This window comes from Capra hircus, chromosome 3, assembly GCF_001704415.2.
Source record: "Capra hircus breed San Clemente chromosome 3, ASM170441v1, whole genome shotgun sequence".
Taxonomy (NCBI): Eukaryota; Metazoa; Chordata; class Mammalia; order Artiodactyla; family Bovidae; genus Capra; species Capra hircus.
Window position 1 is genome coordinate 108,524,145 of NC_030810.1, and position 72,089 is coordinate 108,596,233.

At 37.5% G+C, this 72,089-nt stretch overlaps 3 protein-coding genes and 1 pseudogene across 3 annotated transcripts; 2 read left to right on the forward strand and 2 right to left on the reverse strand.

Annotated features, from left to right (window-relative positions):
- On the reverse strand, nucleotides 4,425–5,363 carry LOC102189641 (olfactory receptor 10K2). The gene has a single exon (XM_005677314.2). The coding sequence runs from the start codon at nucleotides 5,361–5,363 to the stop codon at nucleotides 4,425–4,427; it is 939 nt and encodes a 312-aa protein (XP_005677371.2).
- Nucleotides 16,126–17,091, reverse strand: LOC102189359 (annotated as a pseudogene).
- On the forward strand, nucleotides 26,418–27,359 carry LOC102175073 (olfactory receptor 10K1). The gene has a single exon (XM_005677272.2). The coding sequence runs from the start codon at nucleotides 26,418–26,420 to the stop codon at nucleotides 27,357–27,359; it is 942 nt and encodes a 313-aa protein (XP_005677329.2).
- LOC102189080 (olfactory receptor 10R2-like) lies at nucleotides 47,231–48,184 on the forward strand. The gene has a single exon (XM_005677313.2). The coding sequence runs from the start codon at nucleotides 47,231–47,233 to the stop codon at nucleotides 48,182–48,184; it is 954 nt and encodes a 317-aa protein (XP_005677370.2).

Consider the following 72,089-nt stretch of genomic DNA (forward strand, 5'->3'; position numbering starts at 1 on the left):
TGTGGTAACTTGTGGCTGTGATCCTCTAGGTGTGGGCTCGATTGGAAGATTGGGAGGCAGTTGACAGGTCACCGGATAATACTGAAAAGGCTTTAGAAGTGGTGAGTTCCTGTTTCCCAAACAAGGCAGCATGAACTGCTGCGCGCACTGTGGGGTGGATTTTTCTGACTGCCCTGAAGGAGAATATGGATAGTGCTCTACATAATGTCATGCCAGGGAGAAATAGGCAGAGATGCTTGGAAGAACTAGAGCAATGTATCCTGGCATACAAAGCTTCCCTGGTGGCTCAGACGGTAAAGTGTTTGCCTGCAATACGGGAGACCTGGGTTTGATCCTGGGTTGGGAAGATCCCCTGGAGAAGGCAATGGCACCCCACTCCAGTACTCTTGCCTGGAAAATCCCATGGATGGAGGAGCCTGGTAGGCTATAGTCCATGGGGTTGCAAAGAGTCAGACATGACTGAGTGACTTCTCTCTCTCTTCTCTCTCTATCCTGTTATTAGAGCAAGAACCCCGTGGGCCTGAAGAACCCAGAATTTCTAACAGTGAGGCAGTAAGTGACAGTGATGATGAACATTATGAGAATGCGGGTTCCTGCATGGCAGCAAGGCCTATGGTACAGTGGAAAATGAAGCATGAGCAGTCTATAGCCTGGGGGGTCATTCTCCAGGGATCCCGGATGTGACTGAGTTCTGTGATGTAGATTCAGGCTGTGTTCTCTGATGTAGGTTTAGAACAATGTACTGTAAAGTCTGTGTCCCGTGATGTAGATTTAGTTGATGGAGATTTAGGCTTTGTCCTCTGATGTAAGTTTAGAACAGTGTATTAGAACAGTGTACTGTAAAGGCTGTGTCCTGTGATGTGCTACTGACCTCTGATTCTCTTGTAGGTTTAGAACAATATGAAAGCATTTGGTATCTTGTGGGTAGGCTGGGAATGCCACAAAAATCCCCTCCTTGAAGGGGTGGGCCCTGTGCCTATGGGGGTTTTGCGGGTCCTTAATAATAAAAACTCCTCAGGGTTGGAGTTGCAGAGATAGATGGTGGACTGGAGTCGGCCATGGATATAAGGGCGCTCCACATGTAGTGGGTGTCTCTTCTGGCACTGTGAGGGTGGAGACTGTGACATGAGCTCCAGGTGATCCCTGGCATTGGGTTTTTCTTTGTGTTGGGGGTGTGACTGTTTGTTTTAGTCTCTACTGTCCTTGCAGGATGTGGGTTCAGGTAGTGGCATTATGCTCTGGGGGGATGCTGCAGAGGGTGGAACCTGCATTGTGAGATGAGAGATCCTGAAGGAGTGGAGTATAGGGAAAGAGCAAATTAGCCAAGATGGCCTGGCCAGGCTCTCTCACCCCACGGCCTCTCACTCTTGCCCCACGTTTTGTAATGTAATAGTTGAGATCACTTATAGCACTTCATATGCACATCGCAAGGTTTATGTAGCAGCTGAGCTCACTTAGAGCACTGCGAATGCATGGCATGAGGTACTCACTTGGTCATGGGCTACTGTGTGCCTTATGCATATATGCTGCTGCTGCTCCTAAGTCGCTTCAGTCGTGTCTGACTCTGTGCGACCCCATAGACAGCAGCCCACCAGGCTCCCCTGTCCCTGGGATTCTCCAGGCAAGAACAATTGGAGTGGGTTGTCATTTCCTCCTCCAATGCACGAAAGTGAGAAGTGAAAGTGAGAAGTGAAAGTGAAGTCGCTCAGTCGTGTCCAACTCTTAGCGACCCCATGGACTGCAGCCTACCAGGCTCCTCCGCCCATGGGATTTTCCAGACAAGAGTACTGGAGTGGGGTGCCATTGCCTTCTCCGATGCATATATGAGCTCCCCCTAAATAATAGCAGAATTACTGCTGCATCAACAGCTATGTCCATTGGGTCAGCCAGAAGTGGAGAGAATAAACAAACCGATTTATTATTATTGCTGAATTTATACCTGAAACTTAAGTGCAGATTTCTCTGTAAGCTCAGCTGAAATACATGACCTAGTTTGGAGGCTGAAGGGGCTTTTCTTTCTCACTCAAGCCAATCCCAAATTCGAAGATCTTACCTCTTTCCTGCAAGTTACATATGAATAAAGAGGGGAGCTAAAATTAACCATGGGCCAAGGGTGTGTGTGAGAGAGAGGGACTTTGCTCATGTGTCTATGAAAAGAGGAAAGAGGGCAAGATGTTTAGTTCTAACCCATGAGCACAGGCTCAAGGCCAAATTAATGTTATGGTCATATAGGAAAAAAAAAAAAAGAGGAAGCATAAACTGCCAAAAGGAGGATCATTCTAATATACATTACCTCTTCACACACAGTGATCCTTCCTACTTGTGAGTGTTATGCTATCTGACTCAAAATGATGGTATCCATAAATCTTGGGAAAGAACAAAGCAAGAGATGGGGGCTTTTTCTTTCCTCCTCCTTTAATACCGTGTACAGCAGGATAGGGATTAACCACACCATATGATATAAAGGCCATTTACATCATACCTATTCGTAGATTTTTTACACAGACGTTAATGAGTCTACAGTTTTTTGTTTTTTTTTGTAATCTTGTGTTGAAGATGAATTCTTGTGCATTCTAAACTCTGTTAAGAAAGTCATAGTCTTCACAAAGGGTCATGCAAGAGCATTGTAGGAGCATTAAAACAGGAAGTGAGTGATGTGGGATCAGTATTAATTCTACTCACTAATGGAAAAGGCATTTTAATTTTCTGAGAGTCAGTTTTCTGATCTATAAAAAGTAGATTATAATATGTACTTCCTAGGTCTGCTCTAATGTTCAAGTAAGGTGACATTTTTAAACAGAAGCACATAATTACAGATTGGACAATTAACACATTAAACTGATTCACATGAGAGGTTATCAGTTTATTTCCTTTTCATGAGACAACTTGATAGGCTAGAAGTCTGGGCTGAGCAATGGAACTAAAGAAAAGACGACTTGATGGCCAAATTAAATTTGCTTTGATCCCTGGGGTTTCATAGGTGGCACTAGTGGTAAAGAACCTGCTGGTCAATTTAGGAGATTTTGATCCCTGGGTTGGGAAGATCCCCTGGAGGAGGGAATGACAACCTTCTCCAGTATTCTTGTCTGGAGAATCCCATGGACAGAGGAACCTCATGTGCTACAGTCCATGCCATCACAAAGATTCGGACATGACTGAAGTGACTTGGCATGCAGTATGATCTTCAGGCCCCTCCTTCAGGAAGTTTCAAGCTTCAGAGAAGTGCATTCGGCTTGCATTAGTAGCAGACAAGCTCAGCATCCCACATTAAATCAGGGCTTGTGAATAAAACATTCCAGTTTCTACCCTCTTCCTGCAATCCCTGAGAGTATACAACATTGATGGGGAAACTTGTGGAAGAAAATAATAAGAAATGGAACGATTCTGTCAGAAGACCTTTATTAGCAAGTCAATCTTGGGAAAAAAAAATATATAAAGCAAGGAGGCAGCTTTCTCCAAGGAGCGCTTTGTTTGCTCTCATTTCTGTAGGAACATAAGTAAAATGTTCAACTCAAAATCTGGCTTGAAGTGCACGTGAAGATCCCCAGGCTTCATGAGACAGATGCTGTTTGCTCTTTACACAGGCTTTTCTACTTAATGGAGTGGTTAAACTTAGCCTGCTTTTCTTGCCCAGGTTGTGTGATTTTAGGTCTTCTCTTTAACCAATGTCCTTGTGAACATCTTTAAGGAATTCTACTAAATTTAGATTTGTACTGGTGCATAAAAAAATAAGTAAAAAAAAAAACCAGTGCTCAATACACTAGAAACATAGAAATGGATATCTTTTGGAATAATATTCTTATTTGAACATTGGATATAACTTAGGCGCCAAAAATTGTAACTTTACCAATGCCATCTCAGCTAAAAATTGTGTCCTAAGCTAAGCCAAAGACGTTGAAGGGTGTTTGTTCTTTATAAAGACTAAATATTATTTGATGGTTTTGTCTACTCACTCTGCTTTATAAATACAAATAATGTTTTCCATCTATAGGTTAAAATTTTTTGGAGAATAGAATAAAAAATTAAGATTTTGAAAAAATGATAAATAATACAAATTGTGATCTGACTATCTTAACATCCAGAAAAGGAGGTAATAAAGAGAAGGAGCTTTCTGGGTTGCTAAACCAGAGAGTTAATATTGTACAGTATTTTGTACATTTACAATCTGGCCGAGATTGGGTAAAAGTATTTGCAAGAGTATAAAATTCTGAATCTGTGTATATTTTCCTACAGTAACCATACAATATTTTTCTGTCAATCAAGAGGATTTCAGTAGACAATAATTTATGTGACCATGACAAGAAACTATTTTTTTTTTTAATAATTGAGAAATATCTCTGTTCTTGAACACTGCTCATTGCTTGATCATTTTTACTCAGGGAATTTTTCCCCATGTATTTAAAAATGCAGAATCTAGATTAATGTCATGATAAACAAATTGTTCTTCCCACAACTCTTTGAAGAGCTGATTTGAACTCTTTATTTCTCAAACTGTAAATCATAGGATTGAACAATGGCGTTAGGATCGTGTAGGATACTGATATGAGAGCATCCTGGCTTGAGGAATAGTTGGATTTAAGCCTTAAGTAGATAAAGGAGGCACAGCCATAATGGACAATGACAATAATCAGGTGAGAAGCACAGGTGGAAAAAGCTTTGTACCTGCCTACTGTGGAAGGAAACTGGAGTATGGCAGAGATGATGCGAATATAGGATACCAAAATCAACAGCAGGGGGATAATCAGGACCAACGCGCAGAGCATGATAATGACAATCTGACTAAAGTGGGTATGGTAAGATGCTACCTTAAGAACAGGAGAGATGTCACAGAAGAAGTGGTGTAGTTGGTTGGAGGAGTGAAAGGGCAGGTGAAATACCAAGGATGTGATGATCTGTGCGACAGTAAAGCCGCAGGCACAGGCAGCAGCCACTAGTCCCCCACACACCCCATGCCCCATGAGCACTGTGTAGCGCAGAGGGTCACAGATGGCCACGTAGCGATCATAACCCATGGCTGCCAGCAGGAAGGAGTGAGAGCAACCTAGAAAGAGGAAGGAAAACATCTGCATAGCACAGCCCAGGAAGGAGATGGTCTTCTTCTGGGCCAGCAGGTCAATCAGCATCTTGGGTATAATGACGAAGGTATAACAAGTTTCAAAACAGGAGAGGACAGTAAGGAAGAAGTACATGGGGGTGTGGAGGGCTCTGTCCAGCACAATGGTGGAGATGATGATGGCATTGGTGCCCAGGGTGAACAGGTAGACGAGCAGGAAGGCAGCAAAGAGCAGCCGCTGTAGCCCAGCCAGAGAGGAGAAGCCGAGGAAGACAAACTCGCTCACCAAGGTCTCATTGACACACTCCATGGAAGATGTATAATCAGGAGACAATTTGAGAGAGAAGACAGTGCCAAGAAAAATCCCTGAAAAAGAGAAGAATCCCAAGAAACTGGTGATAATAAAACATGTATTCTCAGGTTTTGAGTTTACTCATTATTCTCCTTCCTTTTTTTTTTAAACTTTATTATTATTATTTTTATTTTACTTTACAATATTGTATTGGACAGTCATCATTCTCCTTCCTGGTTTTTGTAAGACATGAAGAAGCATCTAAAATTATTCAAAGCTAGCATCCAACTTTGAGTTGCCCCAATATTTTTAACATCATAGGAAAACTTTCTTGACATTTCTTTTTTACAGATGTATAAAGATTTTAGGAAACCAGTTACACCTCCTGATTTCTGGAGAAAAGTGTTGTGTTGACCCTGATGTTTTCTGCTTCTATAGGTATACCATTTCATTTCCCCAACTTAAACCTTATGAAATGGACACATCTTTTCTTCCTCCATCTATCCCCTTGATTCTTTGTTCAGTGCCTAAAACAATGATTTTTATTGCTTAGAAGGTAAATTTATTACTACATAATTACTATTATATTTCTAATTCCAGGATCCTCAATTCTCAGGACAATTAATACATTTATACAAATATAATCTTAAATTTTATCCTTGCAAACACATGTAAAATTGAATACTGTAGGAATAAAATTAATTTTGAATTTAGATAGATATAAGCTTTAATCCTGACTCTGGCATGTTCTTGTGGTAAGATCATAAATTCTCTAAGTCCCACTTTCTCATTTGTATCATGAGAAAAGTAATTCTTACCTTCTAGGGCTATACAGTAAATTAATTGGAACCATGTATTACAAAAGAGACATTCAATACATGGTGCTTAATAAATAATTTCATCTAATCACTTTTTTTGTTGTTCTTTGGGAGTTAGAAATATTTTCATCAAGGATAAAATGAGCATTTATTTAACTCATGGCAAGTTGTTGAAGCTGCCTTTCTGTACTTTCTTAGGGGTGCAGAGGGGATTTAAGAGAAATTATCATTCCTCTAAGTTCTCCAAGCTTGATTAAAAGTAACTTGGTCTTGCTAGAGTCCTGTTCTGCACTGAAACGGAGGCAAGGTGACTGATCTTGAAGCTCCAAGCAAGTTCTTTGGTATTTGGTTTGGTTTCCTCTGTGGCTCAGAAGTTAAAGCGACTGCCTGGAATGCAGAAGACCCGGGTTCGACTCGGGAAGATCTCCTGGAGAAGGAAATGGCAACCCACTGCAGCACTCTTGCCTGGAGAATCCCATGGAGGGAGGAGCCTGGTAGGCTACAGTCCATGGGGTCACAAAGAGTCGGACACGACTGAGCGACTTCACTTTCACTTTCTCTGTAGTCTGAGTCACACAGGCAGGTTATCCACACCTTGCAAAGAGCAAAGGTGGTTTCCCAAAATTCCTATTTTGGAGGGTGGGGGTATATAGGATAAGTTTAGAAGATAAACTTGTATTGCATAGTCAGACTTAGTCACGTATGAATAACAATTTAGAAGTTTCTCATTGTGGATGCTCTATAAATTAATGATGCACACTTTATGTATGTTTTAGCCTACATATTTGGAAATCAGCATCAGCTCTTTGAAAATGAAAACATGAAACTGTTAGTCACTCTACATGGCATTCTACAGGCAAGGATGCTGGAGTGGGTAACCATTCCCTTCTCCAGGGGATGTTCCCAACCAAGAGACTGAACCTAGGTCTCCTGCATTGCAGGAAGATTCTTTACCATCTGAGACACCAGTGGAGTCCTTTATTGAGTTCTTACAGATTAGAGATGAAACACAAGCTGGAATCAGGATTGCTGGGAGAAATATCAATAACCTCAGATATGCAGATTACACCACACTTATGGCAGAAAGTGAGGAGGAACTGAAGAGCCTCTTAATGAAAGTGAAGGAGGAGAGTGAAAAACTTGGCTTAAAACTCAGCATTCAGAAAATGAAGATCAAGTCATCTGGTCCCAGCACTTTATGGCAAATAGATGGGAAAACAGTGGAAACAGTGACACAATTTATTTTGGGGGGCTCCAAAATCACTGCAGATGGTGATTGCAGCCATGAAATTAAAAGACGCTTGCTCCTTGGAAGTAAAGTTATGATCAACCTAGACAGCTTATTAAAAAGCAGAGAGATTGCTTTGCCAACAAAGGTCCATCTAATCAAAGCTATGGATTTTCCAGTAGTCATGTATGGATGTGAGAGTTGAAATATAAAGAAATCTGAGTGCTGAAAAATGGATGCTTTTGAACTATGGTGTTGGAGAAGACTCTTGAGAGTCCCTTGGTCTGCGAGGAGTCCAACTAGTCCATCCTAAAGGAAATCAGTCCTGAATATTCATAGGAAGGGCTGATATTGAAGCTGAAACTCCAATACACTGGCCACCTGATGCGAAGAGCTGACTCAGTTGAAAAGGCCCTGATGCTGGGAAAGATTGAAGGTGAGAGAAGAAGGGGATGACAGAGGATGAGATGGTTGGATGGCATCGCTGATTCAATGGTCATGAGTTTGAGTAAACTCCGGGAATTGGTGATGGACACGGAGGCCTGGTGTGCTGCAGTCCATGGGGTCACAGAGTTGGACATGCCTAAGCAACTGAATTGAACTGAACTGAAAGATTAGAGTAGATTACTTAATAATATCCATATTTTATGACTTTATCATTTTTATTATATTTTAAGCATTACAGTTATAAATATAAATAAAATGATTTTTCCTTTCTCATGGAAGTGATAATAAAATAGTTAGGCATATTGTAAGACATACTATCATAAATATCATCAAGGAAGAAGCAAAATATCTCAAAAATCTTGAGAAAAACCAAGCAACTTCATGGAAATCTTTGAAGAGCAAATGCCATTTGAATGTCACCTATAAACATTTTGAGAAAAATATGGACTGTCAGTGTCAGTCTTTATGTAAACCTTGTGATGTAGCTGACTAATCTTCCTTAATGTTGATTAGCCCTTCAGAATTGAACAAATACATGTCGTTTTGTTGTCAAGCATAGAGATACATCCTTTTTACAAAGGAAATACCTAAATTTACATAGTTCTGTGAACTGAGAGACACTCCGTTCTTCTCTTTTTCTTCCTTTCTTTTCTTTACCAAAACTGTCACATTGAGGTCACAAACTCAAAAACAAAGAAAAAAACCCAATTCAGTTAACTTCTTTGGGGATCATCATCCCAAATATTAGTCCATCTGTACGTTTCCAGGAAGAAAAAATAGGATATAACTTTGCTATCAGCTTATCAACAGAAATTTAGATCCATTATGTAGAAATATAACATGAACTATCATTTATCATGTTTTTCATAATGCAGATAGGATGAAAATACTGTTATATTTGGTTTCTTATTTGGTCCTCATCATGATCTCATGAGGTACATATTACTTTTGACTTCTTCACTGTAAGAGAGAATAATTTGAGAATCAAAGTGTTTGGAGACTCCTTTCAAATTCACACAGCTAGTGGAACAAGCACCAAACTATGAGTATTCCGACTGGCATAGGAATAAAATGTGTGCGTGTGTGTGTTGGTGAGAAAAGAAAAATAGTATTCTGTCACCTCCTTACATAGGATAGTATTTTAACAAAAGGATTCCTCCCTAGAGAAGGAAATGGCAACCCGCTCCTGTACTCTTGCTTGGAAAATTCCATGGACAGAGGAGCCTGGCAAGCTAAAGTTCATGGGGTCTCAAAGAGTTGGCCACGACTGAGCACATCTGCACATACTGTGATCTAAAATATTTGTTTCATTTTTGTATTCCTTCCAAAAGACTTTGGGACTTCCAGTTCTTCCATATCCTTACCAATAAGTTTAGTCTTTTTTTAAATATAAATTTATTTATTTTAATTGGAGGTTAATTACTTTACAATACTTTTGATGTCTTTAATAAATGTGTAGCATTAAGAAAAAAAAAAAAGGAAAAAAGGATTCTTGTTACAATTTTGTTACAGGCTCAAGTCCCAACCCCCATGTGTATTAGCTATAGGACTTCAACTTGTCTGAAGTACTTTCCTCTTCCTTATAACAGGGTTCATTCAGATACCAGCTAACCTACTTTTCAAAGTTTGTTCAAAATGAATAAGAGAATATCATTGCAAAGCTTAAAAATTACAAAATATTAGTTCTGTAATTGTAATTTGGAGTTGAAAAGGGGAGATGGTTTTGAGAATATTTTTTATCATACTGCTTGGTATACTCCATTGATTTCAGGAAGGGTATATAAGATAAAGATTATTCCCAGGGCTGAGGAAGGGATATTGCATTTTTGTCCTTGTTTCATACTCAAGAGGATCTCCAGAAAACTGGGGTCATATATGTTATGTATAGCTGTGACGAAGTAAAAATGTTAATTGCTCATTCATGCCTGACTCTTTGCAACCCGATGGACTGTGGCCTGTCAGACCCCACTGTCCATGGAATTCTCCAGGCAAGAATACTGGAGTGGATTGGCATTTCCTCCTCCAGGGGAACTTCTTGACCCAGGGATAGAATCCAATCCACGTCTCTTATGTCTCCTGCATTGGCAGGTGGGTTCTTTACCACTAGTGCCATGCTAAGTGAAATAAGCCACACACAGAAGGACAAATTCCATTTGTAAGTGTTATCTAAAATAGTCAAATTCATAGAAAGAGAAAGTTGAATTGTGGCTGCCAGGGCCTGGGGCAAGGAAGAGAGAGAGGAAGTGGCTGTTCATTGGTGTTAAGTTTCACTTCTGTGAGATGAATGTGTTCTAGAGATCTGTTGTATAATATTGTACCTATAGCTAACATTTTGTTATTGTATACTTAAACATTTACTAAGAGGGTAGATCTCATGTTTGTTGTTCTTACTAAAATGAAACTAAAGTCTTGTGAATAAAGTGTTGTTGAATGTACTTTTGAATTAAATCAGAACCAAGACTGTGTCTATGTAAATTTAGGAAGATCAATGAGACAGTTGATTTAAAATATATATATAAAATGTACATGCATAGTTCTATAAAAGTTCATTTTAAAATGTCACTAATCCTGACTAACATTATTCGGAGTCCTCATTCTTGGGTGTGGCTATCTCTGTCTCTCACTGCCGCTGCACCAGTGTGGGCCCCTCACCCTTCTCTGTCTCTTACCTGAGCTGAGAAAGCACAGGTCCTGTTGGGGATTAGATGTTTACTCTTATTCCCTGTCCATTGTCCAGTTGCTCATTTCTGTAGGTGCTCAGTCCAATGTGTTGTCTGGTATTCATAGATGGGCCCCCATTTGCCTCTCTCTTTCCCAGAGGCACAGTGACTACAAGAGCTAGAATCCAGTTGAAATGGGAAATGGGAAAGATCAAAAAGGGAATCCAGTTGAAATGGGAAATGCGAAAGATCAAAAAGGGCCGAGGCTACTGATCTCTACTCAGGGGTAGAGATATGATGATGGTCTGGGGACAAAGACCCAGACCAAAATCAAATGTAACTAATTTCTTCTTGACATTTTGTGGCAACTGACCAAAGACCACAGGTCATATCTAATAGTGACCACAGAAGTGTTGGCACTTTCATTGCATATATTGGTAGTGGGAGGTTTCTCTGTGGGTCTCCTGATGCCAGAATCATCACCATGGAGATGTCGCACTGGGTTTAATTAAACAGCTGAATTGATTGTGGAAAGTAGAGGCAAGTTATCAAATACCAAGTTGCTCCAAATTGTACTCAAGCACTAGGGCTTGGGGAATGGAAGGCTCTAAGCCTTACTCTCAGATGTAACAATTTTCAGAAATTGACTATTTTAAATTGATTTCTCAATTTTATGTTACCAAAGGATTGAAAGATGTAATTCATGATGATAGGTACATTATAAAGCATGTTTATTCAGTGTAAAATGTGCTTTTGCACTTATAATTGGGAATATATCTTTCTGTTGGGCTGAGAGGACCAATTGAGCAATGTTGCTTTTACAGTAAAGGCCCAGGTCAGGAAAAGTTGAAAGGAGATTGATTTCACCATTAACCACTGAGTTCATTTTTATTGCTCTTTATTCCATTATCCAGAAACTAATATAGCATACTGTTACACATAGGAGACACTAAAGATGTACTGAATGTTGGATGAATAAATGGTCACAGGTAGCATTATCCAAATTATACAAGTGACCTCTTAAACAAAAATATCATCATTTATTTTCCAGTTTCCAAAATTTCTGGTTTCTACTTGCCTGTGGCTAAGCTAGAAATGGATGATTTCAAAAGCAATGTCAATAAATGTCAATAAATATTAAAGTCCCCTAACAATGGCTTGATACATAGTAAGAACTCATCAACTATCTGATAAATTGAGAAATAATGATATTGAGAACAAATGTGAAAACAAAGGAATAACAGAAAATAAGTGAGATAGAGAAATAATAAGTACGAAAAGTGAAATTTTAGATATCTGATTCTAAATGCCGAGCATTTTTGTTGTTGTTGTTATTGGTGTCCATCATTTACTCCAAATGCACGTAGTTTTTTTTTTTTTTTTAACTTTTTTAAAGTTTTTTTTTTTTATTAACGTATGATAGAGATGGAAAAAGCTGTACATATTTAATGTATACAACTTGATGAATTTGATATAAGTATATATCCATGACCAGACAACCTTATCTGCCTCCTGCTAAAACTGTATGCAGGACAAGAAGCAACCATTAGAACCAGATATGGAAAAAGGCACTGGTTCCAAATTGGGAAAAGAATACTTCAAAGGTGTATATTGTCACCCTGCTTATTTAACTTTTATGCAAAGTACATCATGTGAAATGCCAGGCTGGATGAAACACAAGCTGGAATAAGATTGCTGGGAGAAATATCAATAACTTCTGATATGCAAATGACACCACTTTTATGGCAGAAAGTGAAGAACTAAGAGCCTCTTGATGAGAGTGAAAGAGGAGACTGAAAAAGTTGGCTTAACACTCAACATTCAAAAAATGAAGATCATGGCATCCAGTCCCATCACTTCATGGCAAATAGAAGGGGAAACAATGGAAATAGTGGCAGACTTAATTTTTTTAGCTCCAAAATCACTGCAGATGTTGGCTGCAGCCATGAAATTAAAAGACGCTTGCTCCTTGGAAGAAAAGCTATGACCAACTTAGACAGCATATTAAAAAGCAGAGACATTAGTTTGCCGACAAATATCTGTCTAGTCAAAGCTATGGTTTTTCCCAGTAGCCATGTATGGATGTGAGAGTTGGAACGTAAAGAATTGATATTTTTGAATTGTGGTGTTGGAGAAGACTCTTGAGAGTCCCTTGGACTACAAGGAGAACAAACCAATCAATCCTAAAGGAAATCAATCCTGAATATTCATTGGTGGGATTGATGCTTAACTTGAAGCTCCAATACTTTGGTCACCTGATGGGAAGCACTGACTCATTAGAAAAGACCCTAATCCTGGGAAAGATTGGGAGAAGGAGGAGAAGGGGATGACAGAGGATGAGATGGTTGGATGGCATCACCGACTCAATGGACATAATTTTGAGCAAGCTCCGGGAGATGGTGAAGGACAGGGAAGCCTGGCGTGCTGAAGTCCATGAAGTCACAAAGAGTCAGACACAACTGAGCAATGAACAACAATATATATCCATTAAACAAACACCACCATTAAAACCATAGACATATTCATGACCTCCCAAAATTTTCTCTAGCTAACTTTATTATCATTTATTATTAATTGTGATAAGAAGACATAAGGCTTATCCTCTAAGCAAATTTTAAGTATACAATACACTACTGTTCTCTCAAAGTAATATACTGTATAGTACATCACCAGTTATCTTGCTAACTGAAATTTTGTACCCTTTAACCAGCATCTCCACATTTCCTTTATTCCCATCATCCTATTGTCTGCTTCTATGAGTTTAACTATTTCACAGATTCCACACATAAGGAGATCATGCAGTGTTTGTCTTTCTGTGTCTGGCTTATTTCTCTTAGCATAACACTCTTGAAATTCACCTACGCTGTGGCAAATGTTAGGCTTTCCTTTTTTTTTTTTCTTTTTTTTATATTGTGCTCTCTCTATATATACTACATTTTAAAAATCTATTTTCTTTGATACATACCATTAGGTTGTTTTCATATCTTTGCTATTGTGAATGGTGCCGCAATTAACATGAGAATGCAAGTATTGCTTTGTGATTCTAATTTCAATTCCTTTTGATAACTGCCCCCAAAGTGGGATATCTAGATCATATGGTAGTTTTATTTTGAATTTTAAAAGGACTTCCATGTATTTTTCCTAATGGCTGTATCAATTTGTATTTCCACCAACAGTGTACCAGAGTTCCCCTTTCTCCACATCCTTGCCAATATATTATCTTTTCACTGATAAAGGTCATTCTAACAGATGTGAGATGATATCTCACTATGGTTATAGTTTGCATATCCCTGATGATTAATGGTTTTGAGTATTTTTTATACACCTTTGACTTTTTTTTTTTTCAAATTGGAGAATGCATAGCCTCTATTAATGGTTCTGGGAAACACTGGATAGCAACATGCAAAATAATAAAATAGGGCCCTTTTGCTACACCATACAAAAAGATGAACTAAAAATGGATTAAAAAACTTAAACATAAGGCCTGAAACTATAAAGTTCTTAGTAAAAAAAAAAATAGAGAAAAAGCTTCTTAACATTTGCCATTGCAGGCTTTTTTAATATGCCCCCAAAAGTACATATAACAAAAGCAAAAATAAGTAAGTAGAATTATGTCAAACAACTTCTGCACAGCAAAGAAACAATCAACAAATTAAAAAGACAATCTGTGAAATACAAAAATAGTTTTGCAAACAATGTTTCTGGTAAAAGACTAATATCCAAAATATATAAGGAATTCATATAATTTAATAGCAAAAAAATGGCATTGAAACATGTATAATATATATGAAATGAATCGCCAGTCCAGGTTCAATGCATGACACTAGATGCTTGGAGCTGGTGCACTGGGATGACCGAGAGGGATGGTACCTGGAGGGAGGAGGAAGGGGGGTTTAGGATGGGGAACACGTGTATACCTGTGGCGGATTCATGTTGATGTATGGCAAAACCAATACAATATTGTAAAGTAATTAACCTCCAATTAAAATAAATAGATTTATATTAAGAAATTGATTAAAATTGGGTAAATAAGCTAAGTAGAGATTTCTCCAGAAAGAAATATAAACGGACACACCCACTACTTGGAGTAATATCCTGATTTTATTATATTTTAAATTTTGCTCTCATGTTCATTGAATTGCTTCATCCTGAAATTTCAGGAGGAGCAGGTAATATTTACTAAGTCAGTCAGAACATTGGATTTTTCCTGTAGTGTTTGATTCAAGATGAGTATGTGATCCAAATCTGCTCAACCAGGATTAACAAGATTCAGTTTCCCAACTTTTGTTTTTACATCCAAGGAAGTGAATTATTTCTTCCTCTGGACTAGATTTTGTGAGCTAAAGTTGTTAGAGCCTGCTGAGCTTAGGCTAAAAAAAATGGAGCCAAGACTGAAGAAGGAGATCTATGCGGTGCATCCAGATAACTAAGGATGACTATTTGAACTCTGTATCAAATGTGGTGCCAGAACCACAGTAGCACTGAATTTTTCAAGCTTAAATAAACCACATTATATTTTTTGTTAATGCCAGTTTGAGTTGGATTATCTTTTATTTGCATCCCAAAGAATCTTAAATTATAAGACCTGACTGCATTCCATGACAGATTGACGATGACTTAGAGTATGTCCTATTAAGGCAAGAATTACTGTGTAAAAATATAAGAAATTAGAACAAAGGTAAATAATGATACCTTAATAAGGTAAATTTGGGAGGAACCATTACATAGAAATGTATATAGTGAACAAACATATGTATTAAATTTAATCTTAAAATTAAACAACAAGGTTCATACTAGCTAATTCAAAACATGCATAATTGAGTCTTATTGTTCTCAGGTATAAAACATCTAAAGGATGTGATTTCCAATGTACTTCCAATAGAAGTATTGATTATATTGATTAAATCATAAATAATAATTGGATATCCAGGCAGAATGAAAGATCTGCAAAACAATGTGACCACATCACACATTTAAATATCAGCCTAATAGCCTAAATGAAAAGTGTAAGTTTATCTACTCTCAGCCCACTCAGATCTCTGGTTTCTATGAACCATCACTGTGGATTTAAGAGTGGAGTCTCTATTTTGTACAACCCTCTGACTTTCCTGAAAGTAAGCTCTGCTGGCTTTCAAAGCCAAACATTCTCAAGGTCATCATTCTGTCATAAGGCCCCTGATTTGGGGCTCAGCTCAGGCTTCTTACTTCTTATGGAGAATCTCTGTGATTGTAATAATAATCTGTCTGTGAGTTGCCCACTCAGGTCATCAGTTGTGACTCTTCTTGTGGCTGTAGTTCCTTCCTTATATCTTTAGTTGTAGAAGATCTTTTCTGCTAGCTTTCCAGCCTTTCTCATCAATAGTTGTAACTGATGAGGTTATAAATACTGTAATTTTGATGTGTCCATAGAAGGAGTTAAGTTCAGAGTCTTCCTACTCCACCATCTTGTCCAATCCACTCATAATGACTTTCCAATAAAAATGATTCAGGTAACTTTAAGTCTTTCTATCTTTCTTTTTTGACAAAAAAATTTATTTGCCTATCAAATTGAAGTTCCATCCAGGACACTTTCACGAATATAATTTTGCCAACTTATCAACTCACAAATATCATTTTGGGAAATGATACTATAAGAAACTTTTCAGAGTAGGCTTCCCTTCCTTATTCCTCAATGTTGTAGGCAAGTTGTTTGAGTAGAGTGGTGATCACTGTATAGGTCACTGCTGCAAGCTGGTGTATGAGGAGTACAGGGATGTGAACCTCAATAGATAAATGAAGCACAGCAAGAGTGGACAATGACCACTGTGAGGTGGGAGGACCAGGTGGTAAAGCCTTTACACCTCCTTATACAGAGATCTTGAGGACTGTGGAAACAATGAAGGCGTAGGACATGAAGATCAGCACTAAGGGAACCAGCAACACCAGAAAGCTGAGGAAGAAGATAACCATCTCCTTCAGGTTGGTGTCTGTGCAGCCCAGTTTTATGACTGGGAAAATGCTACAGAAGAAGTGGTTGATCTGACTGGAGGCACAGAAGGGAACACTAAACACCAAGGTGTTGACAACCACAGAGGTCAGGAAACCACAGAAGCTTGAGGCTGAAACCAGCATGCAGGTGGCACAGCTTGCAATGAGTGTGTAGTTGAGAGGGTTGCAGATGGCAGTATAGTGATCATAGCCCATCACAGCATTTAGAAAACAGCATTTCCACAAAGAAATAAACAGGGAAGTAACTATATTCTGAGAAAGAAATAGTATTGTGGAAACAGCTGGTCAGCATTTTGGTACAATGAGCAAGATGTAACAGGTTTCAGAGCACGAGGAGACGAAGGAAAAGAAGTACATAGGAGTGTACAAAGCCTGATCCAAAGGAATGACAGCCATGGTCGTGGCACTGGCCATTAGAGTGGTCAGGTAGACCAGGAGGAAAAGAAGAAGAGAAGGATCTGCAGATGGCCCAGCTTTAAGACGCCTATAAGGATGGACTTGGTGGTCATATTCTGGTTCTACCTCACCAATAGGCACTGGGAACCAAACTCAGACATCCTTACCTCCAGAACAGAAAGAATATGACAAAGGTGAGGTGCTTCCATGGAAACCACGAATGCATTTCTGTACAAAGCTAATGATATTGATATGAAAACAATTAGTAACAAGTTAAGCACACTAATAAAGGAAGGAGGGGAAAGCAGGAGGCATGAGAAGCAGCGACATAAGTTTAAAAATATTCCAAGTTAATGATACCTGAATAAGTTAATTTCTATAATTGTTCTCATTCTTTGTATTATGATTTGCATGGAAGATTCATACAAAGCACATTAAAATCAGTCAGTGATTTTAAGCTCATCTCATCCAATCCTGCCATTTTATGGAAGAAGAAAATGATTTATTTAATTGACATGTTAATCCAAACCTAATGAAAGGAGTAAAATAATGAACTTAGAGAGGAAATCAATCAAATATAGACTAAGGAAATAGACATAAGAATCAATAAAACTAAAGCTTTTTTTTTTTAATTAAATTGACAAAGTCTTAGCTAAATTGACCCTACACATGGACATCACCAGGTGGTCAACACTGAAATCAGATTGATTATATTTTTTGCAGCCAAAGATGGAGAAGTTCTATACAGTCAGCAAAAACAAGACTGGGAGCTGACTGTGGCTCATATCATGAACTCCTTATTGCCAAATTCAGACTTAAATTGAAGAAAGTAGGGAAAACCACTAGACCATTCAAGTGAAGTTACTCAGTTGTGTCTGACTCTTTGCAACCCCATGGACTGGAGCCTATCAGTCTCCTCGTCCATGGAATTTTCCAGGCAAGAATACTGGAGTGGGTTGCCATTCCCATCTCCAAGGGATCTTCTCAACCCAGGGATCAAACCAAGGTATCCTGCATTGTGTGCAGATGCTTTACCATCTAAGCAACCAGGGAAGCCACTAGGTCAGATCATTCAGGTATGACCTAAATCAAATCACTTATGATTATACAGTGGAAGTGATTTAAGGGCCTAGATCTGATAGATAGAGTGCCTGATGAACTATGGAATGAGGGTTCAAGCTGGTTTTAGAAAAAGCAGAGGAACCAGAGATCAAATTGCCAACCTCTGCTGAATCATGGAAAAAGCAAGAGAGTTCCAGAAAAACCTCTATTTCTGCTTTATTGACTATGTCAAAGCCTTTGACTGTGTGGATTACAATAAACTGTGGAAAATTCTGAAAGAGATGGGAATACCAGACCACCTGACCTGCCAATTGAGAAACCTATATGCAGGTCAGGAAGCAACAGTTAGACCTGGACATGGAACAACAGACTGGTTCCAAATAGGAAAAGGAATACATCAAGGCTATATATTGTCATCCTGCTTATTTAACTTCTATGCAGAGTACATCATGAGAAATGCTGATCTGGAAGAAGCACAAGCTGGAATCAAGATTGCCAGGAGAAATATCAATAACCTCAGATATGCAGATGACACCACCCTTATGGCAGAAAGTGAAGAGGAACTAAAAAGCCTCTTGATGAAAGTGAAAGAGGAGAGTGAAAATGTTGGCTCAAAGCTCAACATTCAGAAAACGAAGATCACGGCATCTGGTCCCATCACTTCATGGCAAATAGATGGGGAAACAGTGGAAAAAGTGTCAGACTTGATTTTTTAGGGGTCCAAAATCACTGCAGATGGTGATTGCAGCCATGAATTTAAAAGACGTTTACTCCTTGGAAGAAAAGTTATGACCAATCTTGATAGCACATTGAAAAGCAGAGACATTACTTTGCCAACAAAGGTCTGTCTAATCAAGGCTATAGTTTTTCCAGTAGTCACGTATAGATGTGACAGTTGGACTATGAAGAAAGCTGAGCACCGAGGAATTGATGCTTTTGAACTGTGCTGTTGGAGAAGACTCTTGAGAGTTCCTTGGAGTGCAAGGAGATCCAACCAGTCCATTCTAAAGGAGATCAATCCTGGGTGTTCTTTGGAAGGACTGATGAGAAAGCTGAAACTCCAGTACTTTGGCCACCTCATGCAAAGAGTTGACTCATTGGAAAAGATTCTGATGCTGGGAGGGATTGGAGACACAGGAGAAGGGGATGACAGAGGATGAGATGGCTGGATGACATCACCGACTCAATGGACGTGAGTTTGAGTGAACTCCGGGAGTTGGTGATGACAGGGAGGCCTGGCGCGCTGCAATTCATGGGGTCGCAAAGAGTCAGACACGACTGAGCGACTGAACTGAATTGAACTGAACTAGCTAAATTAAGTAGGAAAGAAGGGAAGACTCAAATAAAATAAAAGAAACAAAAGAGGAGATGTTATAATATATGCCTCAGAATGTTAAAAAAGTAATAAAAGATATTATTACCAACTGTGTACCTCTAAACTGAGTAATTTAGAAGAAATGAATAAATTTGTAGAAACATTAATCTACCAAAACTCTATGAAGAAGAAAGAGAAAGTTTAAGTAGAGAAATAACAGATAAAGATATTAATCAGTAATCAAAAATCTCCCAATAAAGAAAAATCCAAGATTAGGTGGTTTTTGAGCTAACTTTACCAAGCATGCAAAGAATGATACACACCCTTATTAAATGCTTTGAAAAAATAGAAGAGGATGGAATACTTTCAAATTTAAATAATGAGGCTAACATCATCCTGATAACAATACCAGATAAAGACAACAGAAAAACTACAACCCAATGTCCCTAGAGAGTATAGATGGAAAAACCTCAACCGAATACTAGGAAACTAAACACAAGAGAACATTACATTTATCATATTTTATTCTTATGATACAAGGGTGGTTGAAGATGTACAAATCAATCAATGTGCTGTATCACATTAATGAAATGAAAAGCATCATCAAATAAATATATGTAGAAAAAGTATTTGACAAAGTTCAACATCCAATAATGATTAAAACTCTCTCCCAATAGTTATAGAACTTACTTTGGCACAGTAAAGTTGGTATACAAAAAGCACACAGCTAAATCATAATCAATGAGAGAAAATGTAAAGCTTGTTATCTAAGATTGGGTACAGTGCAAAGGATTCCCACTTTCATCACTCCTATTCAGCATAGTGCTAGAAGTCCTAGTCAGAACAATTAGACAAGGAAAAGAAATAAAAGGCAACCAAATCAGAATGAGAAAAGTATTTCTATTTGCAGATGATGCAAACATATACATAGAAAACTCTAATAATTCAATCAGAAAATGTGTATTAAAACTAATAAACAAATTTAGTAAAGTAGCAAGATACAGAATCAACATAAAACCAAGTATGTCTCTATACACTGTCAATAAATTATCCAAAAAGGAAATTAAGAAAATAACCCCAATCATAATAGCAACAGACAGAATAAAATATTTAGAAATTAACTTAGCCAAAGAGGTGAAAAACTTGTACACTGGTAATTGTAAAATACCGAAGAAGGAAATGAATGAAGAAACATGAAAGAAAAGACATCTAACCACCAGATAAATGGAAAGACTTGCAGGATTCACAGGCTGAAAGAATTTATATTGTTAAAATGTCTATATTACCCAATGTGATCTACAAACTAAGTTCAATTCCTATGAAAATCCTATTGACATTTTTTTAAAAATAGGAAAAAAACCACCCTTGATATTAAATATAGAACCACAAAAGACATGGAATAGCTAAAGCAATCTTGAAGAACAAAGGTTGAGGCCTCACTCTTTAGGATTTAAAAATATATTACAAAGCTACAGTATTCAAAATGGTATGCCATTGGCAAAATAAAAAAACACACAGACCAAAGAAACTGAATAGAAAGCACAGAACTAAATCCATTCATTTATGGTCTATGTATAACTTGCAGATCTATACTTTACATTTAAATTTTTGCATTAAGCAAAACGTTTTCAGAAAGAGAAAATCAATTATATAGTAATTATAAAAATAGGATCAATATCCTAACTAGTGTAAAAATCTCCTTCCCATCTGTGGATGATTTGTAAATAGAACAAAGTAGACTCAAGTAACCAAGGGCAAGTTTCAACTTCTGTTTTTCTGTTTCCTGATAGAAGCAACACTCCTTGGAAAAATAACAACTCTAAACTATGAAGCCCAATATTATGTAAGTCATTAGAGGTAATAATGAAAAGAATCATTTCCACCCCACCCCCTCCCCCCATTACATTGATTCACAGATGTAACATATTTTTGTTGTTGGAGAATAGGCACAATACATTGTTTGCTAGCTCAGAGCATACACTGCTTTGAGTAGACCTATGACGTTCCATCATGTGTTGTCACACAGGTGGTGCTTTGCCTGAGCCTTCAGTAAGCCATTTTATTTTATACTATGACACCTACTTCTAGGCGATGTGTACATAGAGAGAGCCTGGTTTCTCAGTTTTATTTACTAAATAAAATGGTCTTACTGATTTGTGAGGTAATTAGTCAAAGACAAATTTTCCAAATATACATAGATCAATTTCAGAGATCTCCTATCTGCCTCTTTGTAATAGAAGCAAGTTTTTTTTATCACTAAGGCATCTGACTATTGGGGAAAGTGAACCTCTATATCACTTGTCCTTTTACAAAAGTGTCTTATTATTCCATGTAAACTTTATAAGTTTGTATTGTTAGGTTGCTTTCACAATTTATGCTGGAGTTTGGATTAGAATTATGTAGATTTTGGATTAGCTTGGATGAAATTGACAACTATATATATATAGTTATTCTAGTAAAAATTTGTAAAATAACCAGAAACTTAATGATAATGCTCAACTAGATTTTAACAAGACACTTGTCAAAAATTTAGATTTTTGCAGAACACTCCTATGCTCCTACTTAGAATTTCTATGAACAAGGACCTGAGAAGATAAATTTGCAATTATGCCCTCCTTTGACTCATAAATAAAGCTGAGACTCACTGAACAAACATGCTTGTTTCCTGACTTAAAAGTCAATGAAAAATTTCCTCTTGGTCTTTGCATTACAGTCTCAATTGTGGTGATTTCTCCTTCAGAATCCTTAACAGATGGACTCAACTTCCAGTGAAGACAAGGGCCAATTATCCTTATGGCTCCTACTCCCCAGGTTCCTCAACTAAAGCTACCTTGTGACATTATTTTTCCATAATGACCTTAACTTCTAATAAACCCCAGGACAATGTCTCCAAGGCAATACATCAAGCCTCAGGAGTCCAACAATCACAGCATATGCTTCTAATAACCACACCTGATGTTGGTCATCAGAATTTCTAAAGGTAATGATTTTGCCTGGAAATGCTGAGAGTCCTTATGAACAGGGGAGGCTACCTCTGTTGATACAGAGGAGAGCTTCTGTCTCAAGGCAGATTCACACTCTTCTGCTGATATTTCTTCGAGTACTGATCTTTGGCATAGCATCTACTTGTCAAGGGATCCTAGATTCTGAATAGCTGTTTCAGTCTGAGTTGAAAGGAGGAGAGCAATGTAGGTATTTGTTGAGCAGTGAGAAATATCAATCTAGTTAGTCTGGGGCTTTGTGGGGTCTAAACCTTGGTGAGTGGTAGTATTGTCAAAACCTCCTCCCATTGCAATTCTGGCAGGTGACAGGATTAAGAAAGAAAACCAAGGTCTGCTTTTAACTCCAGGTACTAAGAGTGACTGGAGTTGGTTCATATAGTTCTTCAAATTTTCCTTAATGATCAGACTGGGTCAGTTTTGCTCCCAGCTAGATCTTCTTTTCTTTTTTTTTTTTTTTTTAACTGCCTCATGAACTAAGTGAAACACATACTTACTGAACCTGCACTTCTTTATTTGCTGTGTACTTATGGATATATTTTTAGCTATAATTGAAACCTGAGTACTTAATCTCCATTTTAGTAAGGAAATTCAGGATTTTCATGTGTATCTAAGAAAACAAAAATTCCACTTCTTTAATATCTGAGGCTGTGTACATGATTTCTCTCGATTTAATTGATTGATGAATGTTTTCCCTAAGTATTTGAAAACGTCAAAATTTTTGGATCTGAAAAACGATAGATTTGCCCCTTTTTGAGGTACCCAGTAGCCTGGATTATTGGGTCAGTATTTAATTCTAAATTATATAAAATTCCTTGAAGCATCTAAAGAGTTACAAAAATAAGTGCAGAAATGTCATCTCTAAGGATCATAACCTGAATTCCATCCCTAGGTTCTAAAATATCATAAAGGGAGTTTAGGGATCATCTAACTAGAGAGTTTTGGACTTTCTCAGTTAAAATGTCTCTTGAAGGTCAGTAATGAACTCTTCAGTTCAGTTCACTTCAGTCGCTCAGTTGTGTCTGAATCTTTGCGACCCCATGAATCGCACCACGCCAGGCCTCCCCGTCCATCACCAACTCCTGGAGTTCACTCAGACTCACGTCCATCGAGTCAGTGATGCCATCCAGCCATCTCATCCTCTGTCGTCCCCTTCTCCTCCTGCCCCCAATCCCTCCCAGCATCAGAGTCTTTTTCAGTGAGTCAACTCTTTGCATGAGGTGGCCAAAGTACTGGAGTTTCAGCTGTAGCATCATTCCTTCCAAAGAAATCCCAGGGTTGATCTCCTTCAGAATTGACTGGTTGGATCTCCTTGCAGTCCCAGGACTCTCAAGAATCTTCTGCAACACCACAGTTCAAAAGCATCAATTCTTCGGCACTCAACGTTCTTCACAATCCAACTCTCACATCCATACATGACCACAGGAAAAACCATAGCCTTGACTAGATGGACCCTAGTCGGTAAAGTAATGTCTCTGCTTTTGAATATGCTACCTAGGTTGGTCATAACTTTTCTTCCAAGGAGTAAGAGTCTTTTAAGTCAAAACTTTTTCTACAGGATATTATTTTAAGAGCCTCTTGTTAAGTACTTTCTGTTTATTAATTACAGTTATTGCCTGGTTACACTAAGTTTTAAAAATAAAGAAACTGAATACGCATGTTAAGTACTTTGACAAAGTCACATAAAGCTATACCTAAAGTATATATCTCCAATTGAGGCATCTTTAACCTTAATTTTACAGCCTGTGAGTTTTCAGCTGGAAGATCTTTTTAATCTTCTACTCTTAAATCTTTCTATCGCTAATACAGATATAACACACTGTGGTGGTCTTTGATGTTTTCTTGGGCAGAGGGGTCTGATCTGCCTTCTCAGATATACTTTGCCAGTGGGTCTCCATAAATCATGAAAAGGGAAAATATATAAATCATGTAACTCATTTAGAATATGGGGTTATATTTACAATATAAAAATGTCATCTAATTGAAATCAGCTGCCCTTATGAGTCTGAGTGATAAATTATATATATATATATATAGTATTGGATATATATATATATAGTATTGGATAGATACAGGTGCTCCTTCAGTAGCAGATAATTTTAACTTCTGTGGTCTACTCTACAATTTACACTCAGTGGCATGAGAATATAGTTAGAATTAGATATGGATTAGTTGACAGTAGATCCAGAAAAATCTTGGGAAAATGATAAGAAAACGATAAGCAATGATCATAAGTTGAGATTTCCCTCAGTGTTTTGAAAGAGACAGAAATTCCTTTACCCAGATAAAGATATTATATAAACTGCCTGATTGGTTTGCAGTTTCTTCATGTAGAAAACATACATATATTATATATTTAAGTATACACATACATACATATACATACAAGTATACACATACACATACATATATATCTAATGGTGATATACATGATATTTACATTCTTTATATGTAATAACAATACATCTACAGTTACAAAATGAAAAAAATTCCCTGTCATTTGTGTTAAAGAACTTTAAAATCAGCATGTATATCTTAATATTAACTTCAAATAATTACATCTACTAAGTTTATGATCAATTTGTAGTAATTGAGAAAGAAAAAAAACATATCTTTTCAGAAATTTCTGATTACCTAACTTAAGGTCTAGAAAATCAAGATTTGCTATTGTCATAAAAAATGTAAAAACAAAAATTTCTGGTAGTAGATGCAAGTAATTCCTCAACACAAAATGATGAAAAAGTTTAAACATACTGAAAAGTGCATAAATGAAGGCTGGTTACAACCAATAAATGCTAAATGATTTTGTACCCAAGAAGCATTTTATTGGCTTTGACAGTTGGGGAATACACCCACGATAGAATTATCTGATATAAGCCCTATAAACAACTTTAAAATAGCAGTTTGCAAACTGGATGTAGTATGAGAATATTTAAAAGGAATCTTTCTTTTGGACTCTGTGGGAGAGGGAGAGGGTGGGATGATTTGGGAGAATGGCATTGAAACATGTATAATATCATATATGAAATGAATCGCCAGTCCAGGCTCAATGCATGATACTGGATGCTTGGGGCTTGTGCACTGAGATAACCCAGAGGGGTGGTACGGGGAGGGAGGAGGGAGGGGGGTTCAGGATGAGGAACACGTGTATACCTGTGGTGGATTCATGTTGATGTATGGCAAAACCAATACAATATTGTAAAAAGGGATCTTATTGTCATAACAATATGAAAAATATATAAAGCTTGTGATTTGATTAGGAGTTGTAATCCTGGAAAACTGTCCAATTGTCTCATTCTCTGTCACTTTGTGTAACATTTTTGCAAAGCTCTATTTTCCTGAGGCATCTCAGAATGGGGGAAGGTGAAATGTGTTTAAAATGCCACAAAGTGCATGAGATTCTTTTTAAAGTCTGATGATTCTTTTCCTAAAAAAAGGAGAAACTTTTCTTTAAATTAATGTTATCTTCTGTTCCACTCTTCCTCAGTGCTCTAGTTTGTAGAACTTCTGGCAGTGTTCCTAGTTGGTCTGAAAACTATTTTTTTTTTCATATTGTTTTGGCTATTGACATAAAATTTGACATAAAATTGTCATAATGAGTAACTGACATAAGGTATATGATAGTCTTTCCACATATCTTATAACAAGCTGTCAATGACACATATCCCCCCCACACTTTTATTCAGAGATCATCTAATTCTTCCTGTCCCTTCCCATTTTGTGGTTGGTTATCTAAAGTTCACCTACTGTGTCTAAGCGTCTCATTCTTTATTCTACTTTCTGATCAAGCTCAGATAGCTGAAGTTTAACATGTTTTTCACTTTTGGAGAGCTACTTTCCTTTGGCTTGTAGTAAGCAAGAAAAACACAGTAATTCATAAGTACAAGGGAAAAATAATTTCATGTATGTCCTTAATCCTTAGCTAGAGAGATAATATGTTCTTGGCCTTGACAAAAAGTCTGTTAATTGGTTGTCACTTGCTCTGTTCCACATTTAGCCTTAATTCTTATTTTGGCAGGTGTTTTTTGGAGGGAATCAATGAGTTCCGTCAAACATCTGGAGATGCCTGCCACCTGAAGACTTTGTGCTCAGTTCCTCATGCACGTCTCCATCTCTGAATTCTGGCCTCGGGCTCTGGCTTTCCTGTATTGTAGTGACCATGGAGTGGGTCAATGAGACCTTGGTGAGAGAGTTTGTCTTCCTCGGCTTCTCATCTCTGGCTGGACTGCAGCAGCTGCTCTTTGCTGTCTTCCTGCTGGTCTACCTCTTCACTCTGGGCACCAATGCCATCATCATCTCCACCATTGTGCTGGACAGAGCCCTTCACACCCCCATGTATTTCTTCCTTGCTGTACTCTCCTGTTTTGAGACTTGCTATACCTTCATCATTGTACCTAAGATGCTGGTTGATCTGCTGGTCCAGAAGAAGACAATTTCTTTTCTGGGTTGTGCTATCCAGATGTTTTCCTTCCTCTTTTTAGGTTGTTCTCACTCCTTCCTGCTGGCAGCCATGGGTTATGATCGCTACGTGGCCATCTGTGACCCTCTGCGCTACACAGTGCTCATGGGTTATGGGATGTGTTTGGGACTCGTGGCTGCTGCCTGTGCCTGCGGCTTCACTGTGTCACTGGTCACCACCTCATTAGTATTTCACCTGCCATTCCACTCCTCCAATCGGCTCCATCACTTCTTCTGTGATATCTCTCCTGTCCTCAAGCTGGCATCTCATCACTCTCGTCTAAGTCAGTTGGTCATATTCATGCTTGGTGTATTTGCCTTAATTATTCCCCTGTTACTTATCCTGGTCTCCTACATCCGCATCATCTCTGCCATTCTAAAAATCCCATCCTCTGTTGGAAGATACAAGGCCTTCTCTACCTGTGCCTCCCATCTCATTGTGGTAACTGTTCATTATGGTTGTGCCTCTTTCATCTACTTAAGGCCCAAATCCAATTACTCTTCAAGTCAAGATGCCCTAATATCTGTGTCTTATACAATCCTCACTCCATTGTTCAATCCAATGATTTACAGTCTAAGAAATAAGGAATTCAAATCAGCTCTTCGAAGAGCAATGGTCCAGACTTCATATCCTGTTAATTAAAGAACTAGTTTTTTAACCGTTCAGTTAATTGTAAACCTTTTATGTGCCAAGTAAAATGTGCTTTCAAACATTTTTTATTTAAATGACAGTTTTCATATGAAAAGAATGGGACTCAAAGAACTTAAGATATTCTGGCTATCTGCCATGAGTAATACTCTAAGAAGGCCATGCAGACATGAAAATATAATTCATTTCTAGAATAAATTTCATTTTATTTCATTCCTGTAAAGATTAATCATTCAAAAACAAATATATCAGTTAATGAGAGCAAAGATACACCCAAGCTATCTAGTTCAAAGAATGGAAGAAAAAATAACTATTCTTACCCCTCCTGTTATCAGTTCTCCCTTTCCTGAAGAAAACAGGTAACCTTGGTCCCTTTCATTCTACCACAAACTTTAGTGCCCCCTTTTGTTTCCTGATTCTTTCCCTCCCAGCTCAATCTGCATATTGAAATGGCTTTGCTTTTACCTGAGGTTGTTTTGTCCTTTCCTTTGAGATTGGAAGCTTACTATGGAGTTTCCTTCCTATGTATGTTTATGCTGTTTTAATATTATCCTATCATAACCCCCAAATTTATACCCTGAACGCGATACCTATTTATTCTCTTCAAGGCAGCTACTAACACTGAATAACTGATGAAGTATCTCAAGTAATCTAAACAAAGGAGCTGAGTTAATATTAATAGAATGAAGAACATGATTTTTCTAATGACCAGAAAATCCATGGAAAATTCCTTCAGTGACTCCACTTTCCACAGAGGATGACATCAAGAATTCCCTGTTAGCAAGGATTTATCACCTAATCCCTGCCTGCTTCTGTGGCATTATTATTTCTAACATTATTACTATCCACTTCTCAGATGTGCCTCATCACGAACTTTGAAATTAGTGTATCATTTACTGGTCCTCAAAGTGACACTATTCTGTGTCCTGCCATGGTTTTGCACGTGCTGCTTCTTCTTGGAATAATATTAAAAAGGAATGATGGAACCACTTTTAGGTGCATGGCTGCCTGTGTGGATGAGCTGACATTCACCAAGATTGGACGTGAAGGAAGCTGAGCACGTTTGGCAGCAAAAGATGGCAAAATAGGCAAGGCTATTCTACAAACATCCCTTTGGTTCCAAGCATTATATGAGGAACAGTGTAGACAAGGTCATGTTTAGCATAATGAATTTGAATTTCCTGAAGGCCACAGATTTTATATAAATACAACATTGTCAACACTGTTTGGTTTTCTTCAATATTCTTTCATTGAAATGATTCTGAGATGAAATATAAAGGATTTTTTTCCTTCCGCAGAAGGGTGGAAAATCTAACCCAGCAAGATCTCAGAATTCTATTTTACTTTTATGGGAGTAATTTTGCTTAGCTCTGTTCAATAGCTTCAATAGCCCTGTTCAATAGACTCCTTGACCACATTATTTTTTGGTAATTACAGCAAATCATGCCTTTGTTCACAATGGGATGGAGTGAGGTAACATGAAGGCATATGCATAAATCCATTCTTAATACAAATAACATCACTCAAAGAATAAACCATACATTTGGATTCCTGTGAAAAAGGGAATTATTATAAATTTCTATTTCAGATAATCTGGGACTAAAAGTCAAAACTTACTGGGCATAGACTTCAGTATTTCTCAACTCTAACAGAAAATCTTACAGTCTTACAGTGACACTCTTCAGGTCTTTACTCTGAGGCAATAGTTTCCTGAAGTAACTTGAATCTGATCTTTCCCTTGAAGCCATTTTTTATTTTCAGAATCTTTGCTGGAGAGATTAGGGATAGTATGAGGAAACGTTTCATTTTCAAGCCTGGCACTTTCTTTCACCTTACTAGAAATTTCTCATGAGTTCACTAAATATTTTTTCTGTATTCCAAGCCATAACAAAGCAAACTTTCCAAGAAAGCACACAAATGCCCCCCACTTTTTTTTGTTTGATTGCTGTTTTGTTTCTACTCTTTGCAACCCCATGGACTGAGCCTTCCAAGCTCCTCTGTTCATGGGATATCCCAGGCAAGAATACTGGTGTAGGTTACTGTTTCCTCTCCAGGGGATCTTCATGACTCAGGGATCAAATCTGTGTCTCCTGCTTGGCATTTATCACTGAGCCTCCTGGGAAGCCCATTTTGTGTCAAACTATATAACCGTTTCCTCTCTGTCCTTCAACGGCTTGCCATCGGTTGTCTCAAGGTTCTTACTCCTTTCAGTGACAGATACCTAAAGCAATTACAGATTTTCCTACCATCCACTGCAAACTCAATGCCATATTTTAAAGTTTAAGTTATAATATCACCTTGAATTTACATACCAAATTCTGTTTTAGCTATTTATTACCATTTAGAAAACTAGCCAGAAGTTTAGCTAAGATAACAACAGTTATTTATTTTACACACAAATCCACAGTTTTGGCAGGCCTTCGTGTGACAACTTGTATCTACTCTTTGTGAGGTCACCTTGGTTGGCCCAACGTTGGCTGAAGGGTCATTTACAAAATTGCTCACTTATGTGGCTGGTTAGTTCACATTAAATGCTGATTGTGTGGAAATTTGGGGCTGTTCAGTCTTGGTTTCTTACCACACGGGTTTTATAAGCCTGCTTGGGCTTGCTCAAAATATGGTGCCCAGAGAAGGAGATCAAGATAGCAAAGAAGTAGAAAGCCCAGAGATAAACCTGTGCACCTATCAGAAAGTTATCTTTAACAAAGGAGGCAAGAGTTTACAATGAGGAGCCTCTTCAATAAGTGATGCTGAGAAAAATGGACTGCTAAGTGTGAAAGAATGAAACTAAAACCCTTCCTAATATTATACACAAAAATAAACTCAAAATGGATTAAAGAGCTAAATGTAAGGCCAGAAACTATAAAGATCTTAGAGGAAAACATGGACAGTACACTTTTTGACATAAATCTCAGCAAGATCCTCTTTGATTCTATTCCAGGAGTAATGGAAATAAAAATGAGCAAATGAGGCCTAATTAAAACTCAAAGCTTTTGTACAGCAAAGGAAACAATAAACAAGATGAGAAGACAACTCTCAGAATGGGAGAAAATAATTGCAAACAAAGAAACTTACAAAGGATTAATCTCCAAAATATCTAAGCAGCTCATGCAGCTCAATACCAGAGAAACAAATAACCCAATCAGAAAATGGGCAGAAGACCTAAACAGATATTTCTTCAAAGAGGACATACAGATGGCAAAAAAAAAAAAAAAAAAGGAAAAGATGCTCAGCATCACTAATTATGAGAGAACTGTAAATCAAAACTACAAGGAGGTATCACCTATACCAGTCAGAATGTGCAATGCTAAGTCAGTTCAGTTGTGTCTGACTCTTTGTAACCCTGTAGACTATAGCCCATTGTGTTCCTCTGTCCATGGGATTCTCCAGGCAAGAATACTGGAGTGAGTTCCCATTCCCTCCTCCAGAGGGTCTTCCCCACCCAGGGATGGCCATCATCAAAAAATCTGCAAACAATAATTTTTGGAGAGGATTTAGAGAAAAGAGAACCCTCTTGCACTGTTCATGGGAATGTCTAGTGATAGAGCCACTATGGAGAACAATATGGAGATTCCTTAAAAAACTAAGATTAAAGCTACTACTGTATGACCCAGCAAGCCTACTACTGGGCATATACCCTGAGAAACCATAATTGAAAAAGACACAAGTACCTCAATGTTCATCACAACACTATTTACAATAGCCAGGACATGGAAGCAACCTAGATGTCCATAGACAGATGAAGAGATGACAAAGCTGTGGTACTTTTATACAACAGAATATTAGCCATAAAAAGGAGTGAATTTCAGTCATTGATAGTGAGGTGGATGAACCTAAAGTCTGTTACACAGAGTGAAGTAAGTCAAAGAAAACAAATATAGTATATTAATGTGCATATATATGAAACCTTAAAAATGGTATTGATAAACCTATTTGTAAGGAAGGAATGGATACAGAGACAAAGAGAATAGACTTGGATATAGAGGGGCAAGAAGAGGGTGGGATGAACTGAGAAGGTAGCATTGAAATATATACACCACCATGCATAAAATAGATAACTAATATGTTAGTCATTCAGTCATGTCCAACTCCTTGCAACCCCGTGGGCCATAGCCCACCAGGGTCTTCTCTCCACAGAATTCTCCAGGTAAGAATACTGGACTGGGTATCCATTCTCTTCTCTGGGGACCTTCTTGACCCAGGACCTGAACCCAGGTCTCCTGCATTGCAAGCAGATTCTTAGCCATCTGAGCCACCATTGGGAAGCTGCTCTATAACACAGGGAGCCAAACTTGGCACTCTGTGTTGACCTAGAAGGGTGGGATGGGGAAGTGAGAGGGAGGCTCAAGAGGGAGGGGGGATATATGTGCACAACTATATATATATAGTTATGACTGATTCATGTTTTATGGCAGAAAGCAACAGAACATTGTAAATCAATTATTATCCAATTAAAAATTAAATGAATAAATAAAAATTTAGAAAGGAGATGACAGAGCAGGACAACAAGTTCACTTTGCTCCACCCATGCATTAAAAAAAACAGGTTCATGTGGAACAATTCTCAGTGAAAACAAACTGTAGACTAGTGGAAAGACTCATATAACTAAGACTATAAGAAAGAGCCATCAGGTTGGGCCATGCACCTCTGAGAGCAGACAGAGGAAAGGAGGGAAATTACACAGACATAGATCAAGCAGTTGAAACCATATATTGCTTGCCATTTTCTTGAGGTCTGATACCAGAACGTATAGGTCATTAGCTGGTTTGAAAAGCAGTGGGACTGACAGCAGGGCTGTAGAACCTAGGCCCTACTCATGAAGTACGTGCACATGCTTGCTTACACATCAAACAAGGTGGAAGAAACAGATTGAAACTGCCCAGAACTGTGGCCAGCTTTCCACAACCATCCTGGTGCTCACTCTAGCCCCTTTCTGGTCCCTCTTTCTCTGTGACACAGCTCCCACTAGGGTGAAGGTGGTGCAGCAGGGGAGTGTCCACAGTTTCAGGGGACAGAGTCTGCTCAAATAAGCCCAAGATTCAAACTGAGTGCTGGCAACAATTATTGGTATCCATGGGAGCAGAGGGTCAGAAGTGGTCCAGAATTCTGACTGGTGCTTGGATAGCATCAGCCCATGCCCTTATTTATGCCAAATCAATTTAATATTATAGAAGTATACAGGCTGTTTTATCCAAAAAACATCAACATATATATAGTTTCCCCCTCCCCACCAAGTGCACAGGGAACATTCTCCAGGATAGATAAAATACTACCACAATACAAGTCTTAACCAATTTAAGAGAACAGAAATTATAGCAAGCATTTTTTTTTCTTGTCATAACAGTATGATACTAGAAATAAATTATGGTAAGAAAAATGAGAAAAAAACAAAAACATGCAGAGACAAAACAACATGTTACTGAAAAATCAGTGAAAAATTACTTTTTTCTTCAAATAAGAACTCAGAAATGTCTCAAGACAAATGAAAATAAAACATACCTTCCAAAATCTCAGAGATGCGACAAAAGCAATTTTACGAGGAAAGTTTATAGTGATACAGGCCTACCTCAAGAAAGAATGTCAATATCAAAAAAGCACTATGTAACATACCATTTAAAGGAATTAGAAGAACAAGCAAAGCCATAGTTAGTCAGTAGAATGAGGGAAAATAAAGAGAGAGAGAAAATAAATTAGAGACAAATAAAAATGATAAATGAAACAAAAACTGTTTTTTTTGAAACAATTACAAAAAATTCACACTTGAAGCTCAATAACTAAAAAGAGAAAAGATTAAGATAAAATCAAAGATGAAATAAGAGAAATAGCAACCAATAGCACAGAGATATGAAAAAAAAATCATGAGACTACCACAAACAATTACATGCCATCAAATGTGCTAACCTAGAAGAACTGGATGAATTTCTAGAAATATACATTTCTTAATACTGACTAAGAAAGAAATATACAGTCTAAACAAACTTACCATTAGAAATAAAATTAAATTTGTAATTTTAAAAAGAAACAAAACCTCCCAGCAAACAGAAGTCCAGGACAGGATAAATTCACAGGGCAAATTCAAACACATAAAGAAGAATTAATGTTTATTATCAGATTATTCCCTCAAATTGAAGAGGTGGAAATACCCCCAACTTTATATATTATTCAACACCACCCATTACCCTGATACCAAAACCAGAAATAAATAAAATTATAGGCCAATATCTCTGATGAATGTAGAGACAAAAATCCCCAATAAAATTTAGTAAACCTAATTCAAAAATATATAAACTGACTCGTACACCATGATCAAGTGGGATTTATTCCAGAGACACAAGGATGGTTCAATATCTGCAAATTTGTCAATGTCATACACCATGTTAAAAAAACTAAAGGACAAAAATCATACGTTGATCTCAGTAGATGCAGAAAAAGAATTGGAAAAAAAATTTATTCATGATAAAAACTCTCATCAATATTGGTATAGAGATAGTATATCTTAACACTATAAAACCCATTTATAACAAACCTAAAGCTAACATGATACTCAATTGTGAAAAGCTGAAAGCTTTTTCTCCTAAGTCAGGAACAATAGAAGCATATCCATTCTTAACACTTCTATTTAACATAATGTTGAAAGTTGTAGCCACAGCAAACAATAATAAGGAATAAAAGTCATCCAAATTAGAAGACAGATAAAATGTCACTATTTGCAGTTGACATAATACTAAATATAGGAAATGCTAAAGTCTCCATAAAAATATTAGACCTAATAAACAAATTTAGTAAAGGTGCAGGATACAAGATTAACTCATTGAAATCTGTTGTTTTTATATACACCAATAATGAACTGTCAGAAGGGAAAAGCAAGAAAACAATTCCATTTAAAATCACATCAAAAAGAATAAAATACCTAGACATAAATTTAACCAAGATGTGAAAGACCTGTACTCAGAATACTATAAAACAATGAAGGGAATTGAAGATGCTACAGAGAAATGAAAATATATCCTGTGTTTATAGATTAGAAGAATTAATATTGTTAAAATGTTCTTACTACTGAAAGCAATATACAGAGTCAGTACAACTCTTACCAAAATACTTTCACAGAAGTAGAACAAATAATCCTAAAATTTATGTGGACCCATAAAAGACCTTAAATAGCCAAAGTAATTTTGAGATGAAAAAGTAAATCTGGAGGTATCACACTCCTGATTTTAGATGATATTACAAAGTTATAGTCATCAAAACAGTATGTGCTGTTTTGAAATATACCCATATACCTATGATAAGTTAATCTATAACACACAAAGCAAGAATATGTACTGGAGAAAAGACAGTCTCTTCAATTAATAGTTTTGAGGAAAGTGGAAAACTAGCTACATGTTAAAGGAAAAGATTAGAACATTTTCTTGCACCATACGAAAATAAATTCAAAATTGATTAAAAACCTAAATGTAAGACTGGAAGCTATAAAACTTCTAGAAAAAAAAATCAAGACATGCTTTGACAGAAATCATAGCAATTCTCTCTTTTTTTTTTTTTTTTGATCTGTCTCCTACCTCATTCTCTTCCATAGGGAACAAAAGGAAAAATGTGAAACAATAAAACAAGAACACTTTCTGACACCATACACAAAAATAAACTCAAAATGGATTAAAGCTTTAAATGTAAGGCCAGAAACTATAGAGCTCTTAGGGGAAAACATAGGCAGTACATCACAGCAAGATCCTCTTTGACTTGCCTTCTACAGTAATGAAAATAAAAACAAAAGTAAACAAATGAGACTTAATCAAATGTAACAGCTTTTGCAAAGCAAAGGAAAAAATAAACAAGATTAAAAGGCAACTCTCAGAATGGGAGAAAATAATTGCAAAGTAAACAACTGACAGGATTAATCTCCAAAATATTCAAGTAACTCATGACATTCAATGAGCTCCTTGAGCTCATTAATTGAATTGAACAACAAACAACCCAATTAAGAAATATTTGGAAGACCTAAACAAGACATTTCTCCAAAGTGGACATAGAGATGGCCAGCAAATACATGAGAAGATGCTGAACATGGCTCATTATTAGATACAAATCAAAACAACAATGAAGTATCACTTCACACTGGTCATAATGGCCATCATTTAAAAAAGCTACAAACAACAAATGCTGGAGAAGGTATGGAGAACAGCAAACCTTCTTGTGCTGTTAATGAGAATATAAATTGATACAGCCACTATGGAGAACAGAATGGAGAGTCTTCAAAAAACTAGGAATAGAACTAACATTTTTTGTTGTTCAGTCATAAAGTCATGTCTGATTCTTTGTGACCCTATGAACTGCAGCATGCCAGGCTTCCCTGTCCTTCACTATCTCCCTGAGTTTGCTCAAGCTCATGTGCATTGAGTCAGTGATGCCATCCAACAATTTCATCCTCTTTGCCCTCTTCTCTTGCTCTCAATCTATCGCAGCATCAGGGTCTTTTCCAATGAGTCACTTCTTCCCATCAGATGGCCAAAGTATTGGAGCTTTAGCTTCAGCATCAGTCCTTCCAATGAATATTCAGGACTGATTTCTTTTAGGATTGACTGGTTTGATCTCCTTGCTGTCTAAAGGACTCTCAAGAATATTCTCCAGCACCACAGTTTGAAAGTATCAATTCTTCGGCACTCAGCCTTCTTTATGGTGCAGCTCTCTTGTCCATACATGACTACTGGAAAAGCCATAGCTTTAACCATATGGATTTCTGTCAGCAAAGTGATGTCTTTGTTGTTTAATATGCTCTATAGGTTTGCATAGCTTTTCTTTCAAGGAGCAAGCATCTTTTAATTCAATGGCTGCAGTCACTTTCTGTCGTGACTTTGAAACCCAAGAAAATGAAATCTGTCACTGTTTCTATTGCTTCCTCATCATTTGTCATGAAGTGATGGGACCACATGCTACTATCTTAGTTTTTTAAATGCTAAGTTTTAAGCCAGTTTTCTCACTCTCCTCTTTCACCTTCATCAGGAGGCTCTTTAGTTTCTGTTTGCTTTCTACCATTAATGTGGTGTGATCTGCATATTTGAGGTTGTTGATATTTCTCCTGGCAATCTTGACTCCAGTTTATGCTTCATCTAGCCCCACACTTTGCATGATATACTCTGCAGATAAATTAAATAAACAGAACTACCATATGACTCAACAGTCCCACTACTGGGCATATAAGCTGAGAAAACCATAACTGAAAGAGACACATGTACCCCAATGTTTTTGATCACTTTTTACAATAACTAGGACATGGAAGCAACCTAGATCTCCATCAACAGATGAATGGATATAAAAATTGTGGTACACATATATAATGATATATTACCCAGCAATAAAACAAATGCATTTGAATCAGTCCTAATGAGGTGGATGAAGCCTATTATACAGAATGAAGTAAGTCAGAAGGAGAAAGACAAATATTGCACATTAGCACATGTGTATAGAATTTAGAAAGATGGTATTGATGAACCTATTTTCAGGAATGGAAGTAAGAAATAGATTTAAGGGACTAGATCTGATAGATAGGGTGCCTGATGAACTATGGACGGAGGTTTGTGATATTGCACAGGAGACAGGGATCAAGACCATCCCCATGGAAAATAAATGCAAATAAGAAAAATGGCTGTCTGAGGAGGCCTTACAAATAGCTGTGAAAAGAAGAGAAGTGAAAAGCAAAGGAGAAAAGGAAAGATATACGCATCTGAATGCAGAGGTCTAAAGAATAGCAAAGAGAGTTAAGAAAGCCTTCCTCGGCGATCAACGCAAAGAAATCGAGGAAAACAACAGAATGGGAAAGACTAGAGATCTCTTCAAGAAAATTAGAGATACCAAGGGAACATTTCATGCAAAGAAGGGCTTGATAAAGGACAGAAATGGTATGGACCTAACAGAAGCAGAAGATATTAAGAAGAGCTGACAAGAATACACAGAAGAACTGTACAAAAAAGATCTTCACGACCAAGATAATCATGATGGTATGATCACTCACCTAGAGCCAGACATTCTGGAATGTGAAGTCAAGTGGGCCTTAGAAAGCATCACTATGAACAAAGCTAGTGGAGGTGATGGAATTCCAGTTTACCTATTTCAAATCCTAAAAGATGATGCTGTGAAAGTGCTGCACTCAATATGCCAGCAAATTTGGAAAACTCAGCATTGGCCACAGGACTGGAAAAGGTCAGTTTTCATTCCAATCCCAAAGAAAGGCAATGCCAAAGAATGCTCAAACTATCACACAATTCCACTCATCTCACACGCTAGTAATGCTCAAAATTCTCCAAGCCAGGCTTCAGCAATATGTGAACCGTCAACTTCCAGATGTTCAAGCTGGTTTTAGAAAAGGCAGAGGAACCAGAGATCAAATTGCCATCATCTTCTGGATCATCAAAAATGCAAAAGAGTTCCAGAAAAAACCCTATTTCTGCTTTATTGACTACGCCAAAGGCTTTGACTGTGTGGATCACAATAAACTGTGGAAAATTCTTCAAGAGATGGGAATACCAGACCACCTGACATGCCTCTTGAGAAGCCTACATGCAGGTCAGGAAGCAACAGTTAGAACTGGACATGGAACAACAGACTGCTTCCAAATAAGAAAAGGAGTACATCAAGGCTGTATATTGTCACCCTACTAATTTAACTTCCACGCAGAGTACATCATGAGAAACGCTGGGCTGGAAGAAGCACAAGCTAGAATCAAGACTGCCAGGAGAAATCTCAATAAGCTCAGATATGCAGATGACACCACCCTTGTGAAGAAGAGCTAAAAAGCCTCTTGATGAAAGTGAAAGAGGAGAGTGAAAAAGTTGGTTCAAAGCTCAACATTCAGAAAATGAAGGTCATGGCATCTGGTGCCATCACTTCATGGGAAATTGATGGTGAAACAGTGGAAACAGTGTCAAACATTATTTTGGGGGGCTCCAAAATCACTGCAGATTGTGATTGCAGCCATTAAATTAAAAGATGCTTACTCCTTGGAAGAAAAGTTATGACCAACCTAGACAGCATATTCAAAAGCAGAGACATTATTTTGCCAACGAAGATCTGTCTAGTCAAGGCTATTGTTTTTCCAGTAGTCATGTATGGATGTGATAGTTGGACTGTGAAGAAAGCTGAGCTCCAAAGAATTGATGCTTTTGAACTGTGGTGTTGGAGAAGACTCTTGAGAGTCCCTTGGACTGCAAGGAGATCCAACCAGTCCATTCTGAAGGAGATCAGCCCTGGGATTTCTTTGGAAGGACTGATGCTAAAGCTGAAACTCCAATACTTTGGTCACCTCATGCGAAGAGTTGACTCATTGGAAAAGACTCTGATGCTGGGAGGGATTGGGGGCAGGTGGAGAAGGGGACAACAGAGGATGAGATGGCTGGATATCATCACTGACTCGATGGATGTGAGTCTGTGTGAACTCTGGGAGTTGGTGATGGACAGTGAGGTCTGGTGTGCTGCGATTCGTGGGGTTGCAAAGAGTTGGACATGACTGAACGACTGAACTGAACTAAACTGAATGGAGATGCAGAGATAGAGAACAGACTTGACACAGTGGGGGAAGGAAAAGGTGGGACGAACTGAGAGAATACATGGAAACATATACATTACCATATACAAAATAAATAACAAATGGGAATTTGCTGTGTAACATAGTGAGCTCAGCTCAGTGCTCTGTGATAAGCTCGAGGGGTGGGATGTGGCGGGAAAGAGGAGGGGTTTCAGGAGGGAGAGGACATACATATACCTGTGACTGACTCATGTTGATGTGTGGCAGAGGCCAACACACTACTGAAAAACAATTATCCTCTAATTAATAAAAACTAAAAATAATATAAGCAGAATATGTTATGACAGAAATCATAGCATTTTTTTTGGAGGGGGGGGATGTCTCCTACACCATATGGAACAAAAGCAAAAATCAGCAAATGGACCCAATTAAACATAAAAGATTTTGCACAGAAAGGGAAACCAGTGACAAAATGTTTTCCTGCTGAATAGGAGGAAGTATATGCAAATGATGTGACTGGTAAGGTGTTAATATTCAAAATGTATAAACAGCTCATACAACTCAATATAAAAAAGATTAAAAAATGAGTCGCTGTTCTGAATAGACAGTTTTCCAAAGACATACAGATGAAAGACACATGGAAGTATGCTCAATATCACCAATAGAGAGATGCAAATCAAAACCACAATGTAAGAATTACTATCATCAAAAAGTCTATGAACAACAAATGTTGGCAAGTATAAGGGAAAAAGAGAAACCTAGCACACTGTTTATGAGAATCTGAACTAGTACAGCCACTATGGAAAACAGTTGGGTTTCATCAAAAAAAACAAAATAGAACTACCACATGATCTAGCAATTCCACTTGACATATATCTAAAGTAAATGAAAGCAGTAATTAAAAAATATACATGCACCTTAATGTTCATAGTAGCTTTATTTACAATAGCCAAGGTATAGAATCTCTTTCTCTAGAGATTCACTATTACTGAGTGAATATATACACATATATACACACACATATACAATGGAATGTTACTCAGTCATGAAAAGAATGAAATTTTGCCATTTGCAATAATTTGAATGAACTTGGAAGGCATACTTAATGAAATTAGACAAAGACAAATATAGTATGCTGTGTTTATATGCAGAGTCTGAAAAAAAAATAAAAGAATTCACAGATATAGTGAATAATCCGGTAGATATCAATAGAGGAGGGAAGGTGGAATGGGAAAGATGGAGATAGAAGATTAAGAGATAATTTACTATGTATAACACAAATAAACTGTCAGTATATATACAGTATAAGAGAGAGAGAGAGAAACTGGCAGACTCTAGAGATCAAAGTTTGTAAACCACTGTGCCATCACGTTTGCTATAATCTATTGATTTAAGTAGTCATTTGGCCTACCCAAATTCAGTGGAATATATATATATATGTATATATATATATATGTATATATATATACACTGCCAGTATATATATATATATATATATGTATATATATATACACTGCCAGTATATACATATATATGTGGTGTGTGTGCGAGTTAGTTGCTCAGTTGTGTCCAACTCTGTGAATCCCAGGGACAGGGGAGCCTAGTGGGCTGCTATCTATGGGGTCGCACAGAGTCGGACACAACTGAAGTGGCTTAGCAGCAGCAGCAGCAGCAGCAGCAGCAGCAGCAGTAGCAGCAGTGACCCCATGGACTACAACCTGCTAGGCTCCTCTATTCATGAAATTATCCAGGCAAAAATACTGGAGTGAATTGACATTTACTTCTCCAGGGGATCTTCCTGACCCAGGGATCAAACCCAAGTCTCCTGCATTGTGGGCAGATTCTTTACCACCAGTTTATGTTGTAAACAGAGGGAATATAGCCAATATTTTAACGATAATCATAAAGGGAGTATAATCCATGAAAAAAATAAATCACTATGTTATGTACTTGAAACTAAGCTAATATCAGCTGTGTTTCAATTTAAAAAGTGCTGTTTAGGGAACAAAAGTTGATATTCCGAGTTAGGAAGTAGAAACTGGCAGAATTTAGAGATCAAAGTTTGTAAACCACTATGCCATCATGTTTGCTATAATCTATTGATTTAAGTAGTCATTTGGCCTATCCAGATTAGGCCTATCCAGATAGACTGCTGATGAATTTTTTCACTAAAGGATTTCCTGAAAATCTAGCCATGGTCACAATCTATGACATAATTGAAAGACAGTAAAGTCACTAAATCCTAGTCATCAAATTCTTATTTAATACCTTGGAATTGCCTCCTCCTTTTCCATCCCTGTAGCATCTCTAATGTAACTTATAAAACATTGGGTCACATGAGTCCCTAAGAGAGACATCTTTGAGTATCTAGTACAATATTTTCCCATTTCTAGCCCAGAGTATATGAACTCACTGGCAGAGGGAATAAATATGCAGTATGAAAATCGAAGGTAATCCTACTAAGGGAGAAGTCTCAGCTAACATCTGTAACAGGCACTGTAACATTTTAGTCTACAACCCGAATGTTCTTTCTTTCTTTATTGAACAAGTATCAATCATGGTCACATTATATTCCAGGAAAAAGATTGTTTTCCTATGTGCCTGACAGACTTATGTTGCCTCTGATATTCTAATATAGTCTCTATTCTTTGTGTCTTTCTTCCCCTTCTAACTTTCAGAAAGGAGAATATGAAGTGAATATTTTTTGCAAGCTTGAGTACAAAAATTTAGCCATTAGGTAGGGATACTCACAGGAAGTAGTTCTACTATGTTTGTTTTAACAAATAAGACCAAGAAAATTTTAACGCTCTAATAAGTCCACAGAGAATTTCTATGAGGTAACCAATTAATGCCACAATGTGTTAGAAAGGGCCTTCTCTTTGACCAACTAATTCTCATAGTGTATTACTATAGTTCTACTTGCTAACTGGGGATATTATGGACAAGTATTGGACAGAATGTGGTAATTAGCTCCTTATGGAGATAGAGATCTCAATAACAAACAACGCATTGAGGTCATTCTTGATGTAAAAAGGAAAGACCATTGTCATACTCACTGGGGACACACCTAAACTATCCAAGGCACAGGTGGAATTTTTGTGTTGAACAATGTATATAGCTCTCTTATACTGGTCTAGAGTTTGCAGGAAATGGAAGAAGAGCCCTGGGACATTATGATGGGGAAGATAATTTTGGCAAATTTCACCAGAAAGTTTAATAGAAGATTCCAAGATGTGTCTGAGAGTAAAGACATCAGTATGTCACTGGGAATTAAATTCTCATTTGAAACAATATGAACATTTTATTTTTATTTAGGGAGTTTTATTTTCTTATTGAGAAGAGCAGTGACAATCTCGTCATTTATCTTTATATCAAACTTTTTAAACAGTAGTGTTTTTCATGGAGCTACTGATCTGTTTCCCCCTAGTTGTTAGTATTGGAAAATAAAAAACTGGTCAAATTATCAATGGGGCAATTGGATGCTGAAAAATGTAAGGATAAAAGTAAAGACCACAGTAAGAAGAAAGTAAGGCTGCAGGATAAGTTTTGAATTTTTTCATGAAATTTTTCATATTTTATGCAATATAAGAAAGAAAGATGACAAATTTAAGTGGAATATGGAACATATGGAAACACAAAGTAATTTTACCTAGGAGGCACATGATGGTACAAAGGGGGCCAAGTTGCTATAAAGTAAGCTGAGATCATTATTATCAATAATTCACTAATGAACTATTTATTCATCGTCTTTGTATTTCACATATTCCATATATTTACATATAGATTATGTTTTGATGACACAGAAGGCATATGTTGTGGAATTCATCATTGAGGTTGTCTAGTCTATTGGAGAGATAATCAGGAGAAAATAAAGACACATGAAACAACCTCTAAATATACTAAGCTTTAGATACACTAGAAACAACAAATTCTCCCTAGACAGACTAGAGAAAGTTTAATAACTGGTGCTTGTAAAAAGCATGAAGAATGAGTGAGCCACAGATGAAAATTAAAAGATATTCAAGGCTGAGATTTCCCTCTTTCCCTTTCTATGAAGTCTTGAAATATAAAAGCATGTTTGGAAAACTGTGTGCATTTTAATGCAAATTCTGTTATTAAGATTTAGGTTGCAAATGTTGATAGAAGATAAAATTAGTTGCCTTTTTAATCAACTTAAGAAATTGGCTTTACTGTGTAGGTGATGAAACAAAATAATGAAAAATCAGCTTTCTTTTTCTACTTTTTGGGAAGGCAGTTTAATTATCCTATGTGTTCTTTTCCATCTTTTCATTTTTTCCCAAGGTTTCTTTGAACACAAAATATCCCCCTTTCCAAATTAAAAAAACAAAACAAAACCCAGCCATACCACTTGTTCGCTTGCATACCCCAAGGACTGTGGCAGCAGCCTCCCTATGGTTCTTTTGTAAAATATATAATGTAATGTAGTGATCTGAAGGGCCTTTATTTTCTTTCCTGTCCAAGTCTGCACATCCAAGTTCAAAATAAATTCCCTAACTCATTTCAACTGTCATCTCTCTGCCATGCAGCTATCTCAGATCCCAGACTCTGTAAGTAGCAAAGCTTTTCCCCCTTCAGAATTCCCATATTCGTTTCATGGTGCTTCATGTTCTACTTTGTGTAAATGTCTCATCTCCAATAGACTATAAGCTTCTCGTAACCAAGGAACTTGTCACTTCTTTTATTTACCCACAGTTCTTAGGATAGTACCTGACATGTTACAGAAACTCCATAAATATTTGTCAAACGAATAAATCAATAGCTACATTTAAAGCATTTTTCCTATTTACCAATATCAATATAGTATACAATATCCCAGACTGGATTAAGTACAGCCAACATTTTCCAAAATAAATTTCTTTTCCAACTTCAGCTGCCGCACAAGTTCTGAGGATGAGTTTGAAAAATTATGTGATATGTTGAAGCGGTTGGCAGGGAGGGTCATGGAATAACCATTGAATAATGTGGATTTTCTTTCCTTTCAGAAGCTCCGTCTTTCTTTGAATAGCTAGTCACTGTTCTTTCTGAGGATGATCTTATAAAAGAGAAAATACTTAAAGAAAGAAGACCAGGAAGTTGGAAAGGTAGAGATTATATCCCAGGAGGAATAATACAGGAGTATTTGTTCTGGTCAAAAGCACAGTGTGTACTTTTTGTTTATAAAGTTTACAGATAAGGCTTCCATGGTGGTCAATGCGGGAGATGTGGGTTTGATACCTAGGTTGGGAAGTTCCCCTGGAGAAGGAAATGGCAACCCATACCAGTATGCTTGCATGGGAAATCTCATGGATGGAGGAACCTGGTGAACTACAGTTCATGTGGTTGCAAAAGAGACAAGACTTAATGACTAAAACCAACAAAAATAAACAACAGATGAGGTGATTCAAAAGTTCCATTTCAAAATTTTACTAGATCTTTGTCTAAGCAAAAGAACAAAACCCAGACATTTTGCTGTTTGTAGAGTATTTTGAGATCAATTATTGTTGTTCAGTTGCTAAGTAGCATTTGACTCTCTTGCGACCCCATGGACTATAGCCTGCTAGACTCCTCTGTCCATGGGCTTTCCCAGGCAAAAATACTGGAGTGGGTTGACCAATAATAAAGCACTATTAAAATTAAGTTTAATTAGTGAGACAATGAAGAAAACTTTCCAATAATCAGAAAGAAAATGAGAAAGCAGCACTTTTTCTTCCAGTTTTACTGAAATATGATTGACATACAACACTATATAAGGTATATAGCATAATAATCTGATTTATATACATCTTGAAATGATTATCACAAGTTTAATGAATGCCCATCATCTCAAATAGGTAAAATCTTAAAGAACTAGAGAAAAATATTAATAATTATATATTTTTCTTGTGACGAGAAGCCTTAGGGTTTAATTTCTTGTGTGTGCATGCTCAGTTGATTAGTTGTGTCTGACTCTTTGTGATCCCATGGGCAGGAGCCCACCAGGCTCTGCAGTCCCTGGAATTCTCCAGGCAAGAATACTGTAGTAGACTGCCATTTCCTGTTTTGGGGATCTTCCCTGAGCCAGAGATCGAATGTGCATCTCCTGCATCTACTGCACTGATAGGTGGATTCTTTACCATTGCACCACCTGGGAAACCCATTGACTCTTAATAACCATCATATGTAACATACAGCAGAATTAATTATAGTTTGGGGGATGACAGCAATTTTTAATGAAGCATTTGCCTCTGCATTTAGAGAACAATTTTAGAGAGATTTTTCATCATGAAATGTTGAAGCAGAAGGTTAACATTGTATGCGGGATTAATAGCAAGGGAACAAGTTTAGAAAATCCCTGAAATCAAATGACATCTACCTGGGAGTTTTCCAAAATAATTTAGAAGAGAAACTGGGGTTATTGTTATTGGTCACTTTGTTTCTTCAACAAGTTTTTGAGGGCTAATATATACTAGACAATATGTCATGTGTGGGTATGCAATTTCTGTCTCTGGTAAGTTATAATTTGTGGAATCAGAGATAAGCTTAAAATACTAATGGGAAAGCCAGTACAATTTTAATGATTGCTAAAGATGACCAGATAAAATAATACAGAAAAATTAAGAAGTTGTAGGAAGGATCAGTGAGTACATTCCACTATTAGAATTTAAAGAAGGTTGCATAATTAAAAGAATAAGAATAAAATGACAATAAATATGCACTTCTCTGGTGGCTCAGATGATAAAGAGTCTTCCTGCAGTGCATGAGACCCGAGTTCAATCCCCGGGTCAGGAAGATCCCCTAGAGAAGGAAATGGCAATCCACTCCAGTACTCTTGCCTGGAAAATTCCATGGATGGAGGAGTCTGATAGCTACAGTCCATGGGGTAGGAAAGAGTCAGACACGACTGACAAACTTCACTTCAAATATGCACTATTTCCAGATGTAGGGGATAGTATGTAAAAGGAAATGATTGTTCAAATTTTCTCTATGCTAAAGTTCATTTGAAGGAATATGTATATTGACAGTTATGAGAGGAAAGGTATGTTTGAAAACAGTATGAAAGACAGAATATAATTACTTTAACTCTGTAAATAATTGAAAGCCATTTAGTTTTGTTAATAGGGAAGAATTCGTCCTATAAAAGACAACTCTACTGCTATTATGAAGGTGACAGAATGGGAAGAGGACTCCTTGGGGTCTATCCAATTAAAATAAATTAAAAAAAAAAAAACGCTCTTGTAATAATGCAGGTTAAGAGTTAACTTCTGGAAAAATGGGGAAAAAATGTATCATAGAAGTGTTACACACACACACACACACACAATAAAAAACTGATCCGATGTGGAGGATGAGAATTTTTGTGTGTCTAAATATGCCCCATAAGTATACGGCTTGGATACCTAAGCAGCTTTGGAAACTTGTTATTGAGATATAGAACTCAGGTAAAGGAACAGATTTGGGTGATAGGTTGGAGAGGATAAGAAGGTTTCAAATAAAAGTATGTAATCCAGTACCAGCAATAAGAACTGTGTCAGAATCATCAGGGAAAGTATCTGAGCCTCCTGCTTAAGGATTCAGAGATGGAGCCTGGGAACAACAGTCTGTTGGGTTTCCAAGTCAGGTATATCAAGGATAAGATATATAACCAAGTGGGAAAACAGTGAATGCTGAAAAAAATCTAATGCTGGAGTCTGTAGAGGAACCATACACTAATTCTAAAATAGTAGCGGTAGTTGTAAGCCAAATTAATTTCAACAAATGACTGCATGGAAATGGGGTATGTTGTTAGTAATGAAAGAGAATTCTGTGTTTTAAGGACAAGCAACAAAGGACAAATCAACGATTACTGACTGACCTAGATGAAGAAACTATTACAATCATGTGGGATGTAGATCTTCATACATTGGTGGTATTCCTTGTGGAATATATGTATCAGTAATATGGATAAAATTATGACCACTTAAAATCACAATTAATGTAGATAAAAGTTTTTTTGAGGGTTAGAGTATCAAGAAACTAAGCAGAGATTGATTATATAAGTCTACAAGCAGGGACTATATTTCTTAGGCGGCAGAAGAATAGACTTTCTTTGAGTACATGTCCATTTCATTTGAACACTTGTCCCCAAATTCTCTGCTAAAATCATTGGCAGAAAATTAGCAATGTGGGCACATATTAATTTAGGATAAATTTCGCTTAGTTCATTGCAAAATGCTTTATTATTTTATTTCGGTTTCCTTTTTTCTCTCGCATACCAGTTGTTTCTCTTTCATACCGGACTGGTGACTTATGAAGATTAAATCTTCCTGATTTCCTAGTTTCAAAGGACTCTGGACTTAATCATATTGACTTTATTCCATGGGATCAACTCTTCATGGCCAATTCCTCCTGTGTTACTGAGTTCTTCCTGCTGGGTTTCTCCAGTCTTGGGGAATTGCAACTTATCCTCTTTGTGGTCTTTCTCTGCCTCTATTTGATCATCTTGAGTGGAAACATCATCATCATCTCAGTCATCTGCTTGGATCACAGCCTCCACACACCCATGTACTTCTTTCTCTGTGTCCTTTCTACCTCTGAAACTTTCTACACAATAGTCATTCTGCCCAAGATGCTTGTCAATCTGCTCTGTGTGCTCAGGCCGCTGTCCTTTGTGAGTTGTGCTTCACAGATGTACTTCTTTCTTGGTTTTGCTGTCACCAATTGCCTGCTTCTGGGAGTGATGGGCTATGATCGCTATGCTGCTATCTGTCAGCCTTTGCACTACCCCATTCTCATGAGCTGGAGAGTTTGTGGGCAACTGGCAGTAACTTGTATTGTCAGTGGTTTCCTAATATCTCTATTGGGAACAACTTTGGTCTTTAGCCTCCCTTTCTGTGGCTCCAACAAGGTCAACCATTATTTTTGTGACATTTCACCAGTCATCCGCCTCGCTTATGCTGAAACCTACATTAATGAACTGGTCATCTTCATTGGTGGGGTCTTGGTCCTTGTTGTGCCCTTGATCTTCATCTTCATCTCTTATGGATTTATCGCCTCTGCTATCCTGAAGATCTCATCAGCTGAAGGCAAACGAAAGGCATTCTCCACCTGTGCCTCCCATCTCATTGTGGTTGTTGTCCACTATGGCTGTGCTTCCTTTGTCTACCTGCGACCCTCAGCCAAATATACATCAGGAAAAGACAGGCTGGTGACAGTGACCTATACCATCATCACCCCACTGTTGAACCCTATGGTATACAGCCTCAGGAACAAAGATGTACAGCTGGCTATTAGGAAAATGATTGAGAAGGCTAGGTTAAGATTTTGTAATTATGTTAAGACTTTATAATTAATTTCTTTTTCAATATGGAAAAAATTGTATTTGGATCAAATGTACCACTAATGTTTAAGTCATGAAAGTTTCTAGTCTACAACTCTGTGGCCTTGGATGAGTTTTTTGACATTGTGAGGCTATAGCGTTCTTATGTAAAACAGACTTAGTAGTATGTTCATCTCAAGTCTTTTTGCCAAATTAAGGACAAAAGTTTCCTCATCAAGGCAACTGTCACTAAAAGACAACTCTCCTACTCTTACTCTTCCTTCAGAGATAGTTCTCAAAAGGATCTTAACAAGCATTATCTCTTACCCTATGTTTGGCTTTCTAGCCACAAATCTCTGATTGTCCCTTTTGTTTAAGATTATGCCCAGCTGAAAATGAGTTGCTGAGGCCTGAATATAATGTGGATATAAGAGGAACACGTGATGGGGAGAAAATTTACTGTACTAGTTATTAGAAAACTATTTAGGTCATGACTTTAAGAAAACTATGGTTGTTCTCCAAATCTAAACTTTGTATATAGAATATAAGGATGATATAATTTTCCTTTTATACTTTGCAGGGTTTTTGTTTGCATCTAATGGATATGATGAATGTAAGCATAAGTAAAATGCAAAGCTGGATAGAACTTAAAACTCTTCAGACTTAAAAGTCAGTCTAAGACTTTAAGTCTTAAAGTCAATTTAAGACTTTACACATCTCTGCATGACCTTCTATTTCCTTCAGATTCTCAAAAAATTATATTTATAGGTGTCTTTTCGGACCAGCCATTTGAACTACTCCTTATATAACATAGGGAATGTGCTACATCAAAAATACATCTACATGTGAAATAAATCCTTCAGTACACTTTCTGAAAATTGGCAGAAGACCCCAGACTTCCAAAAAGGCAAACTAATCTCCACAGAATGAAGTAGGGCAAAATATATGGAAAAATAGAGACAAAGGATTTGGAACAAGCACCTGTGCCTCGGAGAGGGCTCCATGAAGGAGGAAAGTTTCCTCACACTTGGAAACCCTCAGATGGATGGGGAAAGAGGATGCTGTGGAACCTCTGAGGAGAATACAGCAACAGGTGCTCAGAAGGCAAAATGGAGATAATTCATCACAGGGATTGTTGTTGACCAGCACTTTCCAGCTGAGATGCTGTTTGCAAGCCTGTCATGGCAAACAGGGACTGGGTGCTGAGGCTCAGGGCTTCAGGGGTTGGACTTCAGGGAGAGGACTGGGGTTGACTGCCATGAAGATTTTCTGAGGGGGCTAATTTAACACAGCTGAAGGAGTCCAGAGAAAAGCCTGAGCCTGCCAGAGAGGCAAGAGATCATTGTCACAGGGACCCTGTCCCTTCACACACACAGATCAAAGGACCCTGCCTTTGCAAGTGCCGTAGGTGGGATGAACCATGGTGTGGACTGCAGCCTCAGAGGTAGACTGCCAAAGCTAGCATGAATGCCAGAGGTGGGACTACCTGCGATTGCAGTTTGAGATACCAAAGGGGTAAATGCAGGTCAACTGGTCACTGCCAAAGCCAGGGCAAGTTCCCGAGGTGGGGGAAAAATGGCTCTGTGGTTCCAACCCCAGAAGTAGCAGCTACCACCAACCCATTAGCAGGTACAGGTCATTCCCCACCCATTCCTGGGAACCTATGTAGCTTGGCTGTGTTGAGGAAGACACAACCTGGGGCCAACTTCCCTGTTGGAGCACACAAACCAACTTGAACTGTAGCAACTTCCCACAGGCTTTGGCTGCAGCAGGCACCATATGCACATCCCATTTGTGTCTAATGTATCCTTCCCTCTCCCCAGGCTGAAGGAGCAAATAAGCCCTCATAAGCTGTCACTTTCACCTTTCTTGTCTGGGTAGGGAGCAGACATTGGAGGGAGGCCTATGAGCAAAGGGAGGGTGAAAAATCAAAGCTGGTCACACACGCCCTGTGTGAAAGGGTAAATTGCTTCTGCAGCTAAAGGTACAGAAAATTTACCCCTCAGTTAGCCTGGTACTGTGGACTTTGGGAGCAACTGTGGACTTTGGAAGCAAGTACAAGCTGGAGTAAGGCCAGATATGAGTCTGAGCTGACCTCTCGACATCCACAGCAGGTCCAGAAACCTTCATAGAAATACTAGAGGACTTCCTGAGTAGGCAGATTGGCTCATGCTTAATGTGTGGTTAGGAAAATGGAGGACACAGAGGAATACTCTTCTCACTACCACTCTATCTCTCTATATATTTTATGTTTTTTTGTTTTTGTTTTTTATATTGTTCTATTATTCTTTTTTATTATTCCAATAATTTTTACTTTTAATTTACTTTTTCCTTTATAAAAAGCTTTTTTTACAAAAATTTATCTTTTCCCTCCTATTTTTATAGTACTCTTTAGTTATATTGCATTTTCCCATGTTTTTGATTTTGTATTTTTGCTAGACTAGTTTTTAGTATTCACCTTCATTTATAGGTTTGATTATTGGCCTGATTGCTCTCTTCTCTGGTTTCTGTTTTTATTCTTTTTCCTCTCTTATTTCAATTTTGTGAGTGTATGAGTCTCTTTGGGTGTTCTTTTCTGATGAGTATTGCTTTCACCATTTGCTTTGGGGTTTTATCTGTTTGTTCCTTTTTGTTTTGTTTGTTTACATGACTTTTTTCCCCCTCCTATATATCTTTCTCTTTATCTTTTGTGCTGGGTGGCTTGTGGAGTCTAACTGCTAGAGTAGGGGGTTGGCCCTGAACCTCTGAGGTGGAAGACCGAGTCCAGGACATTGGACCACTGCATAACCCCCAACACCATGGAACATTAATTGGTAAGAACTCTTCCAAAGCTCTCCATCTCAACACTAAGACCAGGCCCCATCCAAAGTCCAGCAAGCTCCAATGCTGGACCCCTCATGCCAAACCATCAGTAAAATAGGAACACAATCCTTCCCATTAGTAGAAAGCCTGTCCAAAGCCATACAAAATCCCCAGATATTCTAAAACAAACCACTGGATGTAGCACTACCCTTCAGAGAGACAAGATTCAGCTCCACCCACCAGAACACAGACACCAGTCCCTCCAACCAGAAAACGTTCAAAAGGTACTGGTCCAACCCCACCCACAAGGGGCAGACACCATGATTAAGAGGAACTATGGCCTTCCAGCCTGCAGATAGAGGACCCCAAATACAGTAACTTAAGCAAAATGAAAAGACAGAGAAACAAGCAGCAGATGAAAGAATATAGTAAAAGTCCACAAGACCAAATAAATGAAGAAGACAGGGGCAGTTAACCTAAGAAAGAACTCAGAATAATAATAGTAAAGATGATCCAAAATCTTGGAAATAAAATGAAGGTACAGACAAATAGAATGGAGACAAGGATTAAAAAGATACAAAAAATGTTTAACAAGGACCTAGGAAAAAGAGAGAATAGACAATCAGCAATGAATAATACAATAACAGATAAAAATACACTAGAGAGAAGCAATAGCAGAATAACTGAGACAGAAGAATGGGTAACTGAGCTGCAAGATAGAACGGTGGAAATAACTGAAACGGAGAAGAATAAATAAAAAAGAATGAAAGGAAATTAGAACGATCTCAGAGATCTCTGGAGAATTCTCTGGACAGAGGAGCTGGTGGGCTACATTCCATGGGACCACAAAGAGGCACAATGGAGCAACTAACACTGGAACAACATTAAGTACTCCAACATTCAAATTATAGTGGTCTCAGAAGAAGAAAAGGAAAAGAAAGGGCATTAAAAATTATTTGAGGAGATTATAGGTGAAAATTTTTCTAACATAGGAAAGGAAATAGCTACTCAGCTCCAGGAAGCCCAAGAGTTTCATACAGGATAAACCCAAGGGGAAACATGCCAAGACATGTATTAACCAAACTAACAAAAATTAAAACCAAAGGAAAAATGTGGAAAACAGCAAGGGAAAAGCAACGAATAACATATAAGGAGATCCCCATAAGGCTAACATCTGGTCTTTCAACAGAAACTGCAGTCCAGAAAAGAGTTGAAGGATATACTTAAAGTGATAAAAGAAAAAATCTACAACCAAGATTCCTCTATTCAGCAGGGATATCCTACAGACTCAAAGGAGAAATCAAAAGCTTTGTAGATAAGCAAAAGCTAAGAGAATTTAGCACCACAAAACCAACACTACAACACAGGCAAAAGTAACTTCACTAGATAGGAAACACAAGAGAAAAAGGAGATCTGTGAAAACAAATCTAAAATGATAAAGTAAATGGTAACAGGATTATACATACCAATCAGTTCAGTTCAGTCATTCAGTCGTGTCAGGCTCTTTGCAACCCCATGGACTGCAGCATGCCAGGCCTCCCTGTCCATCACCAACTCCTAGAGCTAACTCAAATTCATGTCCATGAGTCAGTGATGCCATCCAACCATCTCATCCTCTGTTGTCACCTTCTCCTCTCACCTTCAATCTTTCCCAGCAACAGGGTCTTTTCAAATGAGTCAGCTCTTCTTATCAGGTGGCCAAAGTACTGGAGTTTCAGCTTTAGCATCAGTCCTTCCAATGAACATCCAGGACTGATCTCCTTTAGGATGGACTGGTTGGATCTCCTTGCAGTCCAAGGGACTCTCAAGAATCTTCTCCAACACCACAGTTCAAAAGCACCAGTTCTTCTGTGGTCAGTTTTCTTTAGAGTGCAACTCTCACATCCATACATAACTACTGGAAAAAACATAGCCTAGACTAGACGGACCTCTGTTGGAAAAGTAATGTCTCTGCTTTTAATATGCTGTCTAGATTGGTCATAACTTTTCTTCCAAGGAGTAAGCATCTTTTTATTTCATGGCTGTGGTCATCATCTGCAGTGATTTTGGAGCTAAAAAAAAAAGTCTGCCACTGTTTGTGCTGTTTCTCTGTCTATTTGCCATGAAGTAATGGGACTGAATGCCATGACCTTAGTTTTCTGAATGTTGAGCTTTAAGCCAACATTTTCATTCTCCTCTTTCACTTTCATCAAGAGGCTCTTTAGTTTTTCACTTTCTGCCACTAAGGGTGGTGTCATCTGCATATCTGAGCTTATTGAGATTTCTCCTAGCAATCTTGATTCCTGCTTGTGCTTCCTCCAGCCCAGAATTTCTCATGATGTAGTCTGTATATAAGTTAAATAATCAGAGTAACAATATACAGCCTTGATGTACTCCTTTCTTATTTGGAACCAGTCTGTTGTTCCATGTCCAGTTCTAACTGTTACTTCCTGACCTGCATACAGATTTCTCAAGAGGCAGGTCAGGTGGTCTGGTATTCCCATCTCTTTCAGAATTTTCCACAGTTTATTATGATCCACACAGTCAAAGGCTTTGGAATAATCAATAAAGCAGAAATAGATGTTTTTCTGGAACTCTGTTGCTTTTTCCATGATCCAACGGATGTTGGCAGTTTGATTTCTGGTTCCTCTGCCTTTTCTAAACCCAGCTTGAACAACTGGAAGTTCACAGTTCACGTATTGCTGAAGCCTGGCTTGGATAATTTTGAGGATTAATTTGTTAACACGTGAGATGAGTGAAATTGTGTGGTAGTTTAAAAATTATTTGGCATTGCCTTTCTTGGGATGGGAATGAAAACTGACCTTTTCAAGTCCTGTGGCCACTGCTGAGTTTTCCAAATTTTCTAGCATATTGATTCCAGCACTTTCACTGCATCATCTTTTAGGATTTGAATGGCTCAACTGGAATTCCATCACCTCCACTAGCTTTGTTCGTAGTGATGCTTCCTAAGGCCCACTTGACATTGCATTCAAGAATGTCTGGCTCTAGATTAGTGATCACACCATCGTGATTATCTAGGTCATAAAGATCTTTTTTGTACAGTTCTTCTGTGTATTCCTGCAACCTCTTCTTAATATCTTCTGCTTTTGTTAGGTCCATACCACTTCTGCCCTTTATCGAGCCCATCTTTGCATGAAATGTTCCCCTGGTATCTCTAATTTTCTTGAAGGGATCTCTAGTCCTCCCCATTCTATTGGTTTCCTCTATTTCCTTGCACTGATCACTGAGGAAGGCTTTCTTATCTCTCCTTGCTATATTTTGGAACTGTGAATTCAAATGAGTATATCTTTTCCTTTCTCCTTTGGTTTTGGCTTCTCTTCTTTTCACAGCTATTTGTAAGTCCTCTCAGACAACCATTTTGCTTTTTTGCATTTCTTTTTCTTGAGGATGGTCTTGCTCCCTGTCTCCTGTACAATGTCTTGACCTCTGTCCATAGTTCATTAGGCACTCTGTCTATTAGATCTAGTCCCTTAAATCTATTTCTCACTTCCACTGTATATAAGGAATTCATGATCTGAGCCACAGTTAGCTCCCAGTCTTGTTTTTGCTGACTGTATAGAGTTTTTCCATCTTTGAATGCAAAGAATATAATAAATCTGATTTCAGTGTTGACCATCTGGAGATGTCCATGTGTAAAGTCTTCTCTTGTGTTGTTGGAAGAGGGTGTTTGCTATGACCAGTGCATTCTCTTGGCAGAATTCTATTAGCCTTTGCCCTGCTTCATTCCATACTCCAAGGCCAAATTTGCCTGTTACTCCAGGTGTTTCTTGACTTCCTACTTTTGCATTCCATTCCCCTATAGTGAAAAGGACACCTTTTTTGTGTGTTAAGTCTAGAAAGTCTTGTAGGTCTTCATATCCCATCAGGAAGCTTTTATAACCCTCTTATCTTTCTCGATCAGAGGGCAGACAGACTGAAAACTATCATCACAGAAAATTAACCAATCTAATCACATGTACATATCAATAATTTACCTTAAATTTAAATAGACTGAATGATCCAGTCAAAAGACACAGATTAGCTGAATGAATACAAAAACAAAACCCTTATATATGCTGTTTACATGAGACCCACTTTGAACTGAGGGACAAACACTAACTGAAAGTGAGGGGCTCAATAAAGGTATTCCATGCAAACAGAAATTTAAAAACAGGTGGAGTAGCAATACTCGTATCAGATGAAATAGACTTTTGAAAAAGACCATTACAAGAGACAAGGAAGAACACTACATAATGATCAAGGGATCGATCCAAGAGGAAGATATAGCAATTATAATTACATATGCACCCAAAACAGGAGCACCTCAATACATAAGGCAAATGCTAACAACTATTAAAGGGGAAATTGACAATAACAAGATAATAGTGGGGGACTTTAACATCCCATTCATACCAATGGATAGATAATCCAGACAGAAATTTAATGAGGAAAAACAAGCTTTAAATGATAATTTGCACCAGATGCACCTAATTGATATCTATAGATGTTTTCCCTATTCCCTGGAGGTTCAGACAGTGAAGGCTCTTCCTGCAGTGCATAATACCTGGGTTCGTAAATCATAAAGCAGAAATAAATGAAAAAAAAAGTGAAGGAGACAATAGCAAGGATTAATAAAACTAAAAGTTGGTTCTTTGAGAGGGTAAATAAAACTGACAGACCATTAGTCAGATTCATCAAGAAAAAAAGTAAGACTCAAGTCAATAAAATTAGAAATAAAAAAAGACAAGTTTCAGCAGACAACACAGAAATACAAATGATTAAAAGAGACTACTATTAGCAACTATATGCCAATAAAATGAATAACTTGGAAGAAATGGACAAATTTTTAGAAAAGTTTAATATTCCAAGACTGATCCAGAAAGAAATAAAAAATATGAACAGACCATCACAAGCACTGAAATTGAAACGTAATCAAAATTTTCCAACAAAAAATGTCCAGGGCCAGATGGCTACACAGGCGATTTTACCAAACATTCTGAGAAGAAATAAAACAGATATGGTTCAAACTTCAGAAAATTTGCAGAGGGAGAAAAATACCAAAAACCATTCTATGAGGCCACCATTACCCTGATACCAAAACTGGAGAAGGATACCACCAAAAAAAAAAAAGAGAAAATTACAAGCTAATATCATTGATCAACATAGATGCAAAAATGCTCAACAGAATTCTTGCAAACAACCCAACATACAATAAAAGGATCATATATTATGTTCAAATGGACTTTGTCCTAGGGATGTGAAGATTCTTCAATATATAAATCAAACAATGTGATACTTCATATTAATAAACTGAGAGATAAAAGCCATATGATAATCTCAACAGATGCAGAGAAAGCTTTTGATAAAATTAGAAACCTATTTATGATAAAAACTCCCCAGAAAGTGGGCATAGAGAGAATATACATCAATATGGTAAAAGTCATGTATGACAAAACCCACAGCACACACTATTTTCAGCAGTGAAAAACTTTAAAGCATTTCCTCTAAGATAAGGAATAATACAAGGGTACACAATTCCATCACTATTATTCAACTTATTTTTGAAAGTCCTGTGAACATCAATAGATGAAATCAGGTTGAAATCAGGTTGATCATATTCATTGCAGCCAAAGATGGACAAGCTCTATACAGCCAGCAAAAACAAAACTAGGAGCTGACTGTGTCTCAGATTATGAACATCTTATTGCAAAATTCAGACTTAAATTGAAGAAAGTAGGTAAAACCACTAGACTGTTCAATTATGACCTAAATCAAATCCCTTAAGATTATACAGTGACAGAGACAAATAGATTCAAGGGATTAGATCTGATAGAGTGCCTGAAGAACTATGGACAGGAGTTCATGACATTGTACAAGAGATGGTGACCAATACCATACCAAACAAAAAGAAATGCAAAAAAGGCAAAATGGCTGTCTGAGGAAGCCTTACAAATAGCTGAAAAAAGAAGAGCAGTGAAGGCAAAGGAGAAAAGAAAAGATAAAAGCATCTGAATTCAGAGTTCCAAAGAATAGCAAGAAGAGATATGAAAGCCTCCCTCAGACCAATGCAAAGAAACAGAGGGAAATAGAATGGGAAAGGTTAGATATCTCTTCAAGAAAATTAGAGATACCAAGGGAACATTTTATGCAAAGATGGGCTTGATAAAGGACAGAAATGGTATGGACCTAATAGGAGCAGAAGATATTAAGAAGAGGTGGAAAGAATACACAGAAGAACAATACAAGAAACATCTTAATGACCCAGGTAACCATAATGGTGTGATCAATCACCAAGAGCCAGACATCTTAGAGTGCAAAGTCAAGAGGGCTTTAGGAAGCATCATTATGAACAAAGCTGGTGAAGGTAATAGAATTCTAGCTTATCAATTTCTTAAAAGACAATATTGTGAAAATTCTGCACTCAATATGCCAACTAATTTGGAAAACTCAGCAATGACCACAGGACTGGAAAAAGTCCATTTACATTCCAATCCCAAAGAAAGGCAATGCCAAAGAATGTTCAAACTAACATACAGTTGCACTCATCTCACATGTTAGCAAAGTAATGCTTAAAATTCTTCAAGTCAGGCTTCAACAGTACACGAAATGTGAACTTCCAGATGTTCAAACTGTTTTTTGAAAAGGCAGAGGAACCAGAGATCAAACTGCCAACATCTGTGGGATCATCAAAATAGCAAGAGAGTTCCAGAAAAACATCTGCTTTATTTACTATGTTAAAGCCTTTGACTGTATGGGTCACAACACACTAAAAATTTCTTAAACAGGTAGAAATACAAGACCACCTTATCTGCCTCCTGAGAAATTTGTATACAGGTCAAGAAGCAACAGTTAGAACTGGACATGGAACAATAGACTGGTTCCAAATCAGAAAAAGAGTACATCAAGGCTGTATATTGTCACCCTGCTTATTTAACTTATATGCAGAATATATTATGTGAAATGCCAGGCTGGATGAAGCACAAGCTGGAATCTAGATTGCCAGGAGAAATATCAATAAACTCAGATATGCAGATGACACCACCCTTATGGCAGAAAGTGAAGAAGAACTAAATAGCCTCTTGATGAAAGTGAAAGAGGAGCGTGGAAATGTTGGCTTAAAGCTCAACTTCAGAAAACTAAGATCATGACATCTTGTCCCATCACTTCGTGGTAAATAGATGGGGAAACAATGGAAACAGTGAGAGACTTTATTTTTGGGGGCTCCAAAATCACTGCAGATGGTGACTGTAGCCATGAAATTAAAAGACACTTGCTCCTTGAAAGAAAAGCTATGACAAATCTAGACAGCATCTAGGTTAAAAGCAGAAACATTACTTTGCGGACAAAGGTCCATCTAGACAAAGCTATGGTTTTTCCAGAAGTCGTGTATGGATGTGAGAGTTGGACTATAAATCTGAGCACCAAAGAATTGATACTTTTGAGCTGTGGTGTTGGAGAAGACTCTTGAGAGTCCCTTGGACTGCAAAGAGATCCAACCCATCAATCCTAGGGGAAATCAGTCCTGACTATTCATTGGAAGAACTGACGCTCCAGTTGAAACTCCAGTACTTTGGCTACCTGATGCTAAAAGCTGACTCATTAGAAAAGACCCTGATGCTGGACAAGATTGAGAGTCACAGGAGAAGGGGATGACATACAGTGAGATGGTTGGATGGCATCACCGATTCAGTGGACATAAGTTTGAGCAAACTCCAAGAACTGATGATGGACAGGGAAGCTTGGAGTGTTGCAGTGCATGGGTCTCATAGAGTTGGACATGACTGAGCGACTGAACTGACCTAAACTGAATAGATATGCAGATGACACCACCCCTATGGCAGAAAGTAAACAAGAGCTAAGGATCCTCTTAATGAAAGTGAAAGAGGAGAGTGAAAAAAATGGCTTAAAATTCAACATTTAAAAAGCTGAGATCATGGCATCTGGTTCCATAACTCCATGCCAAATAGATGGAAATCAAAGGAAACAGTAACTCACTCTACAAGGCCACCATCACCCTGGTACCAAAACCAGACAAAGACAACACAAAAAAGAAAACTTCAGGCCAATATCACTGATGAACATAGATGCAAAAATCCGCAACAAAATTTTAGCAAACAGAATTCAGCAACACATTAAAAAGCTCATACACCATGATCAAGTTTGGTTTATTTCAGGGATGCAAGGATTCTTCAATATATGCAGAGTAATCAATGTGATACATCATATTAACAAATTTAAACAGAAAAAACATAGGATAATCTCAATAGATGCAGAAAAAGCCTTTATCAAAATTCAGAATCCATTTATGATTAAAACTCTTCAAAAAATGGGCATAGAGCGAACCTACCTCAACATAGTCAAGGTCATATATGATAATCCTACAGCAAACATTATTCTCAATGGTGAAAATCTGAAAGCATTTACCCTAAGATCTGGAATAAGACAAAGGTATCCACTTTCACCACTATTATCAACATAGTTTTGGAAGTCTTAGCTACATCAATGAGATGAAAAAGAAATAAAAGAAACCCAGATAGGAAAACAAGAAGTGAAGCTCTCACTGTTTGCAGATGACATGATATTGTAAATAGAAAACCCTGGTGGCTGTACTAGTTTGCATTCCCACCAACAGTGTAAGAAGATTCCCTTTTATCCATACCCTCTCTAGCATTTATTGCTTGTAGACTTTTGAATAGCAGCCATTCTGACTGGTACCTCATTGTGGTTTTGATTTGCATTTCTTTGATAATAAGTGATGTTGAGCATCTTTTCATGTGTTTGTTAGCCATCTGTATATCTTCTTTGAAGAAATGTCTGTTTAGTTCTTTGGCCCATTTTTTGATTAGGTCTTTTGTTTTTTTGGAATTGAGCTGCAGGAGTTGCTTGTATATTTTTGAGATTAATTTTTTTTCCATTGCTTTGTTTGCTATTATTTTCTCCCATTCTGAAGGCTGTCTTTTCACCTTGCTTATGGTTTCCTTTGCTGTGCAAAAGCTTTTAATTTTATCTAGGTCCCATTTGTTTATTTTTGCTTTTATTTCCAGTAATCCAGCAATTCCACTGGTGGGCATACATACTGAGGAAACCAGAATTGAAGGAGACACGTGTACTCCAATGTTCAATGCAGCACTGTTTATAATAGCCAGGACATGGAAGCAACCTAGATGTCCATCAGCAGATGAATGGATAAGAAAGCTGTGGTACATATATACAATGAAATACTACTCAGCCATTAAAAAGAATACCTTTGAATCAGTTCTAATGAGGTGGATGAAACTGGAGCCTATCATACAGAGTGAAGTAAGCCAGAAAGAAAAACACCAATACAGTATACTAACACACATATATGGAATTTATAAAGATGATAATGATAACCCTGTATGCAAGACAGCAAAAGAGACGCAGATATATTGACCAGCCTTTTGGACTCTGCGGGAGAGGGCAAGGGTGGGATGATATGGGAGAATGGCATTGAAACATGTAAATTTTCATATGTGAAATGAATCCCCAGTTCAGGTTTGATGCATGATACAGGGTGCTTGGGGCTGGTGCATTGGGATGACCCAGAGGGATGGGATGGGAGAGAGGTGGGCGGGGGGTTCAGGATGGGGAACACATGTACACCCATGGCAGATTCAAGTCAATGTATGGCAAAACCAATACAATATTGTAAAGCAAAATAAATAAATTAATTAATTTAAAAATAAATTAAAAAAAATGAAAACCCCAAAGACAGTATCAGAAAATTACTAGAGCTAATCAGTGAATCTAGCAAAGTCTCAGGATACAAAATCAATACACAGAAATCACTTGCATTTCTATATACTAAAAATGAAAAATCAAAAAGAGAAATTAAGGAATCAATCTCATTCACCATTGCAACAAAAAGAATAAAATATCTAGGAATAAACTTACCTAAGGAGACAAAAGAGCTGTACACAGAAAATTATAAGACACTGATTAAAGAAATCAAAGATGGCATAGACAGATGGAGAGACATTCCATGTTCCTGGGTAGGAAGAATCATTACAGAAAATGACTACCAAATGCAATCTAAGGATTCCATGTGATCCCTATGAAATTGCCAGTGTCATTTTTCATGGAACTAGGGGAAAAAAATCACAATTCATATGGAAACCCAAAAAAGCCTGAGTAGCCAAAGCAGTCTTGAGAAAGAAGAATGGAGCTGGTGGAATCAACTTTCCTGACTTCAGGTTGTACTGCAGAACTACAGTCATCCAGACAGTATGATACTGGCACAAAAACAGAAGCATAGGCCAATGGAACAAGATAGAAAACCCCCAAATAAACCCACACATGTGTGGGTACTTTATTTTTGACAAAGGAGGCAAGAATATACAATGGGCAGAAAGAGCCTCTTCAATAAATGGTGCTGGGAAAAGTGGACAGCTACATGTAAAAGAATAAAATTAAAACACTTTTTAAGACCATACATAAAGATAAACTCAAAATGGATTAAAGAGCTAAATGCAAAGCCAGAAATTAGAAAACTCTTAGAGGAAAGCATAGGCAGAACACTTGATGACATAAATCAAAGCAAGATTTTCTATGACCCACCTCCTAGAGTAATGGAAATAAAAACAAAAGTAAACAAGTGGGACCTGATCAAACTTAAAAGCTTCTGCACAGCAAAGAAAACTATAAGCAAGACAACCCTCAGAATGGGAGAAAATAATAGCAAAGGAAACAACTGACAGAGGATTAATTTCTAAAATATATAATCAGCTCATATAACTCAATACCAGAAAAACAACCTAATCAAAATGTGGGAAAAAGACCTAAACAGATATTTATCCAAAGAAGACATACAGATGGCTAACAAACACATGAAAAGATGCTCGACATTGTTCTTTATTAGAGAAATGTAAATCAAAACTACAATGAAATATCACCTCACACCACTCAGAATGGTCATCATCAAAAAGTCTACAAACAATAAATGCTGGAGAAGGTGTGAAGAAAAGGGAACGCTCTTGCACTGTTGTGGTAATGTAAATTGATATAGCCACTATGGAAGACAGTATGGAGATTTTTTTAAAAACTGGGAATAAAATCACCATATGACCCAGCAATCTGATTCCTAGGCATATACCCTGAGGAAACCAAATTGAAACAGACACATGTATCCCATTGTTCATTGCAGCACGATTTACAATAGCTAGAACATGGAAGCAACCTAGGTGTCCATCAACAGATGAATGGATAAAAAAGGTGTGGTACATAAATGCAATGGAATATTACTCAGCCATAAAAAGGAACATATTTGAGTCAGTTCTAATGAGGGGATGAAGCTAAAGCCTATTATATAGAGTGAAGTAAGTCACAAAGAGAAAGATAAACATTGTCTACTAACTCATATATACGGAATCTAGAAAAACGGTACTGAAGAATCTATTTGCAGGTCAGCAATGGAGAAACAGACGTAGAGAATAAACTTATGGATATAGGGAGAGGGGAGGAGAGGGTGAGATGTATTGAAAGAATAACATGGAAACTTACATTACCATATATAAAATAGATAGCCAACAGGAATTTGGTGTATGACTCAGGAAACTCAAACAGGGGCTCTGCATCAACCTAGAGGGATGGGATGGGGAGGGAGATGGGAGGAGGTTCAAAAGGGAGAGGCTATGTGTTTACTTATGGCTGATTCATGTTGAATTTTGACAGAAAACAAAATTCTGTAAAGCAATTATCCTTCAATTTAAAAATTAGTTAATTAAAAATAAATTAATAATACTCTGAGAAGAGGATAAAAGAAAGAAAGAAACATAAAAGCATTTATTAAGAAGTCAAACAGGAAAGGACAGAATACAGGAGATATTAAAAAATTATGGAATCAAAGAAAACAAGCAGAAGAATGAGTGCTGAAAGTAGAGCAGCGCAAGGCGGAAAATAAACCAAAAGGAACCAGTCACAACACAGAACTCTTTGGAATCCTCCTCACAAGTGAGTCTCTCAGAATAAAATTTCTTTAATGTTTTCCTAAGAAACAGCTTTTCAGTCAGTCCTTCTCAACTTATCTGCTATGAAGGATCAGTTAATTTACTTTTTCCATTTGCTCACAAGCCAATACTTTAGCAAAACGTAACAAAAATGAATTGTTGGAAAAAATAAAAGAAAAACCTAACTTTTCTATTCTCTGTTCTAAAAAATGTGTTCACTAATTAGATGTTTCAATAATATCAAATTTTATAAAAGTTTCTTAATACTTACAATTTATTTATTTATTTTCTTCTATTGAGATATAATTGGCATACAGTGAAATTAAAAGACGCTTACTCCTTGGAAAAAAAGTTCTGACCAACCTAGATAGCATATTCAAAAGCAGAGACGTTACTTTGCCGACTAAGGTCCGTCTAGTCAAGGCTATGTTTTTTTCTGTGGTCATGTATGGATGTGAGAGTTGGACTGTGAAGAAGGCTGAGCGCCGAAGAATTGATGCGTTTGAACTGTGGTGTTGGAGAAGACTCTTGAGAGTCCCTTGGACTGCAAGGAGATCCAACCAGTCCATTCTGTAGGAGATCAGCCCTGGGATTTTTTTGGAGGGAATGATGCTAAAGCTGAAATTTCAGTACTTTGGCCACCTCATGCAAAGAGTTGACTCACTGGAAAAGACTCTGAAGCTGGGAGGGAGGAGGAAAGGGAATGACAGAGGATGAGATGGCTGGATGGCATCACTGACTCAATGGACGTGAGTCTGAGTGAACTCCAGGAGTTGGTGATGGACAGGGAGGCCTGGTGTGCTGTGATTCATGGGGTCACAAACAGTCAGACACGACTGAGCGACTGAACTGAACTGAACTGAACTGAATGTACAAGTTTAATGTATACAGCATAATGCTTTGGCTTATATTTACCATCAAATGGTTATCATAATAAGTTTAGTGAGCATCTATCACTTCATATACATACAAAATTAAAGACAGTGAATCTTAGTGTGAAATCTTAGAGTTTACTTTCTTAACTTTCTGATATATCATACAGAAGTGTTAATTGTTATTATCATGTTGTACATTGTCTCTGATATTTATTATCTTGTGATTTGACATTTTAACCTTTTTACCATCTTCCTCCAATTGCCCCTCTTCCCATCTACCACCTCTGATAACCACAAATATGATCCCTTTTTGTATGTCTGTCTATTTGATTTTGAAGTTTAAATGTTCTACAACACTATGTTAGTTACTGTTACACAATATAGTGACTCAATGTTTCTATAAATTTTAAAATGATCACCACAATAAATCTAGTTATACAAACTATACAAAGATACTACATAAATATTGACTATATTCCCCATACTGTACATTGTCACACACATTCTCAGACGAAATGTAAAAAGTGCATAGAATAGAAAATAAAATTAGTTTACTCATGTAAAATATATTTATGAAAGAACAGTACATTATGTTTGCTTTTTTATGGAAACAAAAACACTGACAGAAAAGTTGACAAATAATGGTTGGCATATTGATAAATTATCACAAAGTGAACATAAATGGGTCAAAAAATAGAATATTACACACTCTTTGCTCACTCCCTCTTCTCCAACAGAGACAAAACTTGTGCCTTCTAATATCATGCATTAGCATTTTTCTAGTTCAAAACTTTATAATGATAGAATTATAGAGAATGCATGCTTTAAAACTATTATTATAGTTTTCTCCTGTTTCCCTCACACCCTTTATAATCTGCTTTATCCGTTATGGTCTTGTCTATGGGCAGGTCATGGTGGAGAGTTCTGACAGAATGTGGTCCACTGGAGAAGGGCCACTTCATTATTCTTGCCTTGAGAATCTCATGAACAGTATGAAAAGGCAAAATAGTAGGATACTGAAAGAGGAACTCACCAGGTCAGTAGGTGCCCAATATGCTACTTGAGATCAGTGGGGAAATAACTCCAGAAGGAATGAAGGGATGGAGCCAAAGCAAAAACAATACCCAGCTGTGGATGTGACTGGTGATAGAAGCAAGGTCCGATGCTGTAAAGGGAAATATTGTATAGGAACCTGGAATGTTAGGTCCATGAATCAAGGTAAATTGGAGGTGGTCAAACAAGAGATGGCAAGAGTGGACGTCGACATTCTAGGAATCAGTGAACTAAAATGGACTGGAATGGGTGAATTTAACTCAGATGACCATTATATCTACTACTGTGGGCAGGAATCCCTCAGAAGAAATGGAGTAGCCATCATGGTCAACAAAAGAGTCCGAAATGCAGTACTTGGATGCATCTCAAAAACGGCAGAATGATCTCTGTTCGTTTCTAAGGCAAACCATTTAATATCACGGTAATCAAAGTCTATGCCCCAACCAGTAACACTGAAGAAGCTGAAGTTGAAAGGTTCTATGAAGACCTACAAGACCTTTTAGAACTAACACCCCAAAAATGTGTCCTTTTCATTATAGGGGACTGGAATGCAAAAGTAGGAAGTCAAGAAACACATGGCGTAACAGGCAAATTTGGCCTTGGAATACAGAATCAAGCAGGGCAAAGACTAATAGAGTTTTGCCAAGAAAATGCACTGGTCATAGCAAACACCCTCTTCCAACAACACAAGAGAAGACTCCACACATGGACATCACCAGATGGTTAACACCAAAGTCAGATTGATTATATTCTTTGCAGACTAAGATGGAGAAGCTCTATACAGTCAACAAAAACAGGACCAGGAGCTGACTGTGGCTCAGATCATGAACTCCTTATTAGCAAATTCAGACGTAAATTGAAGAAAGTAGGGAAAACTGCTCGACCATTCAGGTATGACCTAAATCAAATCCCTTATGATTATACAGTGGAAGTGACAAGTAGATTTAAGGGCCTAGATCTGATAGATAGAGTGCCTGAAGAACTATGGAATGAGGTTCGTGACATTGTACAGGAGACAGGGATCAAGACCATCCCCATGGAAAAGAAATGCAAAAAAGCAAAATGGCCGTCTGGGGAGGTCTTACAAATAGCTGTGAGAAGAAGAGAAGTGAAAAGCAAAGGAGAAAAGGAAAGATATAAGCATCTGAATGCAGAGTTCCAAAGAAGAGCAAGAAGAGGTAAGAAAGCCTTCTTCAATGATAAACGCAAAGAAATAGAGGAAAAGAAAAGAACGGGAAAGACTAGAGATCTCTTCAAGAAAATTAGAGATACCAAGGGAATATTTCATGCAAAGATGGGCTCAATAAAGGACAGAAATGGTCTGGACCTAACAGAAGCAGAAGATATTAAGAAGAGCTGGCAAGAATACACAGAAGAACTGTACAAAAAAGATCTTCATGACCCGGATAATCACAATGGTGTGATTACTAACCTAGAGCCAGATATCCTGGAATGTGAAGTCAAGCGGGCCTTAGAAAGCATCACTATGAACAAAGCTAGTGGAGGTGATGGAATTCCAGTTGAGCTATTTCAAATCCTCAAAGATGATGCTGTGAAAGTGCTGCACTCAATATGCCAGCAAATTTGGAAAACTCCACAGTGGCCACAGGACTGGAAAAGGTCAGTTCTCATTCCAATCCCAAAGAAAGGCAATGCCAAAGAATTCTCAAACTACCACACAATTGCACTCATCTCACATGCTAGTAAAGGAATGCTCAAAATTCTCCAAGTCAGGCTTCAGTAATACATGAACCATGAACTTCCTGACATTCAAGCTGGATTTAGAAAAGTCAGAGAAACCAGAGGTCAAATTGCCAACATTCACTGGATCATGGAAAAGGCAAGAGAGTTTCAGAAAAACATCTATTTCTGCTTTATTGACTATGCCAAAGCCTTTGACTATATGGATCACAATAAACTGTGGAAAATTCTGAGAGAGATGGGAATACCAGACCACCTGACCTGCCTCTTGAGAAATCTGTATGCAGGTCAGGAAGCAACAGTTAGAACTGGACATGGAACAACAGACTGGTTCCAAATAGGAAAAGGAGTACATCAAGGCTGTATATTGTCACCCTGCTTATTTAACTTCTATGCAGAGTACATCATGAGAAACGCTGGGCTGGAAGAAACACAAGCTGGAATCAAGATTGCTGGGAGAAATATCAGAAAGCTCAGACATGCAGATGACACCACCCTTATGGCAGAAAGTGAGGAGGAACTAAACAATTTCTTGATGAAAGTGAAAGAGGAGAGTGGAAATATTGGCTTAAAGCTCAACATTCAGAAAATGAAGACATGGCCTCCGGTCCCATCACTTCATGGGAAATAGTTGGGGTAACAGTGGAAACAGTGTCAGACTTTATTTTTTGTTTGGCTCCAAAATCACTGCAGCTGGTGATTGCACCATGAAATTAAAAGACGCTTACTCCTTGGATGGAAAGTTATACCAACCTAGATAGCCTACTCTAAAGCAGAGACATTACTTTGCCAACAAAGGTCCGTCTAGTCAGGGCTATGATTTTTCCAGTGGTCATGTATGGATGTGATAGTTGGACTGTGAAGAAGGCTGAGCACCAGAGAATTGATGCTTTTGAACCGTGGTGTTGGAGAAGACTCTTGAGAGTCCCTTGGACTGCAAGGAGATCCAACCAGTCCATTCTGAAGGAGATCAACCCTGGGATTTATTTGGAAGGAATGATGCTAAAGCTGAAACTCCAGTACTTTGGCCACCTCATGTGAAGTTGACTCATTGGAAAAGACTCTGATGCTGTGAGGGATTGGGGGCAGGAGGAGAAGGGCACGACCAAGGATCAGATGGCTGGATGACATCACTGACTCGATGGACGTGAGTCTGAGTGAACTCCGAGAGTTGGTGATGGACAGGGAGGCCTGCCGTACTGAGATTCATGGGGTCACAAAGAGTCAGACACGACTTAGTGACTGAACTAAACTGAACTGATCATGTTTATCCAGTCATATTATTTCTCCAAATTTGAACAATTTATGAAAGAGTTTCTTTTTTTCTTTCTGAAACTTCCCCCATATTGTACAGTATGTGCTGTGCTGTGCTTAGTCACTGAGTTGCGTCCATATCTTTGAGACCCCATGATCTGTAGCCTGCCAGGCTCTTCTGTCCATGGGGATTCTCCAGGCAAGAATACTGGAATGGGTTGCCATGCTCTCCTCCAGGGGATCTTTCCAACTCCGGAATAGAACCCAGGTCTTCCCCATTGTCGGCAGATTGTTTACCATCTGAGCTACCAGGGAAGCACAATTTTACAGCTATATTCCATTATCCCCCTTGTTGTACAATCTATTCTTATAACTGATTTTCTACATAACAATTTGTACCTACTAATCCCTACCTGTGTATTGCCCATCCCCCTTTCCTCTCCCCACCGGTCACCACTAGTTTGTTCACTATATCTGTGAGACTACTTTTTGTTGTATTTACTAGTTTGTTGTATAATTTAGATTTTACATATGAGTGATGCAATGCAGTGTTTATGTTCATCTGTCTGACATTTCCTTAGAGGAGGAAGAGGGCAACTCACTTCAGTATTCTTGCCTGGAGAAGCCCTTGGAAAGAAGAACGTGGAGGGCTACAGTCCATGGGGTCACAGAGTGAGACGACAAACTGACTAAGCACACACACACATCTGACACTTCACTTAGCATAACATACTCCAAGTATATACCAAGTCTATCCATGCTCCTGCAAACAGCAAAATTTTGTCAACATATTAATACATATATATGCACACTACATCATTTTTCTTTTCATTCTTCTGTTGATGGACCCTTAGGTTGCTTCTACATCTTGGATATTTTTAATAACCCTGCCATGAATATTGGGGTGCACATAATTTTTAAATTAAAGTTTCTTTCTTTTTTTTTTTTTTTTTTTTAGCTTTTACCCAGGAGTAGAATTTCTGGGTCATATGATAGTTCTATTTTTATTTTTTTGGAAAAATCTCCCTACTGTTTTTCACAGTGGCTGCACGAATTTACATTCTCAGAAATGGTTTTATTAATACCTTCATTTCTGCTTCCAGGTGCTTCTCTATTTCCAAAACTCTTTCTCCGACCTCTCATAATGAAATTATTTTGAATTCTGATTTTTGCTGTTATTTCACATATTCTATGTATTCTTAAACTTCTTTTAACTTATTTTGAAATGTTTGGTTAGTTTCCACTTATTTGTGAGTACATCTTCCAGGCTTTTGTCGATTGTATTCCCTGGGAATCACACTCTGAGAGACGATGGCATGTGGAATATGAATTAATACATGCCTGGCATTAACAACTGGGGAATGAAGGGGATGTATTGGGCAGGGAAAAAAGCCCAGCTGAAGGCACTCCCAGTGTTAGCCTCAGCTTGCCTGACGGTGAGCTCTTTAGAGGTGTTCTGAGTTGGTCCAAGATGGCCAGGAGTTCATAAAACAGTTTCAGTCATTGTTTGGATATGGTTGTTACAGAAAGGGTGGTAATTTGTGTGAGATGTCTATGTTGCTGCCAAAAAGCTTAGAGAGACAGACCCTAAAGTCTAACTACCCACAGCTGGGGCAACAAGTCCTTTCTTTGAAGTAAAATTTGCACCGGGCATCTTGGTTTCCACTACATAAGCACAGGATAATTTTCTACAAGGTTATTGTTATGCTTTTTTTTCTATAATAATTTTATATGGAATCTGAGCATGCTTTTTTTCTGAGTTCATGTTTCAGTGAGACTGATTTTCAGGTACTTTTAGAAGGGGAGGCTGCTATAACATAGTATTGCTAGCTTTTTAGCAGTAGGGATCCCTCGTGCTGTCATTAAAATGTATTCAACTCTTAATTGGAGGCTGTAGACTTTTCTGTTTTTGGCTGATGCTTTCAGATTGGCCAATTGAATTTTGAGCTTTTGCTTTTGGAAGTTGCTTTTTTGTCCTTGCTGTTCTCATGCCATTAGGACTGTCAGAAGAATTTGCTTCTTTGCTTTCAATAGAAAGCAAATTTTAATACCATCCGTTTTGAGTTCCTTGAATATATTTTGTTGATTGACTTTTTGAAATGTGACCTCTGGAGCCTCAGTGTACCTTTTTCATTCACATTTTTCCTTCTCTTACATTTAAATTAAAGGATAATTTGCATAAATAAAGTTTAGGTATATTAAGTGTAAGCTATTTGTGAGTTTTTACAGTAACTTTACAATTTTACAATTGTATGTTATTACAATAACCCATTTAACTACCACACAAATCAAGAAATACAAGATTTTTGTCACTCACAAATTATTTTATGCCATTTTCTAGTTGACTCCCTACCTCAGAAAAACATAGCTTTGGTTTCTCTGACCTAGCTTTATTGAGACGTATTGACAAATAACATTCTGGAAGGTTAAGGTGTACAATGGAATGGTTGACATGTATATATTACAAAATGATTACCACAATAAAGTCATATAACTATATAATTATCTCTCTTTTTTGGTGAGATGATTTAAGATCTACTCTCTCAGCAACTTTGAATTAGATAATACAGTAGTATGGTTAACATGATTGCCATACTGTGTATTAAATCCCCAGAACCTATCCATCTTATAAATGGAAGCATATACCCTTTGATAAATCTCTCCGTATTTCTTTCAACCCCATTGCCTGGCACCACAATTCTACTCTGTATGTCTATGATTTTAACATTTTTTAGATTCCACATACAAGTGAGATCACATAGTATTTGCCTTTCTGATTGACATATTTCACTTAGCATGATGCCTTCAAGATCCATTCTCATTGTTGCAAAAAAGCAGTATAAGTTTTTTTCTAGATAAATAAAAAATAATTTTTACAATATATTTTACTGGGAACTAATGTGCATATGCATGCATGCATGGATCCTCAGTCGCTTCAGTCACGTCTGACTCCTTGTGACACTATGGACTGTAGCCTGTCAGTCTTCTAAGTCCATGGGATTCTCCTGGTCTGTCCTTCTCCAGATGATCTTCCCAACCCAGGGATTGAACCTGTGTCTCCTACACTGCAGGTAGATGGCTTACCAACTGAACCACCAGGGAAACCCAATATATTTAGACTTATATGCAAATATTTATATATTTTTCCTTTTTTTCTTAAGAGTATTTTAAATATTTGGTGTTTCTTTTGTCTTGTCTAAGAAGCATTTTCTTAAACCAAGGCTGAATAAATATTCCCTTACATTTTTTCTAGAAGTTTTATACCTTTAGCTTTAATGAATGCTGTGAGTTTATGTTTCATCTCTTCACCAAATACATTGAGACATAATTAAATATACTTATTTATATTTAATAAATATAAATATACTTATTTATATTTAATAAATGTAAATATATTTATTTATATTTAATAAATGTGAATATACTTATTTATATTTAATAAATGTGAATATACTTATTTATATTTAATAAATGTAAATATACTTATTTATATTTGATATAATGTGTTTGATGTGTTTTGACATGCAAAACCACCCATGTAACCACCGTCATGGTCAAGATACAACACATATCCATCACCCCTAAACTTTCCCTCATGCTCCTTCCTTATGAGTACCCTATATCGCCACTAGTCCCAAGAAACCAACTTTTTGTCACTAAAGCTTTGACAGTACTACAAATTCATGTGAATAGAATCACATAGTATGTAATTTTTTACTTTTTGGTTTCTTTCACTGGATATATTTTTGAAATATTGGGATGATGCAATAGTTTACATTCTTTTTTTTTTTTTCATTGTATAAATACACCACACTTTATGTATTCAGGTACATGATGATGGACATTTAGCTTTTTCTCAGTTTATAGCTCTTAGCAATAGAGCTGTACAAATATTTGTGTACATGCATTTACATAACTGTGTGGAGATATTTTTCATTCTACTATGTAAATATCTAGGTGTGGAATTGATCTATATATGTAAATATATGCTAACTTTATAAGAGATTGACAAAGAATTTTACCATTTTGCACTCTATACACACTCTCAACAGCAATATATGAGGGTTACCAATTGCTTGACATGCTCAATATAACTTGCCAGTCTTAATTTCATCCCGCAAGTGGATACACAGTAGTATCAAATTATGGTTGGAATTTCCTTGATGACTACAGATATTGATTTTTTTTAATGTATTTATTGGCCATCTCTGTAATTTCTTTAGTTAAGTGCTTCTCAGATTTTTTATCCATTTCCTAATTTAAATGTCTTTCCAATTTCTAGATTGGATCATTTGTCTCTTTATT

Excerpts from the sequence above, each read along its gene's own strand:
- LOC102189641 (XM_005677314.2), bottom strand. The coding sequence starts at position 5,363 with ATGGAGTGTGTCAATGAGACCTTGGTGAGCGAGTTTGTCTTCCTCGGC.
- LOC102175073 (XM_005677272.2), top strand. The coding sequence starts at position 26,418 with ATGGAGTGGGTCAATGAGACCTTGGTGAGAGAGTTTGTCTTCCTCGGC.
- LOC102189080 (XM_005677313.2), top strand. The coding sequence starts at position 47,231 with ATGGCCAATTCCTCCTGTGTTACTGAGTTCTTCCTGCTGGGTTTCTCC.